General features: G+C 49.1%; 1 protein-coding gene across 1 annotated transcript; it reads right to left on the bottom strand.

The window, feature by feature from the left end:
- Positions 1 to 43,439: 43,439 nt before the first annotated feature.
- Positions 43,440 to 48,649, bottom strand: LOC142481470 (protein NYNRIN-like). The gene has a single exon (XM_075582878.1). It carries the CDS (start codon positions 48,510 to 48,512, stop codon positions 44,814 to 44,816), a length of 3,699 nt encoding a protein of 1,232 aa, XP_075438993.1. The 5' UTR covers positions 48,513 to 48,649; the 3' UTR covers positions 43,440 to 44,813.
- Positions 48,650 to 65,074: the final 16,425 nt, after the last annotated feature.

The following is a 65,074-nucleotide window of genomic DNA, read 5'->3' as shown; positions in this document are numbered from 1 at the left end:
TCTCTGCGCTCTCTCTCTCTCTGCGCTCTTTCTCTCTCTCTGCGCTCTTTCTCTCTCTCTGCACTCTTTCTTTCTCTCTCTCTGCGCTCTTTCTTTCTCTCTCTCTGCGCTCTTTCTTTCTCTCTGCGCTCTCTCTCTCTGCGCTCTCTCTCTCTGCGCTCTTTCTTTCTCTCTCTCTGCGCTCTTTCTCTCTCTCTGCGCTCTTTCTCTCTGCGCTCTTTCTTTCTCTCTCTGCGCTCTTTCTTTCTCTCTCTCTGCGCTCTTTCTTTCGCTCTCTCTGCGCTCTCTCTCTCTCTGCGCTCTCTCTCTGTCTGCGCTCTCTCTCTGTCTGCGCTCTTTCTCTCTCTCTCTGTGCTCTCTCTCTCTCTCTCTGCGCTCTTTGTTCCTCTCTCTCTGCGCTCTCTCTCTCTCTCTGCGCTCTTTCTTTCTTTCTCTCTCTGCGCTCTTTCTTTCTCTCTCTCTGCGCTCTTTCTTTCTCTCTCTCTGCGCTCTTTCTCTCTCTCTGCGCTCTTTCTTTCTCTCTCTGCGCTCTTTCTTTCTTTCTCTGCGCTCTTTCTTTCTTTCTCTCTCTGCGCTCGTTCTTTCTCTCTCTGCGCTCTTTCTTTCTCTCTCTGCGCTCTTTCTTTCTCTCTCTCTGCGCTCTTTCTTTCTCTCTCTCTCTGCGCTCTTTCTCTCTCTCTGCGCTCTTTCTCTCTCTCTGCGCTCTTTCTTCCTCTCTCTCTGCACTCTTTCTCTCTCTGCGCTCTTTCTTTCTCTCTCTGCTCTCTTTCTTTCTCTCTCTCTGCGCTCTTTCTTTCTCTCTCTCTGCGCTCTTTCTTTCTCTCTCTGCGCTCTTTCTTTCTCTCTCTCTGCGCACTTTCTTTCTCTCTCTCTGCGCTCTTTCTCTCTCTCTGCGCTCTTTCTTTCTCTCTGCGCTCTCTCTCTGCGCTCTCTCTCTCTCTGCGCTCTTTCTTTCTCTCTCTGCGCTCTTTCTTTCTCTCTCTGCGCTCCTTCTTTCTCTCTCTCTGCGCTCTTTCTTTCTCTCTCTGCGCTCTTTCTTTCTCTCTCTGCGCTCTTTCTTTCTTTCTCTCTCTGCGCTCTTTCTTTCTCTCTCTGCGCTCTTTCTTTCTCTCTCTCTGCGCTCTTTCTTTCTCTCTCTCTGCGCTCTTTCTTTCTCTCTCTCTTCGCTCTTTCTTTCTCTCTCTCTTCGCTCTTTCTTTCTCTCTGTCTGCGCTCTTTCTCTCTCTCTCTGCGGTCTTTCTTTCTTTCTCTCTCTGCGCTCTTTCTTTCTCTCTCTGCGCTCTTTCTTTCTTTCTCTCTCTGCGCTCGTTCTTTCTCTCTCTGCGCTCTTTCTTTCTCTCTCTGCGCTCTTTCTTTCTCTCTCTGCGCTCTTTCTTTCTCTCTCTGCGCTCTTTCTTTCTCTCTCTCTACGCTCTTTCTTTCTCTCTCTCTGCGCTCTTTCTTTCTCTCTGCGCTCTCTCTCTCGGCGCTCTCTCTCTCTCTGCGCTCTCTCTCTCTCTGCGCTTTCTCTCTCTCTGCGCTCTTTCTTTCTTTCTCTCTCTGCGCTTTTTCTTTCTCTCTCTGCGCTTTTTCTTTCATTCTCTCTCTGCGCTCTCTCTCTCTGCGCTCTCTCTCTCTCTGCGCTCTTTCTTTCTCTCTCTGCGCTCTTTCTTTCTCTCTCACTGCGCTCTTTCTTTCTCTCTCTCTGCGCTCTTTCTTTCTCTCTCTGCGCTCTTCTTTCTCTTTCTCTCTTTCTGCGCTCTTTCTCTCTCTCTGCGCTCTTTCTTTCTCTCTGCGCTCTCTCTCTCTCTGCGCTCTCTCTCTCTCTGCGCTCTTTCTTTCTCTCTCTGCGCTCTTTCTTTCTCTCTCTGCGCTCCTTCTTTCTCTCTCTCTGCGCTCTTTCTTTCTCTCTCTGCGCTCTTTCTTTCTCTCTCTGCGCTCTTTCTTTCTTTCTCTCTCTGCGCTCTTTCTTTCTCTCTCTCTGCGCTCTTTCTTTCTCTCTCTCTGCGCTCTTTCTTTCTCTCTCTCTTCGCTCTTTCTTTCTCTCTCTCTTCGCTCTTTCTTTCTCTCTGTCTGCGCTCTTTCTCTCTCTCTCTGCGCTCTCTCTCTCTCTCTGTGCTCTTTGTTCCTCTCTCTCTGCACTCTCTCTCTCTCTGCGGTCTTTCTTTCTTTCTCTCTCTGCGCTCTTTCTTTCTCTCTCTGCGCTCTTTCTTTCTTTCTCTCTCTGCGCTCGTTCTTTCTCTCTCTGCGCTCTTTCTTTCTCTCTCTGCGCTCTTTCTTTCTCTCTCTCTACGCTCTTTCTTTCTCTCTCTCTGCGCTCTTTCTTTCTCTCTGCGCTCTTTCTTTCTCTCTGCGCATTTTCTTTCTCTCTCTCTGCGCTCTTTCTATCTCTCTGCGCTCTTTCTTTCTCTCTGCGCTCTCTCTCTCTGCGCTCTCTCTCTGCGCTCTTTCTTTCTCTCTCTGCGCTCTTTCTTTCTCTCTCTGCGCTCTTTCTTTCTCTCTCTCTGCGCTGTTTCTTTCTCTCTCTCTGCGCTCTTTCTCTCTCTCTGCGCTCTTTCTCTCTCTCTGCGCTCTTTCTTCCTCTCTCTCTGCACTCTTTCTCTCTCTGCGCTCTTTCTTTCTCTCTCTCTGCGCTCTTTCTTTCTCTCTCTCTGCGCTCTTTCTTTCTCTCTCTCTGCGCTCTTTCTTTCTCTCTCACTGCGCACTTTCTTTCTCTCTCTCTGCGCACTTTCTCTCTCTCTCTCTCTGCGCTCTTTCTCTCTCTCTGCGCTCTTTCTTTCTCTCTGCGCTCTCTCTCTCTCTGCGCTCTCTCTCTCTCTGCGCTCTCTCTCTCTCTGCGCTCTTTCTTTCTCTCTCTGCGCTCTTTCTTTCTCTCTCTGCGCTCCTTCTTTCTCTCTCTCTGCGCTCTTTCTTTCTCTCTCTGCGCTCTTTCTTTCTCTCTCTGCGCTCTTTCTTTCTTTCTCTCTCTGCGCTCTTTCTTTCTCTCTCTGCGCTCTTTCTTTCTCTCTCTCTGCGCTCTTTCTTTCTCTCTCTCTGCGCTCTTTCTTTCTCTCTCTCTTCGCTCTTTCTTTCTCTCTCTCTTCGCTCTTTCTTTCTCTCTGTCTGCGCTCTTTCTCTCTCTCTCTGCGCTCTCTCTCTCTCTCTGTGCTCTTTGTTCCTCTCTCTCTGCACTCTCTCTCTCTCTGCGGTCTTTCTTTCTTTCTCTCTCTGCGCTCTTTCTTTCTCTCTCTGCGCTCTTTCTTTCTTTCTCTCTCTGCGCTCGTTCTTTCTCTCTCTGCGCTCTTTCTTTCTCTCTCTGCGCTCTTTCTTTCTCTCTCTCTACGCTCTTTCTTTCTCTCTCTCTGCGCTCTTTCTTTCTCTCTGCGCTCTTTCTTTCTCTCTGCGCATTTTCTTTCTCTCTCTCTGCGCTCTTTCTCTCTCTCTGCGCTCTTTCTTTCTCTCTGCGCTCTCTCTCTCTGCGCTCTCTCTCTGCGCTCTTTCTTTCTCTCTCTGCGCTCTTTCTTTCTCTCTCTGCGCTCTTTCTTTCTCTCTCTCTGCGCTGTTTCTTTCTCTCTCTCTGCGCTCTTTCTCTCTCTCTGCGCTCTTTCTCTCTCTCTGCGCTCTTTCTTCCTCTCTCTCTGCACTCTTTCTCTCTCTGCGCTCTTTCTTTCTCTCTCTCTGCGCTCTTTCTTTCTCTCTCTCTGCGCTCTTTCTTTCTCTCTCTCTGCGCTCTTTCTTTCTCTCTCACTGCGCAATTTCTTTCTCTCTCTCTGCGCTCTTTCTTTCTCTCTGCGCTCTCTCTCTCTCTGCGCTCTCTCTCTCTCTGCGCTCTTTCTTTCTCTCTCTGCGCTCTTTCTTTCTCTCTCTGCGCTCCTTCTTTCTCTCTCTCTGCGCTCTTTCTCTCTCTGCGCTCTTTCTTTCTCTCTCTGCGCTCTTTCTTTCTCTCTCTGCGCTCTTTCTTTCTTTCTCTCTCTGCGCTCTTTCTTTCTCTCTCTGCGCTCTTTCTTTCTCTCTCTCTGCGCTCTTTCTTTCTCTCTCTCTGCGCTCTTTCTTTCTCTCTCTCTGCGCTCTTTCTTTCTCTCTCTCTTCGCTCTTTCTTTCTCTCTGCGCTCTTTCTTTCTCTCTGCGCTCTTTCTTTCTCTCTCTGCGCTATTTCTCTCTCTCTGCGCTATTTCTCTCTCTCTGTGCTCTTTCTTTCTCTCTGCGCTCTCTCTCTCTGCGCTCTCTCTCTCTGCGTTCTTTCTTTCTCTCTCTGCGCTCTTTCTTTCGCTCTCTCTGCGCTCTCTCTCTCTCTCTGCGCTCTCTCTCTGTCTGCGCTCTTTCTCTCTCTCTCTGCGCTCTCTCTCTCTCTGCGCTCTTTGTTCCTCTCTCTCTGCACTCTCTCTCTCTCTGCGGTCTTTCTTTCTCTCTCTGCGCTCTTTCTTTCTCTCTCTGCGCTCTTTCTTTCTCTCTCTGCGCTCTTTCTTTCTCTCTCTCTACGCTCTTTCTTTCTCTCTCTCTGCGCTCTTTCTTTCTCTCTGCGCTCTTTCTTTCTCTCTGCGCATTTTCTTTCTCTCTCTCTGCGCTCTTTCTCTCTCTCTGCGCTCTTTCTTTCTCTCTGCGCTCTCTCTCTCTGCGCTCTCTCTCTCTGCGCTCTTTCTTTCTCTCTCTGCGCTCTTTCTTTCTCTCTCTGCGCTCTTTCTTTCTCTCTCTCTGCGCTCTTTCTTTCTCTCTGCGCTCTTTCTCTCTCTCTGCGCTCTTTCTCTCTCTCTGCGCTCTTTCTTTCTCTCTCTGCGCTCTTTCTTTCTCTCTCTCTGCGCTCTTTCTTTCGCTCTCTCTGCGCTCTCTCTCTGCACTCTCTCTCTGTCTGCGCTCTTTCTCTCTCTCTCTGTGCTCTCTCTCTCTCTCTCTGCGCTCTTTGTTCCTCTCTCTCTGCGCTCTCTCTCTCTCTGTGCTCTTTCTTTCTTTCTCTCTCTGCGCTCTTTCTTTCTCTCTCTTTGCGCTCTTTCTTTCTCTCTCTCTGTGCTCTTTCTCTCTCTCTGCGCTCTTTCTTTCTCACTCTGCGCTCTTTCTTTCTTTCTCTGCGCTCTTTCTCTCTCTGCGCTCGTTCTTTCTCTCTCTGCGCTCTTTCTTTCTCTCTCTGCGCTCTTTCTTTCTCTCTCTCTACGCTCTTTCTTTCTCTCTCTCTGCGCTCTTTCTTTCTCTCTGCGCTCTTTCTTTCTCTCTGCGCATTTTCTTTCTCTCTCTCTGCGCTCTTTCTCTCTCTCTGCGCTCTTTCTTTCTCTCTGCGCTCTCTCTCTCTGCGCGCTCTCTCTCTGCGCTCTTTCTTTCTCTCTCTGCGCTCTTTCTTTCTCTCTCTGCGCTCTTTCTTTCTCTCTCTCTGCGCTCTTTCTTTCTCTCTCTCTGCGCTCTTTCTCTCTCTCTGCGCTCTTTCTCTCTCTCTGCGCTCTTTCTTTCTCTCTCTGCGCTCTTTCTTTCGCTCTCTCTGCGCTCTCTCTCTCTCTGCACTCTCTCTCTGTCTGCGCTCTTTCTCTCTCTCTCTGTGCTCTCTCTCTCTCTGCGCTCTTTGTTCCTCTCTCTCTGCGCTCTCTCTCTCTCTGCGCTCTTTCTCTCTCTCTGCGCTCTTTCTCTCTCTCTGCGCTCTTTCTTTCTCTCTCTCTGCGCTCTTTCTTTCTCTCTCTCTGCGCTCTTTCTTTCTCTCTGCGCTCTCTCTCTCTGCGCTCTCTCTCTCTGCGCTCTTTCTTTCTCTCTCTCTGCGCTCTTTCTCTCTCTCTGCGCTCTTTCTCTCTGCGCTCTTTCTTTCTCTCTCTGCGCTCTTTCTTTCTCTCTCTCTGCGCTCTTTCTTTCGCTCTCTCTGCGCTCTCTCTCTCTCTGCGCTCTCTCTCTGTCTGCGCTCTCTCTCTGTCTGCGCTCTTTCTCTCTCTCTCTGTGCTCTCTCTCTCTCTCTCTGCGCTCTTTGTTCCTCTCTCTCTGCGCTCTCTCTCTCTCTCTGCGCTCTTTCTTTCTTTCTCTCTCTGCGCTCTTTCTTTCTCTCTCTCTGCGCTCTTTCTTTCTCTCTCTCTGCGCTCTTTCTCTCTCTCTGCGCTCTTTCTTTCTCTCTCTGCGCTCTTTCTTTCTTTCTCTGCGCTCTTTCTTTCTTTCTCTCTCTGCGCTCGTTCTTTCTCTCTCTGCGCTCTTTCTTTCTCTCTCTGCGCTCTTTCTTTCTCTCTCTCTGCGCTCTTTCTTTCTCTCTCTCTCTGCGCTCTTTCTCTCTCTCTGCGCTCTTTCTCTCTCTCTGCGCTCTTTCTTCCTCTCTCTCTGCACTCTTTCTCTCTCTGCGCTCTTTCTTTCTCTCTCTGCTCTCTTTCTTTCTCTCTCTCTGCGCTCTTTCTTTCTCTCTCTCTGCGCTCTTTCTTTCTCTCTCTGCGCTCTTTCTTTCTCTCTCTCTGCGCACTTTCTTTCTCTCTCTCTGCGCTCTTTCTCTCTCTCTGCGCTCTTTCTTTCTCTCTGCGCTCTCTCTCTCTCTGCGCTCTCTCTCTCTCTGCGCTCTTTCTTTCTCTCTCTGCGCTCTTTCTTTCTCTCTCTGCGCTCCTTCTTTCTCTCTCTCTGCGCTCTTTCTTTCTCTCTCTGCGCTCTTTCTTTCTCTCTCTGCGCTCTTTCTTTCTTTCTCTCTCTGCGCTCTTTCTTTCTCTCTCTACGCTCTTTCTTTCTCTCTCTCTGCGCTCTTTCTTTCTCTCTCTCTGCGCTCTTTCTTTCTCTCTCTCTTCGCTCTTTCTTTCTCTCTCTCTTCGCTCTTTCTTTCTCTCTGTCTGCGCTCTTTCTCTCTCTCTCTGCGCTCTCTCTCTCTCTGCGGTCTTTCTTTCTTTCTCTCTCTGCGCTCTTTCTTTCTCTCTCTGCGCTCTTTCTTTCTTTCTCTCTCTGCGCTCGTTCTTTCTCTCTCTGCGCTCTTTCTTTCTCTCTCTGCGCTCTTTCTTTCTCTCTCTGCGCTCTTTCTTTCTCTCTCTGCGCTCTTTCTTTCTCTCTCTCTACGCTCTTTCTTTCTCTCTCTCTGCGCTCTTTCTTTCTCTCTGCGCTCTTTCTTTCTCTCTGCGCATTTTCTTTCTCTCTCTCTGCGCTCTTTCTCTCTCTCTGCGCTCTTTCTCTCTCTCTGCGCTCTTTCTTTCTCTCTCTCTGCGCTCTTTCTCTCTCTCTGCGCTCTTTCTCTCTCTCTGCGCTCTTTCTTCCTCTCTCTCTGCAATCTTTTTCTCTCTGCGCTCTTTCTTTCTCTCTCTCTGCGCTCTTTCTTTCTCTCTCTCTGCGCTCTTTCTTTCTCTCTCTCTGCGCTCTTTCTTTCTCTCTCACTGCGCACTTTCTTTCTCTCTCTCTGCGCACTTTCTCTCTCTCTCTCTCTGCGCTCTTTCTCTCTCTCTGCGCTCTCTCTTTCTCTCTGCGCTCTCTCTCTCTCTGCGCTCTCTCTCTCTCTGCGCTCTTTCTTTCTCTCTCTGCGCTCTTTCTTTCTCTCTCTGCGCTCCTTCTTTCTCTCTCTCTGCGCTCTTTCTCTCTCTGCGCTCTTTCTTTCTCTCTCTGCGCTCTTTCTTTCTCTCTCTGCGCTCTTTCTTTCTTTCTCTCTCTGCGCTCTTTCTTTCTCTCTCTGCGCTCTTTCTTTCTCTCTCTCTGCGCTCTTTCTTTCTCTCTCTCTGCGCTCTTTCTTTCTCTCTCTCTTCGCTCTTTCTTTCTCTCTCTCTGCGCTCTTTCTTTCTCTCTGCACTCTTTCTTTCTCTCTCTGCGCTATTTCTCTCTCTCTGCGCTATTTCTCTCTCTCTGTGCTCTTTCTTTCTCTCTGCGCTCTCTCTCTCTGCGCTCTCTCTCTCTGCGTTCTTTCTTTCTCTCTCTGCGCTCTTTCTTTCGCTCTCTCTGCGCTCTCTCTCTCTCTCTGCGCTCTCTCTCTGTCTGCGCTCTTTCTCTCTCTCTCTGCGCTCTCTCTCTCTCTCTGCGCTCTTTGTTCCTCTCTCTCTGCACTCTCTCTCTCTGCGGTCTTTCTTTCTTTCTCTCTCTGCGCTCTTTCTTTCTCTCTCTGCGCTCTTTCTTTCTTTCTCTCTCTGCGCTCGTTCTTTCTCTCTCTGCGCTCTTTCTTTCTCTCTCTGCGCTCTTTCTTTCTCTCTCTCTACGCTCTTTCTTTCTCTCTCTCTGCGCTCTTTCTTTCTCTCTGCGCTCTTTCTTTCTCTCTGCGCATTTTCTTTCTCTCTCTCTGCGCTCTTTCTCTCTCTCTGCGCTCTTTCTTTCTCTCTGCGCTCTCTCTCTCTGCGCTCTCTCTCTCTGCGCTCTTTCTTTCTCTCTCTGCGCTCTTTCTTTCTCTCTCTGCGCTCTTTCTTTCTCTCTCTCTGCGCTCTTTCTTTCTCTCTCTCTGCGCTCTTTCTCTCTCTCTGCGCTCTTTCTCTCTCTCTGCGCTCTTTCTTTCTCTCTCTGCGCTCTTTCTTTCTCTCTCTCTGCGCTCTTTCTTTCGCTCTCTCTGCGCTCTCTCTCTCTCTCTGCACTCTCTCTCTGTCTGCGCTCTTTCTCTCTCTCTCTGTGCTCTCTCTCTCTCTCTCTGCGCTCTTTGTTCCTCTCTCTCTGCGCTCTCTCTCTCTCTGCGCTCTTTCTTTCTTTCTCTCTCTGCGCTCTTTCTTTCTCTCTCTTTGCGCTCTTTCTTTCTCTCTCTCTGCGAACTTTCGCTCTCTCTGCGCTCTTTCTTTCTCACTCTGCGCTCTTTCTTTCTTTCTCTGCGCTCTTTCTCTCTTTCTCTCTCTGCGCTCGTTCTTTCTCTCTCTGCGCTCTTTCTTTCTCTCTCTGCGCTCTTTCTTTCTCTCTCTCTACGCTCTTTCTTTCTCTCTCTCTGCGCTCTTTCTTTCTCTCTGCGCTCTTTCTTTTTCTCTGCGCATTTTCTTTCTCTCTGCGCTCTTTCTCTCTCTCTGCGCTCTTTCTTTCTCTCTGCGCTCTCTCTCTCTGCGCTCTCTCTCTCTGCGCTCTTTCTTTCTCTCTCTGCGCTCTTTCTTTCTCTCTCTGCGCTCTTTCTTTCTCTCTCTGCGCTCTTTCTTTCTCTCTCTCTGCGCTCTTTCTTTCTCTCTCTCTGCGCTCTTTCTCTCTCTCTGCGCTCTTTCTCTCTCTCTGCGCTCTTTCTTTCTCTCTCTGCGCTCTTTCTTTCGCTCTCTCTGCGCTCTCTCTCTCTCTGCACTCTCTCTCTGTCTGCGCTCTTTCTCTCTCTCTCTGTGCTCTCTCTCTCTCTGCGCTCTTTGTTCCTCTCTCTCTGCGCTCTCTCTCTCTCTGCGCTCTTTCTTTCTTTCTCTCTCTGCGCTCTTTCTTTCTCTCTCTCTGCGCTCTTTCTTTCTCTCTCTGCGCTCTCTCTCTCTCTGCGCTCTTTCTTTCTCTCTCTGCGCTCTTTCTTTCTCTCTCTCTGCGCTCTCTCTCTCTCTGCGCTCTCTCTCTCTCTGCGCTCTCTCTCTCTCTGCGCTCTTTCTCTCTCTCTGCGCTCTTTCTTTCTCTCTCTGCGCTCTTTCTTTCTCTCTCTGCGCTCTTTCTTTCTCTGCGCTCTCTCTCTCTCTCTGCGCTCTTTCTTTCTCTCTCTCTGTGCTCTTTCTCTCTCTCTGCGCTCTCTCTCTCTGTGCTCTCTCTCTCTGCACTCTTTCTTCCTCTCTATCTCTGCGCTCTTTCTTTCTCTGCGCTCTTTCTCTCTCTCTGCGCTCTTTCTTCCTCTCTCTCTCTGCGCTCTTTCTCTCTCTGCGCTCTTTCTTTCTCTCTCTGCTCTCTTTCTTTCTCTCTGCGCTCTTTGATTCTCTCTCTCTGCGCTCTTTCATTCTCTCTCTCTGCGCTCTTTCTTTCTCTCTGCGCTCTTTCTTTCTCTCTGCACACTTTCTTTCTCTCTGCGCACTTTCTTTCTCTCTCTGCGCTCTTTCTTTCTCTCTCTCTGCGCTCTCTCTCTGTCTGCGCTCTCTATCTCTCTGCGCTCTTTCTCTCTCTCTCTGCGCTCTTTCTCTCTCCCTCTGCGCTCTTTCTTTCTCTGCGCTCTTTCTTTCTCTCTCTCTGCGCTCTTTCTTTATCTCTCTCTGCGCTCTTTCTTTCTCTCTCTCTGCGCTCTTTCTCTCTCTCTGCGCTCTTTCTTTCTCTCTGCGCTCTTTCTTTCTCTCTGCGCACTTTCTTTCTCTCTCTCTGCGCTATTTCTCTCTCTCTGCGCTCTTTCTTTCTCTCTGCGCTCTCTCTCTCTGCGCTCTCTCTCTCTGTGCTCTCTCTCTCTGCGCTCTTTCTTTCTCTCTCTGCGCTCTTTCTTTCTTTCTCTCTCTGCGCTCTTTCTTCCTCTCTCTCTCTGCGCTTTTTCTTTCTCTAGCGCTCTTTCTCTCTCTCTGCGCTCTTTCTTTCGCTCTCTCTCTGCGCTCTCTCTCTGCGCTCTCTCTCTGTCTGCGCTCTATTTCTCTCTGTGTTCTTTCTCTCTCTCTCTGCGCTCTTTCTCTCTCTCTCTGCGCTCTTTGTTCCTCTCTCTCTGCGCTCTCTCTCTCTCTCTGCGCTCTTTCTTTCTTTCTCTCTCTGCGCTCTTTCTTTCTCTCTCTCTGCGCTCTTTCTTTCTCTCTCTCTGCGCTCTTTCTCTATCTCTGCGCTCTTTCTTTCTCTCTCTGCGCTCTTTCTTTCTCTCTCTGCGCTCTTTCTTTCTCTCTGAGCATTTTCTTTCTCTCTCTCTGCGCTCTTTCTTTCTCTCTGCGCTCTCTCTCTCTGCGCTCTTTCTTTCTCTCTCAGCGCTCTTTCTTTCTCTCTGCGCTCTTTCTTTCTCTCTCTCTGCGCTCTTTCTTTCTCTCTCTCTGCGCTCTTTCTCTCTCTCTGCGCTCTTTCTCTCTCTCTGCGCTCTTTCTCTCTCTCTGCGCTCTTTCTTTCTCTCTCTGCGCTCTTTCTTTCTCTCTCTGCGCTCTTTCTTTCTCTCTCTGCGCTCTTTCTTTCTCTCTCTGCGCTCTTTCTTCCTCTCTCTGCGCTCTTTCTCTCTCTCTTCGCTCTTTCTTTCTCTCTGCGCTCTCTCTCTCTGCGCTCTCTTTCTCTCTGCGCTCTTTCCCTCTCTCTCTGCGCTCTCTCTCTCTCTCTGCGCTCTTTCTTTCTTTCTCTCTCTGCGCTCTTTCTTTCTCTCTCTGCGCTTTTTCTTTCTCTCTCTCTGCGCTCTCTCTCTCTCTGCGCTCTCTCTCTCTCTGCGCTCTTTCTTTCTCTCTCTGCGCTCTTTCTTTCTCTCTCACTGCGCTCTTTCTTTCTCTCTCTCTGCGCTCTTTCTTTCTCTCTCTCTGCGCTCTTTCTTTCTCTCTGCGCTCTTTCTTTCTCTCTCTCTGCGCTCTTTCTTTCTCTCTCTGCGCTCTTTCTTTCTCTCTCTCTGCGCTCTTTCTTTCTCTCTCTCTGCGCTCTTTCTTTCTCTGCGCTCTCTCTCTCTGCGTGCTCTCTCTCTCTCTGCGCTCTTTCTTTCTCTCTCTGCGCTCTTTCTTTCTCTCTCTCTCTGCGCTCTTTCTTTCTCTCTCTACGCTCTTTCTTTCTCTCTCTGCTCTCTTTCTTTATCTCTCTCTGCTCTCTTTCTTTCTCTCTCTCTGCGCTCTTTCTTTCTCTCTGCGCTCTTTCTTTCTCTCTGCGCACTTTTTCTCTCTCTCTGCGCTATTTCTCTCTCTCTGCGCTATTTCTCTCTCTCTGCGCTCTTTCTTTCTCTCTGTGCTCTCTCTCTCTGCGCTCTCTCTCTCTGCGCTCTTTCTTTCTCTCTCTGCGCTCTTTCTTTCTTTCTCTCTCTGCGCTCTTTCTTTCTCTCTGCGCATTTTCTTTTTCTCTCTCTGCGCTCTTTCTTTCTCTCTGCGCTCTCTCTCTGCGCTCTTTCTTTCTCTCTCTGCGCTCTTTCTTTCTCTCTCTGCGCTCTTTCTTTCTCTCTCTGCGCTCTTTCTTTCTCTCTCTCTGCGCTCTTTCTTTCTCTCTCTCTGCGCTCTTTCTTTTTCTCTCTCTGCGCTCTTTCTCTCTCTCTGCGCTCTTTCTCTCTCTCTGCGCTCTTTCTCTCTCTCTGCGCTCTTTCTTTCTTTCTCTCTCTGCGCTCTTTCTTCCTCTCTCTCTCTGCGCTCTTTCTCTCTCTCTGCGCTCTTTCTTTCTCTCTCTCTGCGCTCTCTCTCTCTCTCTGCGCTCTCTCTCTCTCTGCGCTTTCTCTCTCTCTGCGCTCTTTCTTTCTTTCTCTCTCTGCGCTCTCTCTCTCTCTGCGCTCTCTCTCTCTCTGCGCTTTCTCTCTCTCTGCGCTCTTTCTTTCTCTCTCTCTGCGCTCTCTCTCTCGGCGCTCTCTCTCTCTCTGCGCTCTCTCTCTCTGCGCTTTCTCTCTCTCTGCGCTCTTTCTTTCTTTCTCTCTCTCTCTGCGCTCTTTCTTTCTCTCTCTCTGCGCTCTTTCTTTCTCTCTCTGCGCGCTCTCTCTCTCTGCGCTCTCTCTCTCTCTGCGCTCTCTCTCTCTCTGCGCTTTCTCTCTCTCTGCGCTCTTTCTTTCTCTCTCTCTGCGCTCTCTCTCTCGGCGCTCTCTCTCTCTCTGCGCTCTCTCTCTCTCTGCGCTTTCTCTCTCTCTGCGCTCTTTCTTTCTTTCTCTCTCTGCGCTTTTTCTTTCTCTCTCTGCGCTTTTTCTTTCATTCGCTCTCTGCGCTCTCTCTCTCTGCGCTCTCTCTCTCTCTGCGCTCTTTCTTTCTCTCTCTGCGCTCTTTCTTTCTCTCTCACTGCGCTCTTTCTTTCTCTCTCTCTGCGCTCTTTCTTTCTCTCTCTCTACGCTCTTTCTTTCTCTCTGCGCTCTTTCTTTCTCTCTGCGCACTTTTTCTCTCTCTCTGCGCTATTTCTCTCTCTCTGCGCTATTTCTCTCTCTCTGCGCTCTTTCTTTCTCTCTGTGCTCTCTCTCTCTGCGCTCTCTCTCTCTGCGCTCTTTCTTTCTCTCTCTGCGCTCTTTCTTTCTCTCTGCGCATTTTCTTTTTCTCTCTCTGCGCTCTTTCTTTCTCTCTGCGCTCTCTCTCTGCGCTCTTTCTTTCTCTCTCTGCGCTCTTTCTTTCTCTCTCTGCGCTCTTTCTTTCTCTCTCTTCGCTCTTTCTTTCTCTCTCTCTGCGCTCTTTCTTTCTCTCTCTCTGCGCTCTTTCTTTCTCTCTCTCTGCGCTCTTTCTCTCTCTCTGCGCTCTTTCTCTCTCTCTGCGCTCTTTCTCTCTCTCTGCGCTCTTTCTCTCTCTCTGCGCTCTTTCTCTCTCTCTGCGCTCTTTCTTTCTTTCTCTCTCTCTGCGCTCTTTCTCTCTCTCTGCGCTCTTTCTTTCTCTCTGCGCTCTCTCTCTCTGCGCTCTCTCTCTCTGCGCTCTTTCTTTCTCTCTCTGCGCTCTTTCTTTCTCTCTCTGCGCTCTTTCTTTCTCTCTCTCTGCGCTCTTTCTCTCTCTCTGCGCTCTTTCTCTCTCTCTGCGCTCTTTCTCTCTCTCTGCGCTCTTTCTTTCTCTCTCTGCGCTCTTTCTTTCTCTCTCTCTGCGCTCTTTCTTTCGCTCTCTCTGCACTCTCTCTCTCTCTCTGCACTCTCTCTCTGTCTGCGCTCTTTCTCTCTCTCTCTGTGCTCTCTCTCTCTCTCTCTGCGCTCTTTGTTCCTCTCTCTCTGCGCTCTCTCTCTCTCTGCGCTCTTTCTTTCTTTCTCTCTCTGCGCTCTTTCTTTCTCTCTCTTTGCGCTCTTTCTTTCTCTCTCTCTGCGCTCTTTCTCTCTCTCTGCGCTCTTTCTTTCTCACTCTGCGCTCTTTCTTTCTTTCTCTGCGCTCTTTCTCTCTTTCTCTCTCTGCGCTCGTTCTTTCTCTCTCTGCGCTCTTTCTTTCTCTCTCTGCGCTCTTTCTTTCTCTCTCTCTACGCTCTTTCTTTCTCTCTCTCTGCGCTCTTTCTTTCTCTCTGCGCTCTTTCTTTTTCTCTGCGCATTTTCTTTCTCTCTGCGCTCTTTCTCTCTCTCTGCGCTCTTTCTTTCTCTCTGCGCTCTCTCTCTCTGCGCTCTCTCTCTCTGCGCTCTTTCTTTCTCTCTCTGCGCTCTTTCTTTCTCTCTCTGCGCTCTTTCCTTCTCTCTCTCTGCGCTCTTTCTTTCTCTCTCTCTGCGCTCTTTCTCTCTCTCTGCGCTCTTTCTCTCTCTCTGCGCTCTTTCTTTCTCTCTCTGCGCTCTTTCTTTCGCTCTCTCTGCGCTCTCTCTCTCTCTGCACTCTCTCTCTGTCTGCGCTCTTTCTCTCTCTCTCTGTGCTCTCTCTCTCTCTGCGCTCTTTGTTCCTCTCTCTCTGCGCTCTCTCTCTCTCTGCGCTCTTTCTTTCTTTCTCTCTCTGCGCTCTTTCTTTCTCTCTCTCTGCGCTCTTTCTTTCTCTCTCTCTGCGCTCTCTCTCTCTCTGCGCTCTTTCTTTCTCTCTCTGCGCTCTTTCTTTCTCTCTCTGCGCTCTTTCTTTCTCTGCGCTCTCTCTCTCTCTCTGCGCTCTTTCTTTCTCTCTCTCTGTGCTCTTTCTCTCTCTCTGCGCTCTCTCTCTCTGTGCTCTCTCTCTCTGCACTCTTTCTTCCTCTCTATCTCTGCGCTCTTTCTTTCTCTGCGCTCTTTCTCTCTCTCTGCGCTCTTTCTTCCTCTCTCTCTCTGCGCTCTTTCTCTCTCTGCGCTCTTTCTTTCTCTCTCTGCTCTCTTTCTTTCTCTCTGCGCTCTTTGATTCTCTCTCTCTGCGCTCTTTCATTCTCTCTCTCTGCGCTCTTTCTTTCTCTCTGCGCTCTTTCTTTCTCTCTGCACACTTTCTTTCTCTCTGCGCACTTTCTTTCTCTCTCTGCGCTCTTTCTTTCTCTCTCTCTGCGCTCTCTCTCTGTCTGCGCTCTCTATCTCTCTGCGCTCTTTCTCTCTCTCTCTGCGCTCTTTCTCTCTCCCTCTGCGCTCTTTCTTTCTCTGCGCTCTTTCTTTCTCTCTCTCTGCGCTCTTTCTTTATCTCTCTCTGCGCTCTTTCTTTCTCTCTCTCTGCGCTCTTTCTTTCTCTCTCTCTGCGCTCTTTCTTTCTCTCTGCGCTCTTTCTTTCTCTCTGCGCACTTTCTTTCTCTCTCTCTGCGCTATTTCTCTCTCTCTGCGCTCTTTCTTTCTCTCTGCGCTCTCTCTCTCTGCGCTCTCTCTCTCTGTGCTCTCTCTCTCTGCGCTCTTTCTTTCTCTCTCTGCGCTCTTTCTTTCTTTCTCTCTCTGCGCTCTTTCTTCCTCTCTCTCTCTGCGCTTTTTCTTTCTCTAGCGCTCTTTCTCTCTCTCTGCGCTCTTTCTTTCGCTCTCTCTGCGCTCTCTCTCTGTCTGCGCTCTATTTCTCTCTGTGTTCTTTCTCTCTCTCTCTGCGCTCTTTCTCTCTCTCTCTGCGCTCTTTGTTCCTCTCTCTCTGCGCTCTCTCTCTCTCTCTCTGCGCTCTTTCTTTCTTTCTCTCTCTGCGCTCTTTCTTTCTCTCTCTCTGCGCTCTTTCTTTCTCTCTCTCTGCGCTCTTTCTCTATCTCTGCGCTCTTTCTTTCTCTCTCTGCGCTCTTTCTTTCTCTCTCTGCGCTCTTTCTTTCTCTCTGAGCATTTTCTTTCTCTCTCTCTGCGCTCTTTCTTTCTCTCTGCGCTCTCTCTCTCTGCGCTCTTTCTTTCTCTCTCAGCGCTCTTTCTTTCTCTCTGCGCTCTTTCTTTCTCTCTCTCTGCGCTCTTTCTTTCTCTCTCTCTGCGCTCTTTCTTTCTCTCTCTCTGCGCTCTTTCTCTCTCTCTGCGCTCTTTCTCTCTCTCTGCGCTCTTTCTTTCTCTCTCTGCTCTCTTTCTTTCTCTCTCTGCGCTCTTTCTTTCTCTCTCTGCGCTCTTTCTTTCTCTCTCTGCGCTCTTTCTTCCTCTCTCTGCGCTCTTTCTCTCTCTCTTCGCTCTTTCTTTCTCTCTGCGCTCTCTCTCTCTGCGCTCTCTTTCTCTCTGCGCTCTTTCCCTCTCTCTCTGCGCTCTCTCTCTCTCTCTGCGCTCTTTCTTTCTTTCTCTCTCTGCGCTCTTTCTTTCTCTCTCTGCGCTCTTTCTTTCTCTCTCTGCCCTCTTTCTTTCTCTCTGAGCATTTTCTTTCTCTCTCTCTGCGCTCTTTCTTTCTCTCTGCGCTCTCTCTCTCTGCGCTCTTTCTTTCTCTCTCAGCGCTCTTTCTTTCTCTCTGCGCTCTTTCTTTCTCTCTCTCTGCGCTCTTTCTTTCTCTCTCTCTGCGCTCTTTCTCTCTCTCTGCGCTCTCTCTCTCTCTGCGCTCTCTCTCTCTCTGCGCTCTTTCTTTCTCTCTCTGCGCTCTTTCTTTCTCTCTCACTGCGCTCTTTCTTTCTCTCTCTCTGCGCTCTTTCTTTCTCTCTCTCTGCGCTCTTTCTTTCTCTCTGCGCTCTTTCTTTCTCTCTCTCTGCGCTCTTTCTTTCTCTCTCTGCGCTCTTTCTTTCTCTCTCTCTGCGCTCTTTCTTTCTCTCTCTCTGCGCTCTTTCTTTCTCTCTGCGCTCTCTCTCTCTGCGTGCTCTCTCTCTCTCTGCGCTCTTTCTTTCTCTCTCTGCGCTCTTTCTTTCTCTCTCTCTCTGCGCTCTTTCTTTCTCTCTCTACGCTCTTTCTTTCTCTCTCTGCTCTCTTTCTTTATCTCTCTCTGCTCTCTTTCTTTCTCTCTCTCTGCGCTCTTTCTTTCTCTCTGCGCTCTTTCTTTCTCTCTGCGCACTTTTTCTCTCTCTCTGCGCTATTTCTCTCTCTCTGCGCTATTTCTCTCTCTCTGCGCTCTTTCTTTCTCTCTGTGCTCTCTCTCTCTGCGCTCTCTCTCTCTGCGCTCTTTCTTTCTCTCTCTGCGCTCTTTCTTTCTTTCTCTCTCTGCGCTCTTTCTTTCTCTCTGCGCATTTTCTTTTTCTCTCTCTGCGCTCTTTCTTTCTCTCTGCGCTCTCTCTCTGCGCTCTTTCTTTCTCTCTCTGCGCTCTTTCTTTCTCTCTCTGCGCTCTTTCTTTCTCTCTCTGCGCTCTTTCTTTCTCTCTCTCTGCGCTCTTTCTTTCTCTCTCTCTGCGCTCTTTCTTTTTCTCTCTCTGCGCTCTTTCTCTCTCTCTGCGCTCTTTCTCTCTCTCTGCGCTCTTTCTCTCTCTCTGCGCTCTTTCTTTCTTTCTCTCTCTGCGCTCTTTCTTCCTCTCTCTCTCTGCGCTCTTTCTCTCTCTCTGCGCTCTTTCTTTCTCTCTCTCTGCGCTCTCTCTCTCTCTCTGTGCTCTCTCTCTCTCTGCGCTTTCTCTCTCTCTGCGCTCTTTCTTTCTTTCTCTCTCTGCGCTCTCTCTCTCTCTGCGCTCTCTCTCTCTCTGCGCTTTCTCTCTCTCTGCGCTCTTTCTTTCTCTCTCTCTGCGCTCTCTCTCTCGGCGCTCTCTCTCTCTCTGCGCTCTCTCTCTCTGCGCTTTCTCTCTCTCTGCGCTCTTTCTTTCTCTCTCTCTCTGCGCTCTTTCTTTCTCTCTCTCTGCGCTCTTTCTTTCTCTCTCTGCGCGCTCTCTCTCTCTGCGCTCTCTCTCTCTCTGCGCTCTCTCTCTCTCTGCGCTTTCTCTCTCTCTGCGCTCTTTCTTTCTCTCTCTCTGCGCTCTCTCTCTCGGCGCTCTCTCTCTCTCTGCGCTCTCTCTCTCTCTGCGCTTTCTCTCTCTCTGCGCTCTTTCTTTCTTTCTCTCTCTGCGCTTTTTCTTTCTCTCTGCGCTTTTTCTTTCATTCTCTCTCTGCGCTCTCTCTCTCTGCGCTCTCTCTCTCTCTGCGCTCTTTCTTTCTCTCTCTGCGCTCTTTCTTTCTCTCTCACTGCGCTCTTTCTTTCTCTCTCTCTGCGCTCTTTCTTTCTCTCTCTCTACGCTCTTTCTTTCTCTCTGCGCTCTTTCTTTCTCTCTGCGCACTTTTTCTCTCTCTCTGCGCTATTTCTCTCTCTCTGCGCTATTTCTCTCTCTCTGCGCTCTTTCTTTCTCTCTGTGCTCTCTCTCTCTGCGCTCTCTCTCTCTGCGCTCTTTCTTTCTCTCTCTGCGCTCTTTCTTTCTCTCTGCGCATTTTCTTTTTCTCTCTCTGCGCTCTTTCTTTCTCTCTGCGCTCTCTCTCTGCGCTCTTTCTTTCTCTCTCTGCGCTCTTTCTTTCTCTCTCTGCGCTCTTTCTTTCTCTCTCTGCGCTTTTTCTTTCTCTCTCTCTGCGCTCTTTCTTTCTCTCTCTCTGCGCTCTTTCTTTCTCTCTCTCTGCGCTCTTTCTCTCTCTCTGCGCTCTTTCTCTCTCTCTGCGCTCTTTCTCTCTCTCTGCGCTCTTTCTCTCTCTCTGCGCTCTTTCTCTCTCTCTGCGCTCTTTCTTTCTTTCTCTCTCTGCGCTCTTTCTTCCTCTCTCTCTCTGCGCTCTTTCTTCCTCTCTCTCTCTGCGCTCTTTCTCTCTCTCTGCGCTCTTTCTTTCTCTCTCTCTGCGCTCTCTCTCTCTCTCTGTGCTCTCTCTCTCTCTGCGCTTTCTCTCTCTCTGCGCTCTTTCTTTCTTTCTCTCTCTGCGCTCTTTCTTTCTCTCTCTCTCTGCGCTCTTTCTTTCTCTCTCTACGCTCTTTCTTTCTCTCTCTGCTCTCTTTCTTTATCTCTCTCTGCTCTCTTTCTTTCTCTCTCTCTGCGCTCTTTCTTTCTCTCTGCGCTCTTTCTTTCTCTCTGCGTACTTTTTCTCTCTCTCTGCGCTATTTCTCTCTCTGCGCTATTTCTCTCTCTCTGCGCTCTTTCTTTCTCTCTGTGCTCTCTCTCTCTGCGCTCTCTCTCTCTGCGCTCTTTCTTTCTCTCTCTGCGCTCTTTCTTTCTTTCTCTCTCTGCGCTCTTTCTTTCTCTCTGCGCATTTTCTTTTTCTCTCTCTGCGCTCTTTCTTTCTCTCTGCGCTCTCTCTCTGCGCTCTTTCTTTCTCTCTCTGCGCTCTTTCTTTCTCTCTCTGCGCTCTTTCTTTCTCTCTCTGCGCTCTTTCTTTCTCTCTCTCTGCGCTCTTTCTTTCTCTCTCTCTGCGCTCTTTCTCTCTCTGCTCTCTCTCTCTGCGCTCTTTCTTTCTCTCTCTGCGCTCTTTCTCTCTCTCTGCGCTCTTTCTCTCTCTCTGCGCTCTTTCTCTCTCTCTGCGCTCTTTCTTTCTTTCTCTCTCTGCGCTCTTTCTTCCTCTCTCTCTCTGCGCTCTTTCTCTCTCTCTGCGCTCTTTCTTTCTCTCTCTCTGCGCTCTCTCGCTCTCTCTGCGCTCTCTCTCTCTCTGCGCTCTTTCTTTCTCTCTCTCTGTGCTCTTTCTCTCTCTCTGCGCTCTCTCTCTCTGTGCTCTCTCTCTCTGCACTCTTTCTTCCTCTCTATCTCTGCGCTCTTTCTTTCTCTGCGCTCTTTCTCTCTCTCTGCGCTCTTTCTTCCTCTCTCTCTCTGCGCTCTTTCTCTCTCTGCGCTCTTTCTTTCTCTCTCTGCTCTCTTTCTTTCTCTCTGCGCTCTTTGATTCTCTCTCTCTGCGCTCTTTCATTCTCTCTCTCTGCGCTCTTTCTTTCTCTCTGCGCTCTTTCTTTCTCTCTGCACACTTTCTTTCTCTCTGCGCACTTTCTTTCTCTCTCTGCGCTCTTTCTTTCTCTCTCTCTGCGCTCTCTCTCTGTCTGCGCTCTCTATCTCTCTGCGCTCTTTCTCTCTCTCTCTGCGCTCTTTCTCTCTCCCTCTGCGCTCTTTCTTTCTCTGCGCTCTTTCTTTCTCTCTCTCTGCGCTCTTTCTTTATCTCTCTCTGCGCTCTTTCTTTCTCTCTCTCTGCGCTCTTTCTTTCTCTCTCTCTGCGCTCTTTCTTTCTCTCTGCGCTCTTTCTTTCTCTCTGCGCACTTTCTTTCTCTCTCTCTGCGCTATTTCTCTCTCTCTGCGCTCTTTCTTTCTCTCTGCGCTCTCTCTCTCTGCGCTCTCTCTCTCTGTGCTCTCTCTCTCTGCGCTCTTTCTTTCTCTCTCTGCGCTCTTTCTTTCTTTCTCTCTCTGCGCTCTTTCTTCCTCTCTCTCTCTGCGCTTTTTCTTTCTCTAGCGCTCTTTCTCTCTCTCTGCGCTCTTTCTTTCGCTCTCTCTGCGCTCTCTCTCTGTCTGCGCTCTATTTCTCTCTGTGTTCTTTCTCTCTCTCTCTGCGCTCTTTCTCTCTCTCTCTGCGCTCTTTGTTCCTCTCTCTCTGCGCTCTCTCTCTCTCTCTCTGCGCTCTTTCTTTCTTTCTCTCTCTGCGCTCTTTCTTTCTCTCTCTCTGCGCTCTTTCTTTCTCTCTCTCTGCGCTCTTTCTCTATCTCTGCGCTCTTTCTTTCTCTCTCTGCGCTCTTTCTTTCTCTCTCTGCGCTCTTTCTTTCTCTCTGAGCATTTTCTTTCTCTCTCTCTGCGCTCTTTCTTTCTCTCTGCGCTCTCTCTCTCTGCGCTCTTTCTTTCTCTCTCAGCGCTCTTTCTTTCTCTCTGCGCTCTTTCTTTCTCTCTCTCTGCGCTCTTTCTTTCTCTCTCTCTGCGCTCTTTCTTTCTCTCTCTCTGCGCTCTTTCTCTCTCTCTGCGCTCTTTCTCTCTCTCTGCGCTCTTTCTTTCTCTCTCTGCTCTCTTTCTTTCTCTCTCTGCGCTCTTTCTTTCTCTCTCTGCGCTCTTTCTTTCTCTCTCTGCGCTCTTTCTTCCTCTCTCTGCGCTCTTTCTCTCTCTCTTCGCTCTTTCTTTCTCTCTGCGCTCTCTCTCTCTGCGCTCTCTTTCTCTCTGCGCTCTTTCCCTCTCTCTCTGCGCTCTCTCTCTCTCTCTGCGCTCTTTCTTTCTTTCTCTCTCTGCGCTCTTTCTTTCTCTCTCTGCGCTCTTTCTTTCTCTCTCTGCGCTCTTTCTTTCTCTCTGAGCATTTTCTTTCTCTCTCTCTGCGCTCTTTCTTTCTCTCTGCGCTCTCTCTCTCTGCGCTCTTTCTTTCTCTCTCAGCGCTCTTTCTTTCTCTCTGCGCTCTTTCTTTCTCTCTCTCTGCGCTCTTTCTTTCTCTCTCTCTGCGCTCTTTCTCTCTCTCTGCGCTCTCTCTCTCTCTGCGCTCTCTCTCTCTCTGCGCTCTTTCTTTCTCTCTCTGCGCTCTTTCTTTCTCTCTCACTGCGCTCTTTCTTTCTCTCTCTCTGCGCTCTTTCTTTCTCTCTCTCTGCGCTCTTTCTTTCTCTCTGCGCTCTTTCTTTCTCTCTCTCTGCGCTCTTTCTTTCTCTCTCTGCGCTCTTTCTTTCTCTCTCTCTGCGCTCTTTCTTTCTCTCTCTCTGCGCTCTTTCTTTCTCTCTGCGCTCTCTCTCTCTGCGTGCTCTCTCTCTCTCTGCGCTCTTTCTTTCTCTCTCTGCGCTCTTTCTTTCTCTCTCTCTCTGCGCTCTTTCTTTCTCTCTCTACGCTCTTTCTTTCTCTCTCTGCTCTCTTTCTTTATCTCTCTCTGCTCTCTTTCTTTCTCTCTCTCTGCGCTCTTTCTTTCTCTCTGCGCTCTTTCTTTCTCTCTGCGCACTTTTTCTCTCTCTCTGCGCTATTTCTCTCTCTCTGCGCTATTTCTCTCTCTCTGCGCTCTTTCTTTCTCTCTGTGCTCTCTCTCTCTGCGCTCTCTCTCTCTGCGCTCTTTCTTTCTCTCTCTGCGCTCTTTCTTTCTTTCTCTCTCTGCGCTCTTTCTTTCTCTCTGCGCATTTTCTTTTTCTCTCTCTGCGCTCTTTCTTTCTCTCTGCGCTCTCTCTCTGCGCTCTTTCTTTCTCTCTCTGCGCTCTTTCTTTCTCTCTCTGCGCTCTTTCTTTCTCTCTCTGCGCTCTTTCTTTCTCTCTCTCTGCGCTCTTTCTTTCTCTCTCTCTGCGCTCTTTCTTTTTCTCTCTCTGCGCTCTTTCTCTCTCTCTGCGCTCTTTCTCTCTCTCTGCGCTCTTTCTCTCTCTCTGCGCTCTTTCTTTCTTTCTCTCTCTGCGCTCTTTCTTCCTCTCTCTCTCTGCGCTCTTTCTCTCTCTCTGCGCTCTTTCTTTCTCTCTCTCTGCGCTCTCTCTCTCTCTCTGTGCTCTCTCTCTCTCTGCGCTTTCTCTCTCTCTGCGCTCTTTCTTTCTTTCTCTCTCTGCGCTCTCTCTCTCTCTGCGCTCTCTCTCTCTCTGCGCTTTCTCTCTCTCTGCGCTCTTTCTTTCTCTCTCTCTGCGCTCTCTCTCTCGGCGCTCTCTCTCTCTCTGCGCTCTCTCTCTCTGCGCTTTCTCTCTCTCTGCGCTCTTTCTTTCTCTCTCTCTCTGCGCTCTTTCTTTCTCTCTCTCTGCGCTCTTTCTTTCTCTCTCTGCGCGCTCTCTCTCTCTGCGCTCTCTCTCTCTCTGCGCTCTCTCTCTCTCTGCGCTTTCTCTCTCTCTGCGCTCTTTCTTTCTCTCTCTCTGCGCTCTCTCTCTCGGCGCTCTCTCTCTCTCTGCGCTCTCTCTCTCTCTGCGCTTTCTCTCTCTCTGCGCTCTTTCTTTCTTTCTCTCTCTGCGCTTTTTCTTTCTCTCTCTGCGCTTTTTCTTTCATTCTCTCTCTGCGCTCTCTCTCTCTGCGCTCTCTCTCTCTCTGCGCTCTTTCTTTCTCTCTCTGCGCTCTTTCTTTCTCTCTCACTGCGCTCTTTCTTTCTCTCTCTCTGCGCTCTTTCTTTCTCTCTCTCTACGCTCTTTCTTTCTCTCTGCGCTCTTTCTTTCTCTCTGCGCACTTTTTCTCTCTCTCTGCGCTATTTCTCTCTCTCTGCGCTATTTCTCTCTCTCTGCGCTCTTTCTTTCTCTCTGTGCTCTCTCTCTCTGCGCTCTCTCTCTCTGCGCTCTTTCTTTCTCTCTCTGCGCTCTTTCTTTCTCTCTGCGCATTTTCTTTTTCTCTCTCTGCGCTCTTTCTTTCTCTCTGCGCTCTCTCTCTGCGCTCTTTCTTTCTCTCTCTGCGCTCTTTCTTTCTCTCTCTGCGCTCTTTCTTTCTCTCTCTGCGCTTTTTCTTTCTCTCTCTCTGCGCTCTTTCTTTCTCTCTCTCTGCGCTCTTTCTTTCTCTCTCTCTGCGCTCTTTCTCTCTCTCTGCGCTCTTTCTCTCTCTCTGCGCTCTTTCTCTCTCTCTGCGCTCTTTCTCTCTCTCTGCGCTCTTTCTCTCTCTCTGCGCTCTTTCTTTCTTTCTCTCTCTGCGCTCTTTCTTCCTCTCTCTCTCTGCGCTCTTTCTTCCTCTCTCTCTCTGCGCTCTTTCTCTCTCTCTGCGCTCTTTCTTTCTCTCTCTCTGCGCTCTCTCTCTCTCTCTGTGCTCTCTCTCTCTCTGCGCTTTCTCTCTCTCTGCGCTCTTTCTTTCTTTCTCTCTCTGCGCTCTTTCTTTCTCTCTCTCTCTGCGCTCTTTCTTTCTCTCTCTACGCTCTTTCTTTCTCTCTCTGCTCTCTTTCTTTATCTCTCTCTGCTCTCTTTCTTTCTCTCTCTCTGCGCTCTTTCTTTCTCTCTGCGCTCTTTCTTTCTCTCTGCGTACTTTTTCTCTCTCTCTGCGCTATTTCTCTCTCTGCGCTATTTCTCTCTCTCTGCGCTCTTTCTTTCTCTCTGTGCTCTCTCTCTCTGCGCTCTCTCTCTCTGCGCTCTTTCTTTCTCTCTCTGCGCTCTTTCTTTCTTTCTCTCTCTGCGCTCTTTCTTTCTCTCTGCGCATTTTCTTTTTCTCTCTCTGCGCTCTTTCTTTCTCTCTGCGCTCTCTCTCTGCGCTCTTTCTTTCTCTCTCTGCGCTCTTTCTTTCTCTCTCTGCGCTCTTTCTTTCTCTCTCTGCGCTCTTTCTTTCTCTCTCTCTGCGCTCTTTCTTTCTCTCTCTCTGCGCTCTTTCTCTCTCTGCTCTCTCTCTCTGCGCTCTTTCTTTCTCTCTCTGCGCTCTTTCTCTCTCTCTGCGCTCTTTCTCTCTCTCTGCGCTCTTTCTCTCTCTCTGCGCTCTTTCTTTCTTTCTCTCTCTGCGCTCTTTCTTCCTCTCTCTCTCTGCGCTCTTTCTCTCTCTCTGCGCTCTTTCTTTCTCTCTCTCTGCGCTCTCTCGCTCTCTCTGTGCTCTCTCTCTCTCTGCGCTTTCTCTCTCTCTGCGCTCTTTCTTTCTTTCTCTCTCTGCGCTCTCTCTCTCTCTGCACTCTCTCTCTCTCTGCGCTCTCTCTCTCTCTGCGCTCTTTCTTTCTCTCTCTCTGCGCTCTTTCTTTCTCTCTCTCTGCGCTCTCTCTCTCGGCGCTCTCTCTCTCTCTGCGCTCTCTCTCTCTCTGCGCTTTCTCTCTCTCTGCGCTCTTTCTTTCTCTCTCTCTCTGCGCTCTTTCTTTCTCTCTCTCTGCGCTCTTTCTCTCTCTGCTCTCTCTCTCTCTCTGCGCTCTTTCTTTCTCTCTCTGCGCTCTTTCTCTCTCTCTGCGCTCTTTCTTTCTCTCTCTCTGCGCTCTTTCTTTCTCTCTCTGCGCTCTTTCTTTCTCTCTCTCTGCGCTCTTTCTTTCTCTCTCTGCGCTTTTTCTTTCTTTCTCTCTCTCTGCGCTCTTTCTTTCTCTCTCTGCGCTCTTTCTTTCTCTCTGCGCTCTTTCTCTCTCTCTGCGCTCTTTCTTTCTCTCTGCGCTCTCTCTTTCTCTGCGCTCTCTCTCTCTGCGCTCTTTCTTTCTCTCTCTGCGCTCTTGCTTTCTCTCTCTGCGCTCTTTCTTTCTCTCTCTGCGCTCTTTCTTTCTCTCTCTCTGCGCTCTTTCTCTCTCTCTGCGCTCTTTCTCTCTCTCTGCGCTCTTTCTCTCTCTGCGCTCTTTCTTTCTCTCTCTGCGCTCTTTCTTTCTCTCTCTGCGCTCTTTCTATCTTTCTCTCTCTGCGCTCTTTCTCTCTCTGCGCTCATTCTCTCTCTCTGCGCTCTTTCTTTCTCTCTCTGCGCTCTTTCTTTCTCTCTCTCTGCGCTCTTTCTTTCTCTCTCTCTCTGCGCTCTTTCTTTCTCTCTCTCTGCGCTCTTTCTTTCTCTCTCTCTGCGCTCTTTCTCTCTGCGCTCTTTCTCTCTCTGTGCGCTCTTGCTTTCTCTCTGCACTCTTTCTTTCTCTGCGCTCTTTCTTTCTCTCTCTCTGCGCTCTCTCTCTGCGATCTTTCTTTCTCTCTCTGCGCTCTTTCTTTCTCTCTCTCTGCGCTCTTTCTTTCTCTCTCTGCACTCTTTCTTTCTTTCTCTGCGCTCTTTCTTTCTTTCTCTCTCTGCGCTCTTTCTTTCTTTCTCTCTGCGCACTTTCTTTTTCTCTCTCTGCGCTATTTCTCTCTCTCTGCGCTCTTTCTTTCTCTCTGCGCTCTCTCTCTCTGCGCTCTCTCTGTGCTCTCTCTCTCTGCGCTCTTTCTTTCTCTCTCTGCGCTCTTTCTTTCTTTCTCTCTCTGCGCTCTTTCTTCCTCTCTCTCTCTGCGCTTTTTCTTTCTCTAGCGCTCTTTCTCTCTCTCTGCGCTCTTTCTTTCGCTCTCTCTCTGCGCTCTCTCTCTGCGCTCTCTCTCTGTCTGCGCTCTATTTCTCTCTGTGTTCTTTCTCTCTCTCTCTGCGCTCTTTCTCTCTCTCTCTGCGCTCTTTGTTCCTCTCTCTCTGCGCTCTCTCTCTCTCTCTGCGCTCTTTCTTTCTTTCTCTCTCTGCGCTCTTTCTTTCTCTCTCTCTGCGCTCTTTCTTTCTCTCTCTGCGCTCTTTCTCTATCTCTGCGCTCTTTCTTTCTCTCTCTGCGCTCTTTCTTTCTCTCTCTGCGCTCTTTCTTTCTCTCTGAGCATTTTCTTTCTCTCTCTCTGCGCTCTTTCTTTCTCTCTGCGCTCTCTCTCTCTGCGCTCTTTCTTTCTCTCTCAGCGCTCTTTCTTTCTCTCTGCGCTCTTTCTTTCTCTCTCTCTGCGCTCTTTCTTTCTCTCTCTCTGCGCTCTTTCTCTCTCTCTGCGCTCTTTCTCTCTCTCTGCGCTCTTTCTCTCTCTCTGCGCTCTTTCTTTCTCTCTCTGCGCTCTTTCTTTCTCTCTCTGCGCTCTTTCTTTCTCTCTCTGCGCTCTTTCTTTCTCTCTCTGCGCTCTTTCTTCCTCTCTCTGCGCTCTTTCTCTCTCTCTTCGCTCTTTCTTTCTCTCTGCGCTCTCTCTCTCTGCGCTCTCTTTCTCTCTGCGCTCTTTCCCTCTCTCTCTGCGCTCTCTCTCTCTCTCTGCGCTCTTTCTTTCTTTCTCTGCGCTCTTTCTTTCTCTCTCTGCGCTTTTTCTTTCTCTCTCTCTGCGCTCTCTCTCTCTGCGCTCTCTCTCTCTCTGCGCTCTTTCTCTCTCTCTCTGCGCTCTTTCTTTCTCTCTCACTGCGCTCTTTCTTTCTCTCTCTCTGCGCTCTTTCTTTCTCTCTCTCTGCGCTCTTTCTTTCTCTCTGCGCTCTTTCTTTCTCTCTGCGCTCTTTCTTTCTCTCTCTCTGCGCTCTTTCTTTCTCTCTCTGCGCTCTTTCTTTCTCTCTCTCTCTGCGCTCTTTCTTTCTCTCTCTACGCTCTTTCTTTCTCTCTCTGCTCTCTTTCTTTCTCTCTCTCTGCTCTCTTTCTTTCTCTCTCTCTGCGCTCTTTCTTTCTCTCTGCGCTCTTTCTTTCTCTCTGCGCACTTTTTCTCTCTCTCTGCGCTATTTCTCTCTCTCTGCGCTATTTCTCTCTCTCTGCGCTCTTTCTTTCTCTCTGTGCTCTCTCTCTCTGCGCTCTCTCTCTCTGCGCTCTTTCTTTCTCTCTCTGCGCTCTTTCTTTCTTTCTCTCTCTGCGCTCTTTCTTTCTCTCTGCGCATTTTCTTTTTCTCTCTCTGCGCTCTTTCTTTCTCTCTGCGCTCTCTCTCTGCGCTCTTTCTTTCTCTCTCTGCTCTCTTTCTTTATCTCTCTCTGCTCTCTTTCTTTCTCTCTCTCTGCGCTCTTTCTTTCTCTCTGCGCTCTTTCTTTCTCTCTGCGCACTTTTTCTCTCTCTCTGCGCTATTTCTCTCTCTCTGCGCTATTTCTCTCTCTCTGCGCTCTTTCTTTCTCTCTGTGCTCTCTCTCTCTGCGCTCTCTCTCTCTGCGCTCTTTCTTTCTCTCTCTGCGCTCTTTCTTTCTTTCTCTCTCTGCGCTCTTTCTTTCTCTCTGCGCATTTTCTTTTTCTCTCTCTGCGCTCTTTCTTTCTCTCTGCGCTCTCTCTCTGCGCTCTTTCTTTCTCTCTCTGCGCTCTTTCTTTCTCTCTCTGCGCTCTTTCTTTCTCTCTCTGCGCTCTTTCTTTCTCTCTCTCTGCGCTCTTTCTTTCTCTCTCTCTGCGCTCTTTCTTTTTCTCTCTCTGCGCTCTTTCTCTCTCTCTGCGCTCTTTCTCTCTCTCTGCGCTCTTTCTCTCTCTCTGCGCTCTTTCTTTCTTTCTCTCTCTGCGCTCTTTCTTCCTCTCTCTCTCTGCGCTCTTTCTCTCTCTCTGCGCTCTTTCTTTCTCTCTCTCTGCGCTCTCTCTCTCTCTCTGCGCTCTCTCTCTCTCTGCGCTTTCTCTCTCTCTGCGCTCTTTCTTTCTTTCTCTCTCTGCGCTCTCTCTCTCTCTGCGCTCTCTCTCTCTCTGCGCTTTCTCTCTCTCTGCGCTCTTTCTTTCTCTCTCTCTGCGCTCTCTCTCTCGGCGCTCTCTCTCTCTCTGCGCTCTCTCTCTCTGCGCTTTCTCTCTCTCTGCGCTCTTTCTTTCTCTCTCTCTCTGCGCTCTTTCTTTCTCTCTCTCTGCGCTCTTTCTTTCTCTCTCTGCGCGCTCTCTCTCTCTGCGCTCTCTCTCTCTCTGCGCTCTCTCTCTCTCTGCGCTTTCTCTCTCTCTGCGCTCTTTCTTTCTCTCTCTCTGCGCTCTCTCTCTCGGCGCTCTCTCTCTCTCTGCGCTCTCTCTCTCTCTGCGCTTTCTCTCTCTCTGCGCTCTTTCTTTCTTTCTCTCTCTGCGCTTTTTCTTTCTCTCTCTGCGCTTTTTCTTTCATTCTCTCTCTGCGCTCTCTCTCTCTGCGCTCTCTCTCTCTCTGCGCTCTTTCTTTCTCTCTCTGCGCTCTTTCTTTCTCTCTCACTGCGCTCTTTCTTTCTCTCTCTCTGCGCTCTTTCTTTCTCTCTCTCTACGCTCTTTCTTTCTCTCTGCGCTCTTTCTTTCTCTCTGCGCACTTTTTCTCTCTCTCTGCGCTATTTCTCTCTCTCTGCGCTATTTCTCTCTCTCTGCGCTCTTTCTTTCTCTCTGTGCTCTCTCTCTCTGCGCTCTCTCTCTCTGCGCTCTTTCTTTCTCTCTCTGCGCTCTTTCTTTCTCTCTGCGCATTTTCTTTTTCTCTCTCTGCGCTCTTTCTTTCTCTCTGCGCTCTCTCTCTGCGCTCTTTCTTTCTCTCTCTGCGCTCTTTCTTTCTCTCTCTGCGCTCTTTCTTTCTCTCTCTGCGCTCTTTCTTTCTCTCTCTCTGCGCTCTTTCTTTCTCTCTCTCTGCGCTCTTTCTTTCTCTCTCTCTGCGCTCTTTCTCTCTCTCTGCGCTCTTTCTCTCTCTCTGCGCTCTTTCTCTCTCTCTGCGCTCTTTCTCTCTCTCTGCGCTCTTTCTCTCTCTCTGCGCTCTTTCTTTCTTTCTCTCTCTGCGCTCTTTCTTCCTCTCTCTCTCTGCGCTTTTTCTTCCTCTCTCTCTCTGCGCTCTTTCTCTCTCTCTGCGCTCTTTCTTTCTCTCTCTCTGCGCTCTCTCTCTCTCTCTGCGCTCTCTCTCTCTCTGCGCTTTCTCTCTCTCTGCGCTCTTTCTTTCTTTCTCTCTCTGCGCTCTTTCTTTCTCTCTCTCTCTGCGCTCTTTCTTTCTCTCTCTACGCTCTTTCTTTCTCTCTCTGCTCTCTTTCTTTATCTCTCTCTGCTCTCTTTCTTTCTCTCTCTCTGCGCTCTTTCTTTCTCTCTGCGCTCTTTCTTTCTCTCTGCGTACTTTTTCTCTCTCTCTGCGCTATTTCTCTCTCTGCGCTATTTCTCTCTCTCTGCGCTCTTTCTTTCTCTCTGTGCTCTCTCTCTCTGCGCTCTCTCTCTCTGCGCTCTTTCTTTCTCTCTCTGCGCTCTTTCTTTCTTTCTCTCTCTGCGCTCTTTCTTTCTCTCTGCGCATTTTCTTTTTCTCTCTCTGCGCTCTTTCTTTCTCTCTGCGCTCTCTCTCTGCGCTCTTTCTTTCTCTCTCTGCGCTCTTTCTTTCTCTCTCTGCGCTCTTTCTTTCTCTCTCTGCGCTCTTTCTTTCTCTCTCTCTGCGCTCTTTCTTTCTCTCTCTCTGCGCTCTTTCTCTCTCTGCTCTCTCTCTCTGCGCTCTTTCTTTCTCTCTCTGCGCTCTTTCTCTCTCTCTGCGCTCTTTCTCTCTCTCTGCGCTCTTTCTCTCTCTCTGCGCTCTTTCTTTCTTTCTCTCTCTGCGCTCTTTCTTCCTCTCTCTCTCTGCGCTCTTTCTCTCTCTCTGCGCTCTTTCTTTCTCTCTCTCTGCGCTCTCTCGCTCTCTCTGCGCTCTCTCTCTCTCTGCGCTTTCTCTCTCTCTGCGCTCTTTCTTTCTTTCTCTCTCTGCGCTCTCTCTCTCTCTGCACTCTCTCTCTCTGCGCTCTCTCTCTCTCTGCGCTCTTTCTTTCTCTCTCTCTGCGCTCTTTCTTTCTCTCTCTCTGCGCTCTCTCTCTCGGCGCTCTCTCTCTCTCTGCGCTCTCTCTCTCTCTGCGCTTTCTCTCTCTCTGCGCTCTTTCTTTCTCTCTCTCTCTGCGCTCTTTCTTTCTCTCTCTCTGCGCTCTTTCTCTCTCTGCTCTCTCTCTCTCTCTGCGCTCTTTCTTTCTCTCTCTGCGCTCTTTCTCTCTCTCTGCGCTCTTTCTTTCTCTCTCTCTGCGCTCTTTCTTTCTCTCTCTGCGCTCTTTCTTTCTCTCTCTCTGCGCTCTTTCTTTCTCTCTCTGCGCTTTTTCTTTCTTTCTCTCTCTCTGCGCTCTTTCTTTCTCTCTCTGCGCTCTTTCTTTCTCTCTGCGCTCTTTCTCTCTCTCTGCGCTCTTTCTTTCTCTCTGCGCTCTCTCTTTCTCTGCGCTCTCTCTCTCTGCGCTCTTTCTTTCTTTCTCTGCGCTCTCTCTCTCTGCGCTCTTTCTTTCTCTCTCTGCGCTCTTGCTTTCTCTCTCTGCGCTCTTTCTTTCTCTCTCTGCGCTCTTTCTTTCTCTCTCTCTGCGCTCTTTCTCTCTCTCTGCGCTCTTTCTCTCTCTCTGCGCTCTTTCTCTCTCTGCGCTCTTTCTTTCTCTCTCTGCGCTCTTTCTTTCTCTCTCTGCGCTCTTTCTATCTTTCTCTCTCTGCGCTCTTTCTCTCTCTCTCTGCGCTCTTTCTTTCTCTCTCTCTGCGCTCTTTCTTTCTCTCTCTCTGCGCTCTTTCTTTCTCTCTCTCTGCGCTCTTTCTTTCTCTCTCTCTGCGCTCTTTCTCTCTGCGCTCTTTCTCTCTCTGTGCGCTCTTGCTTTCTCTCTGCACTCTTTCTTTCTCTGCGCTCTTTCTTTCTCTCTCTCTGCGCTCTCTCTCTGCGATCTTTCTTTCTCTCTCTGCGCTCTTTCTTTCTCTCTCTCTGCGCTCTTTCTTTCTCTCTCTGCACTCTTTCTTTCTTTCTCTGCGCTCTTTCTTTCTTTCTCTCTCTGCGCTCTTTCTTTCTTTCTCTCTGCGCACTTTCTTTCTCTCTCTCTGCGCTATTTCTCTCTCTCTGCGCTCTTTCTTTCTCTCTGCGCTCTCTCTCTCTGCGCTCTCTCTCTCTGTGCTCTCTCTCTCTGCGCTCTTTCTTTCTCTCTCTGCGCTCTTTCTTTCTTTCTCTCTCTGCGCTCTTTCTTCCTCTCTCTCTCTGCGCTTTTTCTTTCTCTAGCGCTCTTTCTCTCTCTCTGCGCTCTTTCTTTCGCTCTCTCTCTGCGCTCTCTCTCTGCGCTCTCTCTCTGTCTGTGCTCTATTTCTCTCTGTGTTCTTTCTCTCTCTCTCTGCGCTCTTTCTCTCTCTCTCTGCGCTCTTTGTTCCTCTCTCTCTGCGCTCTCTCTCTCTCTCTGCGCTCTTTCTTTCTTTCTCTCTCTGCGCTCTTTCTTTCTCTCTCTGCGCTCTTTCTCTATCTCTGCGCTCTTTCTTTCTCTCTCTGCGCTCTTTCTTTCTCTCTCTGCGCTCTTTCTTTCTCTCTGAGCATTTTCTTTCTCTCTCTCTGCGCTCTTTCTTTCTCTCTGCGCTCTCTCTCTCTGCGCTCTTTCTTTCTCTCTCAGCGCTCTTTCTTTCTCTCTGCGCTCTTTCTTTCTCTCTCTCTGCGCTCTTTCTTTCTCTCTCTCTGCGCTCTTTCTCTCTCTCTGCGCTCTTTCTCTCTCTCTGCGCTCTTTCTCTCTCTCTGCGCTCTTTCTTTCTCTCTCTGCGCTCTTTCTTTCTCTCTCTGCGCTCTTTCTTTCTCTCTCTGCGCTCTTTCTTTCTCTCTCTGCGCTCTTTCTTCCTCTCTCTGCGCTCTTTCTCTCTCTCTTCGCTCTTTCTTTCTCTCTGCGCTCTCTCTCTCTGCGCTCTCTTTCTCTCTGCGCTCTTTCCCTCTCTCTCTGCGCTCTCTCTCTCTCTGCGCTCTTTCTTTCTTTCTCTGCGCTCTTTCTTTCTCTCTCTGCGCTTTTTCTTTCTCTCTCTCTGCGCTCTCTCTCTCTGCGCTCTCTCTCTCTCTGCGCTCTTTCTCTCTCTCTCTGCGCTCTTTCTTTCTCTCTCACTGCGCTCTTTCTTTCTCTCTCTCTGCGCTCTTTCTTTCTCTCTCTCTGCGCTCTTTCTTTCTCTCTGCGCTCTTTCTTTCTCTCTCTCTGCGCTCTTTCTTTCTCTCTCTCTGCGCTCTTTCTTTCTCTCTCTGCGCTCTTTCTTTCTCTCTCTCTCTGCGCTCTTTCTTTCTCTCTCTACGCTCTTTCTTTCTCTCTCTGCTCTCTTTCTTTATCTCTCTCTGCTCTCTTTCTTTCTCTCTCTCTGCGCTCTTTCTTTCTCTCTGCGCTCTTTCTTTCTCTCTGCGCACTTTTTCTCTCTCTCTGCGCTATTTCTCTCTCTCTGCGCTATTTCTCTCTCTCTGCGCTCTTTCTTTCTCTCTGTGCTCTCTCTCTCTGCGCTCTCTCTCTCTGCGCTCTTTCTTTCTCTCTCTGCGCTCTTTCTTTCTTTCTCTCTCTGCGCTCTTTCTTTCTCTCTGCGCATTTTCTTTTTCTCTCTCTGCGCTCTTTCTTTCTCTCTGCGCTCTCTCTCTGCGCTCTTTCTTTCTCTCTCTGCGCTCTTTCTTTCTCTCTCTGCGCTCTTTCTTTCTCTCTCTGCGCTCTTTCTTTCTCTCTCTCTGCGCTCTTTCTTTCTCTCTCTCTGCGCTCTTTCTTTCTCTCTCTCTGCGCTCTTTCTCTCTCTCTGCGCTCTTTCTCTCTCTCTGCGCTCTTTCTTTCTCTCTGTGCTCTCTCTCTCTGCGCTCTCTCTCTCTGCGCTCTTTCTTTCTCTCTCTGCGCTCTTTCTTTCTTTCTCTCTCTGCGCTCTTTCTTTCTCTCTGCGCATTTTCTTTTTCTCTCTCTGCGCTCTTTCTTTCTCTCTGCGCTCTCTCTCTGCGCTCTTTCTTTCTCTCTCTGCGCTCTTTCTTTCTCTCTCTGCGCTCTTTCTTTCTCTCTCTGCGCTCTTTCTTTCTCTCTCTCTGCGCTCTTTCTTTCTCTCTCTCTGCGCTCTTTCTTTCTCTCTCTCTGCGCTCTTTCTCTCTCTCTGCGCTCTTTCTCTCTCTCTGCGCTCTTTCTCTCTCTCTGCGCTCTTTCTTTCTTTCTCTCTCTGCGCTCTTTCTTCCTCTCTCTCTCTGCGCTCTTTCTCTCTCTCTGCGCTCTTTCTTTCTCTCTCTCTGCGCTCTCTCTCTCTCTGCGCTCTCTCTCTCTCTGCGCTTTCTCTCTCTCTGCGCTCTTTCTTTCTTTCTCTCTCTGCGCTCTCTTTCTCTCTGCGCTCTCTCTCTCTCTGCGCTCTCTCTCTCTCTGCGCTTTCTTTCTCTCTGCGCTCTTTCTTTCTCTCTCTCTGCGCTCTCTCTCTCGGCGCTCTCTCTCTCTCTGCGCTCTCTCTCTCTCTGCGCTTTCTCTCTCTCTGCGCTCTTTCTTTCTCTCTCTCTCTGCGCTCTTTCTTTCTCTCTCTGCGCTTTTTCTTTCTCTCTCTCTCTGCGCTCTTTCTTTCTCTCTCTGCGCTCTTTCTTTCTCTCTCTGCGCTCTTTCTATCTTTCTCTCTCTGCGCTCTTTCTCTCTCTGCGCTCATTCTCTCTCTCTGCGCTCTTTCTTTCTCTCTCTGCGCTCTTTCTTTCTCTCTCTCTGCGCTCTTTCTTTCTCTCTCTCTGCGCTCTTTCTTTCTCTCTCTCTGCGCTCTTTCTTTCTCTCTCTCTGCGCTCTTTCTCTCTCTCTGCGCTCTTTCTCTCTCTGTGCGCTCTTGCTTTCTCTCTCTGCACTCTTTCTTTCTCTGCGCTCTTTCTTTCTCTCTCTCTGCGCTCTCTCTCTACGATCTTTCTTTCTCTCTCTGCGCTCTTTCTTTCTCTCTCTCTGCGCTCTTTCTTTCTCTCTCTGCACTCTTTCTTTCTTTCTCTGCGCTCTTTCTTTCTTTCTCTCTCTGCGCTCTTTCTTTCTTTCTCTCTGCGCACTTTCTTTCTCTCTCTCTGCGCTATTTCTCTCTCTCTGCGCTCTTTCTTTCTCTCTGCGCTCTCTCTCTCTGCGCTCTCTCTCTCTGTGCTCGCTCTCTCTGCGCTCTTTCTTTCTCTCTCTGCGCTCTTTCTTTCTCTCTGCGCATTTTCTTTTTCTCTCTCTGCGCTCTTTCTTTCTCTCTGCGCTCTCTCTCTGCGCTCTTTCTTTCTCTCTCTGCGCTCTTTCTTTCTCTCTCTGCGCTCTTTCTTTCTCTCTCTGCGCTCTTTCTTTCTCTCTCTCTGCGCTCTTTCTTTCTCTCTCTCTGCGCTCTTTCTTTCTCTCTCTCTGCGCTCTTTCTCTCTCTCTGCGCTCTTTCTCTCTCTCTGCGCTCTTTCTTTCTTTCTCTCTCTGCGCTCTTTCTTCCTCTCTCTCTCTGCGCTCTTTCTCTCTCTCTGCGCTCTTTCTTTCTCTCTCTCTGCGCTCTCTCTCTCTCTGCGCTCTCTCTCTCTCTGCGCTTTCTCTCTCTCTGCGCTCTTTCTTTCTTTCTCTCTCTGCGCTCTCTCTCTCTCTGCGCTCTCTCTCTCTCTGCGCTCTCTCTCTCTCTGCGCTCTCTCTCTCTCTGCGCTTTCTTTCTCTCTGCGCTCTTTCTTTCTCTCTCTCTGCGCTCTCTCTCTCGGCGCTCTCTCTCTCTCTGCGCTCTCTCTCTCTCTGCGCTTTCTCTCTCTCTGCGCTCTTTCTTTCTCTCTCTCTCTGCGCTCTTTCTTTCTCTCTCTGCGCTTTTTCTTTCTCTCTCTCTCTGCGCTCTTTCTTTCTCTCTCTGCGCTCTTTCTTTCTCTCTCTGCGCTCTTTCTATCTTTCTCTCTCTGCGCTCTTTCTCTCTCTGCGCTCATTCTCTCTCTCTGCGCTCTTTCTTTCTCTCTCTGCGCTCTTTCTTTCTCTCTCTCTGCGCTCTTTCTTTCTCTCTCTCTGCGCTCTTTCTTTCTCTCTCTCTGCGCTCTTTCTTTCTCTCTCTCTGCGCTCTTTCTCTCTCTCTGCGCTCTTTCTCTCTCTGTGTGCTCTTGCTTTCTCTCTCTGCACTCTTTCTTTCTCTGCGCTCTTTCTTTCTCTCTCTCTGCGCTCTCTCTCTGCGATCTTTCTTTCTCTCTCTGCGCTCTTTCTTTCTCTCTCTCTGCGCTCTTTCTTTCTCTCTCTGCACTCTTTCTTTCTTTCTCTGCGCTCTTTCTTTCTTTCTCTCTCTGCGCTCTTTCTTTCTTTCTCTCTGCGCACTTTCTTTCTCTCTCTCTGCGCTATTTCTCTCTCTCTGCGCTCTTTCTTTCTCTCTGCGCTCTCTCTCTCTGCGCTCTCTCTCTCTGTGCTCTCTCTCTCTGCGCTCTTTCTTTCTCTCTCTGCGCTCTTTCTTTCTTTCTCTCTCTGCGCTCTTTCTTCCTCTCTCTCTCTGCGCTTTTTCTTTCTCTAGCGCTCTTTCTCTCTCTCTGCGCTTTTTCTTTCGCTCTCTCTCTGCGCTCTCTCTCTGCGCTCTCTCTCTGTCTGCGCTCTATTTCTCTCTGTGTTCTTTCTCTCTCTCTCTGCGCTCTTTCTCTCTCTCTCTGCGCTCTTTGTTCCTCTCTCTCTGCGCTCTCTCTCTCTCTCTCTGCGCTCTTTCTTTCTTTCTCTCTCTGCGCTCTTTCTTTCTCTCTCTCTGCGCTCTTTCTTTCTCTCTCTCTGCGCTCTTTCTCTATCTCTGCGCTCTTTCTTTCTCTCTCTGCGCTCTTTCTTTCTCTCTCTGCGCTCTTTCTTTCTCTCTGAGCATTTTCTTTCTCTCTCTCTGCGCTCTTTCTTTCTCTCTGCACTCTCTCTCTCTGCGCTCTTTCTTTCTCTCTCAGCACTCTTTCTTTCTCTCTGCGCTCTTTCTTTCTCTCTCTCTGCGCTCTTTCTTTCTCTCTCTCTGCGCTCTTTCTCTCTCTCTGCGCTCTTTCTCTCTCTCTGCGCTATATTCTCTCTCTCTGCGCTCTTTCTTTCTCTCTCTGCGCTCTTTCTTTCTCTCTCTGCGCTCTTTCTTTCTCTCTCTGCGCTCTTTCTTTCTCTCTCTGCGCTCTTTCTTCCTCTCTCTGCGCTCTTTCTCTCGCTCAATGCTCTTTCTTTCTCTCTGCGCTCTCTCTCTCTGCGCTCTCTTTCTCTCTGCGCTCTTTCCCTCTCTCTCTGCGCTCTCTCTCTCTCTCTGCGCTCTTTCTTTCTTTCTCTCTCTGCGCTTTTTCTTTCTCTCTCTCTGCGCTCTCTCTCTCTGCGCTCTCTCTCTCTCTGCGCTCTTTCTTTCTCTCTCTGCGCTCTTTCTTTCTCTCTCACTGCGCTCTTTCTTTCTCTCTCTCTGCGCTCTTTCTTTCTCTCTCTCTGCGCTCTTTCTTTCTCTCTGCGCTCTTTCTTTCTCTCTCTCTGCGCTCTTTCTTTCTCTCTCTGCGCTCTTTCTTTCTCTCTCTCTGCGCTCTTTCTTTCTCTCTCTCTGCGCTCTTTCTTTCTCTCTGCGCTCTCTCTCTCTGCGTGCTCTCTCTCTCTCTGCGCTCTTTCTTTCTCTCTCTGCGCTCTTTCTTTCTCTCTCTCTCTGCGCTCTTTCTTTCTCTCTCTACGCTCTTTCTTTCTCTCTCTGCTCTCTTTCTTTATCTCTCTCTGCTCTCTTTCTTTCTCTCTCTCTGCGCTCTTTCTTTCTCTCTGCGCTCTTTCTTTCTCTCTGCGCACTTTTTCTCTCTCTCTGCGCTATTTCTCTCTCTCTGCGCTATTTCTCTCTCTCTGCGCTCTTTCTTTCTTTCTCTCTCTGCGCTCTTTCTTTCTCTCTGCGCATTTTCTTTTTCTCTCTCTGCGCTCTTTCTTTCTCTCTGCGCTCTCTCTCTGCGCTCTTTCTTTCTCTCTCTGCGCTCTTTCTTTCTCTCTCTGCGCTCTTTCTTTCTCTCTCTGCGCTCTTTCTTTCTCTCTCTCTGCGCTCTTTCTTTCTCTCTCTCTGCGCTCTTTCTTTCTCTCTCTCTGCGCTCTTTCTCTCTCTCTGCGCTCTTTCTCTCTCTCTGCGCTCTTTCTCTCTCTCTGCGCTCTTTCTTTCTTTCTCTCTCTGCGCTCTTTCTTCCTCTCTCTCTCTGCGCTCTTTCTCTCTCTCTGCGCTCTTTCTTTCTCTCTCTCTGCGCTCTCTCTCTCTCTCTGCGCTCTCTCTCTCTCTGCGCTTTCTCTCTCTCTGCGCTCTTTCTTTCTTTCTCTCTCTGCGCTCTCTCTCTCTCTGCGCTCTCTCTCTCTCTGCGCTTTCTTTCTCTCTGCGCTCTTTCTTTCTCTCTCTCTGCGCTCTCTCTCTCGGCACTCTCTCTCTCTCTGCGCTCTCTCTCTCTCTGCGCTTTCTCTCTCTCTGCGCTCTTTCTTTCTCTCTCTCTCTGCGCTCTTTCTTTCTCTCTCTCTGCGCTCTTTCTTTCTCTCTCTGCGCGCTCTCTCTCTCTGCGCTCTCTCTCTCTGCGCTCTCTCTCTCTCTGCGCTTTCTCTCTCTCTGCGCTCTTTCTTTCTCTCTCTCTGCGCTCTCTCTCTCGGCGCTCTCTCTCTCTCTGCGCTCTCTCTCTCTCTGCGCTTTCTCTCTCTCTGCGCTCTTTCTTTCTTTCTCTCTCTGCGCTCTTTCTTTCTCTCTCTGCGCTTTTTCTTTCATTCTCTCTCTGCGCTCTCTCTCTCTCTGCGCTCTCTCTCTCTCTGCGCTCTTTCTTTCTCTCTCTGCGCTCATTCTTTCTCTCTCACTGCGCTCTTTCTTTCTCTCTCTCTGCGCTCTTTCTTTCTCTCTCTCTGCGCTCTTTCTTTCTCTCTGCGCTCTTTCTTTCTCTCTCTCTGCGCTCTTTCTTTCTCTCTCTGCGCTCTTTCTTTCTCTCTCTCTGCGCTCTTTCTTTCTCTCTCTCTGCGCTCTTTCTTTCTCTCTGCGCTCTCTCTCTCTGCGTGCTCTCTCTCTCTCTGCGCTCTTTCTTTCTCTCTCTGCGCTCTTTCTTTCTCTCTCTGCGCTCTTTCTTTCTCTCTCTACGCTCTTTCTTTCTCTCTCTGCTCTCTTTCTTTATCTCTCTCTGCTCTCTTTCTTTCTCTCTCTCTGCGCTCTTTCTTTCTCTCTGCGCTCTTTCTTTCTCTCTGCGCACTTTTTCTCTCTCTCTGCGCTATTTCTCTCTCTCTGCGCTATTTCTCTCTCTCTGCGCTCTTTCTTTCTCTCTGTGCTCTCTCTCTCTGCGCTCTCTCTCTCTGCGCTCTTTCTTTCTCTCTCTGCGCTCTTTCTTTCTTTCTCTCTCTGCGCTCTTTCTTTCTCTCTGCGCATTTTCTTTTTCTCTCTCTGCGCTCTTTCTTTCTCTCTGCGCTCTCTCTCTGCGCTCTTTCTTTCTCTCTCTGCGCTCTTTCTTTCTCTCTCTGCGCTCTTTCTTTCTCTCTCTGCGCTCTTTCTTTCTCTCTCTCTGCGCTCTTTCTTTCTCTCTCTCTGCGCTCTTTCTTTCTCTCTCTCTGCGCTCTTTCTCTCTCTCTGCGCTCTTTCTCTCTCTCTGCGCTCTTTCTCTCTCTCTGCGCTCTTTCTCTCTCTCTGCGCTCTTTCTTTCTTTCTCTCTCTGCGCTCTTTCTCTCTCTCTGCGCTCTTTCTTTCTCTCTCTCTGCGCTCTCTCTCTCTCTCTGCGCTCTCTCTCTCTCTGCGCTTTCTCTCTCTCTGCGCTCTTTCTCTCTCTCTGTGCATCTTTCTCTCTCTCTGCGCTCTTTCTTTCTTTCTCTCTCTGCGCTCTTTCTCTCTCTCTGCGCTCTTTCTTTCTCTCTCTCTGCGCTCTCTCTCTCTCTCTGCGCTCTCTCTCTCTCTGCGCTTTCTCTCTCTCTGCGCTCTTTCTTTCTTTCTCTCTCTGCGCTCTTTCTTTCTCTCTCTCTCTCTGCGCTCTTTCTTTCTCTCTCTACGCTCTTTCTTTCTCTCTCTGCTCTCTTTCTTTATCTCTCTCTGCTCTCTTTCTTTCTCTCTCTCTGCGCTCTTTCTTTCTCTCTGCGCTCTTTCTTTCTCTCTGCGTACTTTTTCTCTCTCTCTGCGCTATTTCTCTCTCTCTGCGCAAGTTCTCTCTCTCTGCGCTCTTTCTTTCTCTCTGTGCTCTCTCTCTCTGCGCTCTCTCTCTCTGCGCTCTTTCTTTCTCTCTCTGCGCTCTTTCTTTCTTTCTCTCTCTGCGCTCTTTCTTTCTCTCTGCGCATTTTCTTTTTCTCTCTCTGCGCTCTTTCTTTCTCTCTGCGCTCTCTCTCTGCGCTCTTTCTTTCTCTCTCTGCGCTCTTTCTTTCTCTCTCTGCGCTCTTTCTTTCTCTCTCTGCGCTCTTTCTATCTCTCTCTCTGCGCTTTTTCTTTCTCTCTCTCTTCGCTCTTCTTTCTCTCTCTCTGCGCTCTTTCTTTCTCTCTGCGCTCTTTCTTTCTCTCTCTGCGCTATTTCTCTCTCTCTGCGCTATTTCTCTCTCTCTGTGCTCTTTCTTTCTCTCTGCGCTCTCTCTCTCTGCGCTCTCTCTCTCTGCGTTCTTTCTTTCTCTCTCTGCGCTCTTTCTTTCGCTCTCTCTGCGCTCTCTCTCTCTCTCTGCGCTCTCTCTCTGTCTGCGCTCTTTCTCTCTCTCTCTGCGCTCTCTCTCTCTCTCTGCGCTCTTTGTTCCTCTCTCTCTGCACTCTCTCTCTCTCTGCGGTCTTTCTTTCTTTCTCTCTCTGCGCTCTTTCTTTCTCTCTCTGCGCTCTTTCTTTCTTTCTCTCTCTGCGCTCGTTCTTTCTCTCTCTGCGCTCTTTCTTTCTCTCTCTGCGCTCTTTCTTTCTCTCTCTCTACGCTCTTTCTTTCTCTCTCTCTGCGCTCTTTCTTTCTCTCTGCGCTCTTTCTTTCTCTCTGCGCATTTTCTTTCTCTCTCTCTGCGCTCTTTCTCTCTCTCTGCGCTCTTTCTTTCTCTCTGCGCTCTCTCTCTGCGCTCTCTCTCTCTGCGCTCTTTCTTTCTCTCTCTGCGCTCTTTTTTTCTCTCTCTGCGCTCTTTCTTTCTCTCTCTCTGCGCTCTTTCTTTCTCTCTCTCTGCGCTCTTTCTCTCTCTCTGCGCTCTTTCTCTCTCTCTGCGCTCTTTCTTTCTCTCTCTGCGCTCTTTCTTTCTCTCTCTCTGCGCTCTTTCTTTCGCTCTCTCTACGCTCTCTCTCTCTCTCTGCACTCTCTCTCTGTCTGCGCTCTTTCTCTCTCTCTCTGTGCTCTCTCTCTCTCTCTCTGCGCTCTTTGTTCCTCTCTCTCTGCGCTCTCTCTCTCTCTGCGCTCTTTCTTTCTTTCTCTCTCTGCGCTCTTTCTTTCTCTCTCTTTGCGCTCTTTCTTTCTCTCTCTCTGCGCTCTTTCTCTCTCTCTGCGCTCTTTCTTTCTCACTCTGCGCTCTTTCTTTCTTTCTCTGCGCTCTTTCTTTCTTTCTCTCTCTGCGCTCGTTCTTTCTCTCTCTGCGCTCTTTCTTTCTCTCTCTGCGCTCTTTCTTTCTCTCTCTCTCTACGCTCTTTCTTTCTCTCTCTCTGCGCTCTTTCTTTCTCTCTCTGCACTCTTTCTTTCTTTCTCTGCGCTCTTTCTTTCTTTCTCTCTCTGCGCTCTTTCTTTCTCTCTCTCTGCGCACTTTCTTTCTCTCTCTCTGCGCTATTTCTCTCTCTCTGCGCTCTTTCTTTCTCTCTGCGCTCTCTCTCTCTGCGCTCTCTCTCTCTGTGCTCTCTCTCTCTGCGCTTTTTCTTTCTCTCTCTGCGCTCTTTCTTTCTTTCTCTCTCTGCGCTCTTTCTTCCTCTCTCTCTCTGCGCTTTTTCTTTCTCTAGCGCTCTTTCTCTCTCTCTGCGCTCTTTCTTTCGCTCTCTCTCTGCGCTCTCTCTCTGCGCTCTCTCTCTGTCTGCGCTCTATTTCTCTCTGTGTTCTTTCTCTCTCTCTCTGCGCTCTTTCTCTCTCTCTCTGCGCTCTTTGTTCCTCTCTCTCTGCGCTCTCTCTCTCTCTCTCTGCGCTCTTTCTTTCTTTCTCTCTCTGCGCTCTTTCTTTCTCTCTCTCTGCGCTCTTTCTTTCTCTCTCTCTGCGCTCTTTCTCTATCTCTGCGCTCTTTCTTTCTCTCTCTGCGCTCTTTCTTTCTCTCTCTGCGCTCTTTCTTTCTCTCTGAGCATTTTCTTCCTCTCTCTCTGCGCTCTTTCTTTCTCTCTGCGCTCTCTCTCTCTGCGCTCTTTCTTTCTCTCTCAGCGCTCTTTCTTTCTCTCTGCGCTCTTTCTTTCTCTCTCTCTGCGCTCTTTCTTTCTCTCTCTCTGCGCTCTTTCTCTCTCTCTGCGCTCTTTCTCTCTCTCTGCGCTCTTTCTCTCTCTCTGCGCTCTTTCTTTCTCTCTCTGCGCTCTTTCTTTCTCTCTCTGCGCTCTTTCTTTCTCTCTCTGCGCTCTTTCTTTCTCTCTCTGCGCTCTTTCTTCCTCTCTCTGCGCTCTTTCTCTCTCTCATCGCTCTTTCTTTCTCTCTGCGCTCTCTCTCTCTGCGCTCTCTTTCTCTCTGCGCTCTTTCCCTCTCTCTCTGCGCTCTCTCTCTCTGCGCTCTTTCTTTCTTTCTCTCTCTGCGCTCTTTCTTTCTCTCTCTGCGCTTTTTCTTTCTCTCTCTCTGCGCTCTCTCTCTCTGCGCTCTCTCTCTCTCTGCGCTCTTTCTTTCTCTCTCTGCGCTCTTTCTTTCTCTCTCACTGCGCTCTTTCTTTCTCTCTCTCTGCGCTCTTTCTTTCTCTCTTTCTGCGCTCTTTCTTTCTCTCTGCGCTCTTTCTTTCTCTCTCTCTGCGCTCTTTCTTTCTCTCTCTGCGCTCTTTCTTTCTCTCTCTCTGCGCTCTTTCTTTCTCTCTCTCTGCGCTCTTTCTTTCTCTCTGCGCTCTCTCTCTCTGCGTGCTCTCTCTCTCTCTGCGCTCTTTCTTTCTCTCTCTGCGCTCTTTCTTTCTCTCTCTCTCTGCGCTCTTTCTTTCTCTCTCTACGCTCTTTCTTTCTCTCTCTGCTCTCTTTCTTTATCTCTCTCTGCTCTCTTTCTTTCTCTCTCTCTGCGCTCTTTCTTTCTCTCTGCGCTCTTTCTTTCTCTCTGCGCACTTTTTCTCTCTCTCTGCGCTATTTCTCTCTCTCTGCGCTATTTCTCTCTCTCTGCGCTCTTTCTTTCTTTCTCTCTCTGCGCTCTTTCTTTCTCTCTGCGCATTTTCTTTTTCTCTCTCTGCGCTCTTTCTTTCTCTCTGCGCTCTCTCTCTGCGCTCTTTCTTTCTCTCTCTGCGCTCTTTCTTTCTCTCTCTGCGCTCTTTCTTTCTCTCTCTGCGCTCTTTCTTTCTCTCTCTCTGCGCTCTTTCTTTCTCTCTCTCTGCGCTCTTTCTTTCTCTCTCTCTGCGCTCTTTCTCTCTCTCTGCGCTCTTTCTCTCTCTCTGCGCTCTTTCTCTCTCTCTGCGCTCTTTTTTTCTTTCTCTCTCTGCGCTCTTTCTTCCTCTCTCTCTCTGCGCTCTTTCTCTCTCTCTGCGCTCTTTCTTTCTCTCTCTCTGCGCTCTCTCTCTCTCTCTGCGCTCTCTCTCTCTCTGCGCTCTTTCTTTCTCTCTCTGCGCTCTCTCTCTCTCTGCGCTCTCTCTCTCTCTGCGCTCTCTCTCTCTCTGCGCTCTCTCTCTCTCTGCGCTTTCTTTCTCTCTGCGCTCTTTCTTTCTCTCTCTCTGCGCTCTCTTTCTCGGCGCTCTCTCTCTCTCTGCGCTCTCTCTCTCTCTGCGCTTTCTCTCTCTCTGCGCTCTTTCTTTCTCTCTCTCTCTGCGCTCTTTCTTTCTCTCTCTCTGCGCTCTTTCTTTCTCTCTCTGCGCGCTCTCTCTCTCTGCGCTCTCTCTCTCTCTGCGCTCTCTCTCTCTCTGCGCTTTCTCTCTCTCTGCGCTCTTTCTTTCTCTCTCTCTGCGCTCTCTCTCTCGGCGCTCTCTCTCTTAATGAGGTCGTGAATCTCACTATATCAGGGTCTCTCTCTTCAGTTACTTGCTCCAAATTCAGTCATGCATGCGCTAGCTCACTAAGAAAGAATCTGACACAAGGTTCAGCTTCTATCTCAGTACATGCGTTATCCCGGGGGTAACACAGGAACTGCTGCTTTATTGTTCAGCTCACACAGTTCATATAGCTTACAATGGGGCGAGGCAGGGGGTTGGGTTTTAGCCAGATATATCTTGCTCCGGGACACGCTGTTGTCTCTCATTGGTACACATTGCTCCCTGGGGCGCATACATTCCCTCGTGCATGGGTGCGTGATCAGCTCTTGGGAGACTCATGACAGCACATCAGTTGATTGTATCAGCCGGAGCATTCATTCCAGGATGCTCTCAGGGTGCGGTCCCGGATACAGGCGCCATCTTTACTGTAGAATATCTGTTTTATAAGGCTGAGTTACATAACACTTGGAAATATGGATAAACATATATTCATATGGTCTTTTCTACCTTCACAATCCCCCCTTGAATCTATGCTTATCCATGCACTCCCTGGGGGATACAAGCTGTCCTACGATGCGGGGAAGGGGAAAGGATTTCTTCACTTGACTACTGGCACAACACATCCCTAACAGATGTTTATACCTTCCATCAAGACTGTTAACATCGTAGGAGTCTCTCTCCCCAAAAACTTGATCCTTATAATAGAGAATTACGCATAATATATTTCTGTCTTGGGGGGCTTCGGGTAGGCATATCCGGCTTACTTTTATTTTGCAAAAATGATTCCAGTTCACTTCCTGTACTCATCATCGTTTCTGCTCCAACTACTTTATACATTAGTTTCCGATAAAGAGGAATGACACAGCAAAGCACAAGGATAGCAAAAACAAATAAACATAACAAAATTAATCCAATAGTCGTGAGAATTGACTTCCAGCCTCCAGCCCAATCTGCCAGCCAGTTGGCCCAGCTGGTATCCACCCCTGAATTCCTCTTAACTTCTGCTGCTAGATCTCTGATTTGGTTGAGTGCTTTGACCGTCTTTCCATCTATGACAGAATTTTCTGGGATAAACGTGCAACATTCTTCTCCGAACATTGAACATACCCCCCCTTTTTCCGCTAAAAGCATATCCAAAGCCATACGATTCTGAAGAGTCATTCTGGTATTTGGTCCTAGTTCCTCAATTATACCTTGGAAAGCGTCCCTACTATAATTGATAAATCTCTGTTGGTTGTAATACAGATAATTGATCCAATCAACATTTTTATTAATTTGTACTTGTGGGATGATTGATGCGAATCCAGCGGAAATTTGGTCTTGGGCCTTAAATTCATCAGGGACCCCCCTTGGAACCCCTATTGCATCTCTATATACTAAATTATCACTTTGTAGAGCTGTCTCAATACTCCTTTTTGACCGCGGCAAAGAGAGAGGTTTCCTGGATAGGTACTGTACTTCTGGTTCCCATGGGAGCACTCTAAAAGGCATAACTACCTTAACTAATGCACACTGTCCTTGCCACACTGGGGGTAGAATGTTCCGGAGTTTACCATTTCCGCATAACCAATATATATCAAACATATGTGCAGTGTGATTCTGGAGTTCGGCAGAGGTTATAGATGAGTTAAAAGCGCAGAACCCTGAGTTAAATCTTCCTAGCTTTATTCCCGCATCGTTATTTGCTATAAAACATGTATAATTTCCATTATGTACTACAACTTCCCTAGGGGGTTTAACACTAGTTTTTATTGACATTAGGGGCACTAAATCCGGACAATCAGTAGAGTTCTCACCTTTCAATAGAACAATTAGACAATCGGTCTCATTCTCAGAGAGTAACAAAGGAACCGTAGTTAGATGAGCATTAGCGGCTGCACAGGCTATACAGCTGACATTCTGACCAGAACTTTTAACAGTGTATTTTACCCATTCTATCCACATATTTTTCCTAATATCTGTTTGTGTCTCTATTTGGAATACATCTTCCCATGTTAACCCTGGAATTGGTAAAACCTCTTGAATTCGGGCATCTAGTTTTTCTTTATTATTAGGTTGGGAGGTCGGCGGCACAGGTCTATTTTTTATATCTTTTAATTCTATTTGTCCCAACTTTGTGGTGAGAGAACCCCCGAACATTCCGAGTACATATTTTCCCATATCTCCCTCAGAAGGACTTTCCAATTGTAAATAAAAGGGTAGACAGCCTTGTCGTACCTTACCCTTGCATCTGGTAGCATCCCAAGTTCCCTTAGTGAGGGTTAGGCGGGTAAGGAGAGATTTCCCATTCTTGTCTTTCTTATCTAGTCCCCCCTTTGGCCTATATGCCCAATCATCTCCTGTGTTCCACCCTACATTTGACCAGTATCTGCACCACTCATTTCCTGGACTGGTGACACAAAGATATATTTGGGCCTGCTTATGTGCTGGAGATGTTGACCTATATGCGGGATTGTATGCATAGTTAATATAGGTGAGGGAAAAGGGGTTTTCGTCATAAGCACCACAATCCGCAACTTTACAAAAATCAGTTGTAAACGTTTGTAGGGGCAGGGAGGTGTTTACCCAGAAAGTGATTGGGGCAGCTTCAGCAGTGATCAATAGCGTAACAAGAAAAAGGATATGCATTATGGAGCTTCTACGGAAGACTTTTTGCAGTGAGAGGCGTGTATCCACGGTCCCTTCCCTTCAAGCTTCACTGCTGTAGGTGTGATCAGCAGAACTCGATATGGACCTTCAAATCTGGGCTCCAAACAATCGGGTCTCACGTGTTTCTTTAGGTACACGCTATCCCCAGGTAGAAAGGGGTGTACCGTGTCTCCTGTGGACTCTGGAAGAGAAGCAGACACTACAGAACGAGAGTTAGACAATTCTTGAGCAAGTGAAATTACAAATTGTACTACTTTATCTTGACCCTTTTGTAATTCCTGACTATCTATCTCTGGTATCCGGGGAGGGGACCCAAACAGAACTTCATATGGGGTAAGCCCATGTTTGGCCTGGGGCGTGTGTCTGACATGGTATAATGCTATAGGCAACAGATCTGGCCAGGGGAGGGGGTGATCTTGACTCATTTTAAGTAGTTTGGTCTTCAGTGTGCCGTTCATCCTTTCCACTTTCCCCGAACTTTGTGGGTGATAGGGAGTGTGGAGTCCCAAGTGTGCTCCCAACATAAACCATAGTTCCGCAAAAATAGAGGCCGTGAACGCTGGGCCTTGGTCGCTTTCGATCACCTCAGGTATACCAAATCTGCATGCTATTTCGATAAGCATTTTCTTAGCTGTAACCTTTGCCGTCATATTCTTGACTGGGTAAGCTTCAGGCCATCCTGAAAACATATCTACTACTACCAATGCATACTCGTATCCCCCGGCCGGGGGCATGTGAATATGGTCCACTTGGATTCTTTGCCATGGGTAATCGGGTTTGGCTAAATGCTGGGTGGGTACGGTCTGCGTGCTGCTGGGATTACAGGTCTGACAAACCTGACAGGCTCGATTATATGCGGCCAATGTGGTACTGATTCCAGGAGCATGGTAGAATTTTCTCACATATGCTAGGGCTTGATTCTTTCCTCGGTGTGTGGCCCCATGTGCCCATGTTGCTACGGCTGGATACATCCTTCTTGGGAGACAGTATACATTGTCCTTCTTCCATAGGCCAGTTTTCTTTTCCACTGTCGCCCCATCTTTCCTCCACTGTTTCTTTTCTTCCGGTAATACCTTTGCCTGTCCCTGTTGTAGTTTAATAACTGGAGGTCGTGCTGTATTAATTTCGGGAAATTCTTCAGCTTTGATTTGTGCCTCCATTTCTTCTCGCTTCCTCTCTTGTGCCCGTGTGCTCACCATTGCTACTTCCGTGGCTTCTATTGCTAGCCATCTCTCTGACACAGATCCCAAGGCGGCTTGTTTGGCAGCTTGGTCAGCTAATTGATTTCCTCTTGCTTCTGTGCTGTCTACTTTTCCATGTGCCTTGACTTTGAGAACCGCTACCTGGATAGGTAGTCCCATAGCTTCCATGAGCCCTTGGATAAGAGCGGCATGCTTCACCGGTGTTCCTGAGGAGGTTATAAATCCTCTATTTCTCCAGATGGTACCAAAATCATGGGCAATGCCAAAAGCATATCGTGAGTCTGTTCTTATATTCACCCGTTTGCCTTCTGCCATTTCTAATGCTGTTTGTAATGCGATTAGTTCTGCTTCCTGGGCCGACCTGCCTGGTGGTAATGCTTCAGCATGCAGAATCTCTTTCTCCGTGGTGACGGCAAAACCGGTATGAAATCTGCCGCTATCATCGGCATACCTTGAGCCATCTGTCCAGAGTTCTAGGTCAGCGCCTGAGATGGCAGTAGTAGACATATTCTGTGGTTCCGATGTGTCTTGCTGTAGGGTGAGTAAACAGTCATGGGGGGACATCGGTGAACTTGAGGGGTTCGGTTCTTCCATTGGTTCCTCTCTCCCCTTTGGGATATGTGGCAGAAGAGTTGCCGGGTTGATAGTGGTACATCGTTGAAAAGAAACGTAAGACGGAAGAAGCAATGAGCACTGAAGTCTCAAATGGCGTTGATGCGAGAGATGTCGAGGTAATGTCAGCGAGAGAACAGCAGCCAAGTCATGTGGAGCTTGAATAATAACATCATGTCCGAGAGTGATGTCCGCCACTTTATCCAGCAGTACTTGGGCGGAATGGGCGGCTTTGAGACAACTCGGAGAAGTACGTGCAACCGGATCCAGCCTGCAGGAGTAGTAACCGACAGGGCGCTGTTTTTCCCGATGGGATTGTGTAAGAACTCCAGAAGCATGGCCTTCCTGCTCGGACACATATAGATTGAATGGCTTGGTATAATCTGGAAGGCCCAGTGCTGGTGCACTTGAAATGGCTTCCTTCAGAAGATTGAAACAGCGTCGATATAATTGATAGGCAACTGGGTCGGCCACATCGTCTTCCTTGGGGCCAGTTTTCAGCGCATCATATAGCGGTTGCATAAGCCTGGAAGCGTCAGGTATCCACTGTCTACAGTAGGTGATAAGTCCAAGGAATGATTGCAGTTGGCTGATTGTGGATGGATAAGAGACAGATACAATAGCTTGTTTCCTTTCATCTGTCAGATGTCTGATTCCTTGTGATATACAATGCCCCAGAAAAACGACCTTAGGGAGGCACCATTGGAGTTTTGACTTAGAGACTTTACATTGGATGGAGGACAGATGCTGCAACAGGGAGACGGAGAGTGATTCCATCTGTTGGCTGTCGATTGGGCCACATAGCAGAAGGTCATCAACATACTGGAGTAGCGTAGCTTCAGGGTGAGCTAACACCCATGGTGAAAGAGAGAGTTTCAAAGCTTGGGAAAACTGGTTAGGGCTATTCTGGGCCCCTTGGGGTATTCTTGTCCATGTCAGTTGAGCTCCTTGGAAAGTAAAAGAAAATAAAAATTGGGAGTCCACATGAAGGGGAACACTGAAAAAAGCATTGGCCAGGTCTATAACTGTGAAGAGACTGGCCTCGGGAGGGACTCCGCTGAGGAGAGTATTCGGATTGGGGACAACAGGGGTTTCCAGTATTGTTGCCGCATTGACAGCACGCAGATCTTGTACCAATCGATATTTATCAGGTTGACCTTTGACACTTTTCTTCTTGACAGGAAACAGAGGAGTATTGCAAGGTGAAGTGCAATACCTGAGCACCCCTTTCTCCAAATATGCATGAATTTGTATCTTCAGACTGGCTTCCTGTGCAGCTTTGAGAGGGTATTGCGGGATTCTTGGGTAAGGGACTCCAGGTTTCATCTGTACAACCACTGGGGGAACGGGAAGAAGCCCCACATCTTCAGGTCCCACAGACCATAAACTAGAAGAAACTTGAGGTTCAATATGGCTGGGGAAACCAGTATTTGGGTTGGATTGTTCTTGTAACAGCATCAGCGGTAAAGCTCGGATGATGCAGATATCTGGGGGGGTGTCTCCCCCTTCCGGGCGATGGAGAATAAGTTGCATGCCGCACTCATCATATAAAATATTTGCCCTTAGTCTTTGTAAAATATCGGACCCTAATAGATTTAGAGGGCAGGTGTTCGATACCAGAAATCTAGCAGCGACTTCTGAGAACGGTCCGAGAGGTACAGGAACAGTAAGGCGGCTGTTTTGCGGTTTTCCCTCTACCCCCATTGATGTCATCCAATCATCGGAAAGTTCTATAGTGGGGGGGAGCAATTTTTTGGATATAACGGACGTGGACGCCCCTGAGTCCACCAGGAAATCCATAGGGACCTCTGCTACTGTGAGAGTGACTTTCCCACAAACAGCAGTTTGCCCCACTGCTGCCATGGCGGTCCCAGGTTGTCCCCCCTTTCAGGACCGGGGTGGAGGTCCCTCAGGTAGTTGGTCTGGTCTGGGCTTCCTACATTCTCTCCTAACATGTCCAACTATTCCACAGTTCCAGCAGGTTGGTCCACCTTGGCTGCAGCCTCCCCCACTTTGCCTCCGGTCTTGCCGAGGCCCATTGTTTGGGTAGTATCCTTGTTGGGGGGTGGGCTGTGGATAATAGGGAGTGTAGGCCGGGGCAGGGGCAGGGTAAGGGTAGGACTGTGGGTAAGGAGGGAAGGGAGGGGGCGGGTATGGGTTGTTACTGGGGTGTTGGAAAGGGGCGGGGGCGGGTGGAGAAGGGAAGGGAGCAGGTGTGGGAGGCGAGGTAGCGAGGGATGGACATAAGACCGCATCAGTGCATTCATTTTCTTGCATCATTAGAGCAAGTGCTTTCTTTTTCCCTTTGTCTTTCAGTTCCTTTGCTTGTGACCGGGCAAAACCTTTAGCTACTAATATAGCGTCTTGTAATGTTCCCCCAATACAATCTGGGCGTATTGACATAATTTTGTCTTTCAGCTGTTCGTTGAGTCCGTCTATAAAAGCCTTTGTCAGGATCATACGGTGAGCCTTGGCTTGAGTGGCAAAGCCAAGATCTTCGAACAGTATTCTGATCCTGGAGCCATACTGCTCCACTGATTCATCCGTTTGTTGTGTGATCTCTTGGAGTGAGCCCTGTAACTCTGTGAGTGCTTCCTGGGCCCAGAGTTTGAGTTGCTGACAATAAGTGAGTCCCGAAGAGTATGTATCAATAGGTTGTGACTGACTCTGGTCAAATGCCGGGGCCATCAGTGGCAGGAAACTGTCTGTGCATTTAATCTCCGTGAGAGATTGTAGATCCTGCCAGGTGCATCCGTAGGTTTTCTGTATCTGGCACATTCGTCTGTAGAACGGCATAGGTTGTTTCTCCGGGTCAGGTAGACCAGACACCAGAGTGGAAACTTGTGTAGGGGTGAACGTAACATACTGAAGACCAAGCTTGGTGACATTACGCGGTGTATTGTCTGTCATAGCGGTGTGTTGACCCTCCGCGGCTGGCTCTGGTTTTATAACTGATTTCCCCTGGGTGTGATAAACCTGGGATCCGGGAAGAGGGGGCACTGCCGAGGGTACTATATCATCTGTAAGCGGGCCCTTGGATTGCAAAGCGGACATAAGGGCTGGCATTCTTTCAGGTTTATCAGTAACTATTCTGATCTCGGAGAGTTGGGTAGATTGGGTGGCTATAAATTCTCGTATGGTATCTACAATAATCTTCGCGGCAGGTTCTAGTGGGTACCGGAATAATCCAGTGGATACCAAAGGGAAAGCAACGGAAGAGATTCCGCGCTCAACACAGGCCTGGTCTGACAAATGAATTAGAGTATTCCAAATGACGGACCTTAATTGAGATTCACATAAGTCGGTGAAGTCAGGGTCATACTGGGGGCCTACAGCATGTATTATACGGCCTACGGGTAAATTACCGGGACCAGTGACAGCAATTTCCCCCGGAGGTATCGGGCCTGTTTTTGAAATAATTTCGTTGCAATCCCTCTGCATGGAGGGGCCGGCGGCCAGTGAGATACCTCTGGCCAGCCCACCTTTGTGTTGGAGCTGTGAGTTGGCGGGGTTGACTATTACATCTACCGCTGCTGTTGTTATGTCCCCGATACCTATACTGACGTTAACTTGGTTACCCCGTGGTGTGGTAAACGGTTTGGAAAGGGCCGGAAACCATTGTTCCGGTGCCCGTGGACGCATACCAGATGGCGGCGGTTTAGCAGAAATTATTGGTTTGGGGTTGATTCTCGTGAGCGGCGGGGCCCTGGGCGTGGAGGTGGGTAGCGGGTTAGAATCTAATATTTGGTCGAATTCCGCTTGATCTGATGTGTCAGAGTCTGATTGCTCCTCAGGTGCTACGGCCTGTCGCTGCCTGTCGAGTACAGCGCGGGCTTCCGGGGTATTCATAATTTGTTGGAGCGAGGGGACATTGACCGAAGGAAAAAGTACTTGTAACGCGGATATAACGTCATGCGTTTCACTGATCACGGGGCCTTGCGTTCCAGCAGGCTTAAGGCCTTGCGTGTCACCATACCCTTTTCCTGTATCCGGGCCTTGGTAGAAAGAACCGGAAGGGGTGAGGATAGGATATAGAGGGGCGGGAGGGGGCGTCTGGGCGGGAGCGGAAGGGGCGGACTTCTCGGATGAGATGGGCGGTGGGCCGGGACGGGGCACACCACAATTATAGCAGAAACTCCGCCATTCCGGATTTTGCATACCACAATGGTGACAGACCCACCCCTTTGTACTAGGGCGGGCGCCATCTTGGTATGGCGGCGGATATGGGGTTTCCTCAGCTTTAACAGGCTTCATATATCCATATAGGGGATCAGTATTTTCTGATCCACCCTCCCCCCGTACTTCTTCATAACCTTCATCACACAATTTTCCCGCTACTCGGAGATGAGCCTGTGCTACCTCTAAAAGACCTTTGTCTTCCAGCGTTCCCCGGGATTCGGTTATCATTTTAGACCATATGCTGGGTTGCAATCTTCCCGTAGGCGGGACTCCCGCCAGTTTATATAGATTAGTAGCATGTTTGGTATATTTCTTTCCTTCTCGAGTGCAGACTAAATCTAGTGCTGTCTGTGCCCCTGTGGGCAACACATGTTTTTTCTTAAATAAGTGCAACATCTCTGAATTCTCTGTTCGTCCCACTAATATCCCGTGGCCGGTCCTGTGTCACCGTCTCGAGGGAACCACTGGTTGGGTTACCGCCCTCAGACGTCGGGTCCCTGACCCCAGACACCCGGTACCGGAGACAGAGTATTATCTCAACGTCTCGAGGGAACCACTGTTAGGTTACTGCCCTCAGAATCTCAGTGCCTGTCCTGTTCCCCCTGTACTGGGCTGACAGCCTGCACTTTCATTCAGGGATTTTGCAATTACTGGTCAGAAAATCAGTCAGACAACCCGCAATCATTTTCCTCATTAATACCCACTCGGTCTCTTAAATTCCCAACACTAATGCATTAATACACATACATATACGACCTCCAGTCAGCCGACAAAAATCCCACTCCACTTCGGGCTCCCACTTGCGGCACTGACTAACATATATAACATGCAAACATTCGTACAATTTAGCAACTTATAGGTGACCACAAGCAACTGAAGAGTATGATATTTTTAACAGTTCTAAACAGAGCGCGACTCTAAAGATCACACCGTTGTATCACATCAACGTGAGTGAAAGACCTAAACAGATTATACTACCCAGGCAGCAACCCACCGACTTGTCATAGGCAAGATAACACACAAATTGTATGCAAGAGCTTACCTTGACAATGAGGGTGATCAGTCCTCGGTTCGGTGTGTCACGGTCTCGGAAGCAAAATCAGCGACAGGTCAGTCTCTCGTGGTGAGCCGGAGTCACGCTCCCACCTTCCACGTTGGGCGCCAAATAATGAGGTCGTGAATCTCACTATATCAGGGTCTCTCTCTTCAGTTACTTGCTCCAAATTCAGTCATGCATGCGCTAGCTCACTAAGAAAGACTCTGACACAAGGTTCAGCTTCTATCTCAGTACATGCGTTATCCCGGGGGTAACACAGGAACTGCTGCTTTATTGTTCAGCTCACACAGTTCATATAGCTTACAATGGGGCGAGGCAGGGGGTTGGGTTTTAGCCAGATATATCTTGCTCCGGGACACGCTGTTGTCTCTCATTGGTACACATTGCTCCCTGGGGCGCATACATTCCCTCGTGCATGGGTGCGTGATCAGCTCGTGGGAGACTCATGACAGCACATCAGTTGATTGTATCAGCCGGAGCATTCATTCCAGGATGCTCTCAGGGTGCGGTCCCGGATACAGGCGCCATCTTTACTGTAGAATATCTGTTTTATAAGGCTGAGTTACATAACACTTGGAAATATGGATAAACATATATTCATATGGTCTTTTCTACCTTCACACTCTCTCTGCGCTCTCTCTCTCTCTGCGCTTTCTCTCTCTCTGCGCTCTTTCTTTCTTTCTCTCTCTGCGCTCTTTCTTTCTCTCTCTGCGCTTTTTCTTTCATTCTCTCTCTGCGCTCTCTCTCTCTGCGCTCTCTCTCTCTCTGCGCTCTTTCTTTCTCTCTCTGCGCTCTTTCTTTCTCTCTCACTGCGCTCTTTCTTTCTCTCTCTGCGCTCTTTCTTTCTCTCTCTCTGCGCTCTTTCTTTCTCTCTGCGCTCTTTCTTTCTCTCTCTCTGCGCTCTTTCTTTCTCTCTCTGCGCTCTTTCTTTCTCTCTCTCTGCGCTCTTTCTTTCTCTCTGCGCTCTCTCTCTCTGCGTGCTCTCTCTCTCTCTGCGCTCTTTCTTTCTCTCTCTGCGCTCTTTCTTTCTCTCTCTCTCTGCACTCTTTCTTTCTCTCTCTACGCTCTTTCTTTCTCTCTCTGCTCTCTTTCTTTATCTCTCTCTGCTCTCTTTCTTTCTCTCTCTCTGCGCTCTTTCTTTCTCTCTGCGCTCTTTCTTTCTCTCTGCGCACTTTTTCTCTCTCTCTGCGCTATTTCTCTCTCTCTGCGCTATTTCTCTCTCTCTGCGCTCTTTCTTTCTCTCTGTGCTCTCTCTCTCTGCGCTCTCTCTCTCTGCGCTCTTTCTTTCTCTCTCTGCGCTCTTTCTTTCTTTCTCTCTCTGCGCTCTTTCTTTCTCTCTGCGCATTTTCTTTTTCTCTCTCTGCGCTCTTTCTTTCTCTCTGCGCTCTCTCTCTGCGCTCTTTCTTTCTCTCTCTGCGCTCTTTCTTTCTCTCTCTGCGCTCTTTCTTTCTCTCTCTGCGCTCTTTCTTTCTCTCTCTCTGCGCTCTTTCTTTCTCTCTCTCTGCGCTCTTTCTTTCTCTCTCTCTGCGCTCTTTCTCTCTCTCTGCGCTCTTTCTCTCTCTCTGCGCTCTTTCTCTCTCTCTGCGCTCTTTCTCTCTCTCTGCGCTCTTTCTTTCTTTCTCTCTCTGCGCTCTTTCTCTCTCTCTGCGCTCTTTCTTTCTCTCTCTCTGCGCTCTCTCTCTCTCTCTGCGCTCTCTCTCTCTCTGCGCTTTCTCTCTCTCTGCGCTCTTTCTTTCTTTCTCTCTCTGCGCTCTTTCTTTCTCTCTCTCTCTGCGCTCTTTCTTTCTCTCTACGCTCTTTCTTTCTCTCTCTGCTCTCTTTCTTTATCTCTCTCTGCTCTCTTTCTTTCTCTCTCTCTGCGCTCTTTCTTTCTCTCTGCGCTCTTTCTTTCTCTCTGCGTACTTTTTCTCTCTCTGCGCTATTTCTCTCTCTCTGCGCTAGTTCTCTCTCTCTGCGCTCTTTCTTTCTCTCTGTGCTCTCTCTCTCTGCGCTCTCTCTCTCTGCGCTCTTTCTTTCTCTCTCTGCGCTCTTTCTTTCTTTCTCTCTCTGCGCTCTTTCTTTCTCTCTGCGCATTTTCTTTTTCTCTCTCTGCGCTCTTTCTTTCTCTCTGCGCTCTCTCTCTGCGCTCTTTCTTTCTCTCTCTGCGCTCTTTCTTTCTCTCTCTGCGCTCTTTCTTTCTCTCTCTGCGCTCTTTCTATCTCTCTCTCTGCGCTCTTTCTTTCTCTCTCTCCGCTCTTTCTTTCTCTCTCTCTGCGCTCTTTCTTTCTCTCTGCGCTCTTTCTTTCTCTCTCTGCGCTATTTCTCTCTCTCTGCGCTATTTCTCTCTCTCTGTGCTCTTTCTTTCTCTCTGCGCTCTCTCTCTCTGCGCTCTCTCTCTCTGCGTTCTTTCTTTCTCTCTCTGCGCTCTTTCTTTCGCTCTCTCTGCGCGCTCTCTCTCTCTCTGCGCTCTCTCTCTGTCTGCGCTCTTTCTCTCTCTCTCTGCGCTCTCTCTCTCTCTCTGCGCTCTTTGTTCCTCTCTCTCTCTGCACTCTCTCTCTCTCTCTGCGGTCTTTCTTTCTTTCTCTCTCTGCGCTCTTTCTTTCTCTCTCTGCGCTCTTTCTTTCTTTCTCTCTGCGCTCGTTATTTCTCTCTCTGCGCTCTTTCTTTCTCTCTCTGCGCTCTTTCTTTCTCTCTCTCTACGCTCTTTCTTTCTCTCTCTCTGTGCTCTTTCTTTCTCTCTGCGCTCTTTCTTTCTCTCTGCGCATTTTCTTTCTCTCTCTCTGCGCTCTTTCTCTCTCTCTGCGCTCTTTCTTTCTCTCTGCGCTCTCTCTCTCTGCGCTCTCTCTCTCTGCGCTCTTTCTTTCTCTCTCTGCGCTCTTTCTTTCTCTCTCTGCGCTCTTTCTTTCTCTCTCTCTGCGCTCTTTCTTTCTCTCTCTCTGCGCTCTTTCTCTCTCTCTGCGCTCTTTCTCTCTCTCTGCGCTCTTTCTTTCTCTCTCTCTGCGCTCTTTCTTTCTCTCTCTCTGCGCTCTTTCTTTCGCTCTCTCTACGCTCTCTCTCTCTCTCTGCACTCTCTCTCTGTCTGCGCTCTTTCTCTCTCTCTCTGTGCTCTCTCTCTCTCTGCGCTCTTTGTTCCTCTCTCTCTGCGCTCTCTCTCTCTCTGCGCTCTTTCTTTCTTTCTCTCTCTGCGCTCTTTCTTTCTCTCTCTTTGCGCTCTTTCTTTCTCTCTCTCTGCGCTCTTTCTCTCTCTCTGCGCTCTTTCTTTCTCACTCTGCGCTCTTTCTTTCTTTCTCTGCGCTCTTTCTTTCTTTCTCTCTCTGCGCTCGTTCTTTCTCTCTCTGCGCTCTTTCTTTCTCTCTCTGCGCTCTTTCTTTCTCTCTCTCTCTACGCTCTTTCTTTCTCTCTCTCTGCGCTCTTTCTTTCTCTCTGCGCTCTTTCTTTCTCTCTGCGCTCTTTCTTTCTCTCTGCGCATTTTCTTTCTCTCTCTCTGCGCTCTTTCTCTCTCTCTGCGCTCTTTCTTTCTCTCTGCGCTCTCTCTCTCTGCGCTCTCTCTCTCTGCGCTCTTTCTTTCTCTCTCTGCGCTCTTTCTTTCTCTCTCTGCGCTCTTTCTTTCTCTCTCTCTGCGCTCTTTCTTTCTCTCTCTCTGCGCTCTTTCTCTCTCTCTGCGCTCTTTCTTTCTCTCTCTGCGCTCTTTCTTTCGCTCTCTCTGCGCTCTCTCTCTCTCTGCACTCTCTCTCTGTCTGCGCTCTTTCTCTCTCTCTCTGTGCTCTCTCTCTCTCTGCGCTCTTTGTTCCTCTCTCTCTGCGCTCTCTCTCTCTCTGCGCTCTTTCTTTCTTTCTCTCTCTGCGCTCTTTCTTTCTCTCTCTCTGCGCTCTTTCTTTCTCTCTCTCTGCGCTCTCTCTCTCTCTGCGCTCTTTCTTTCTCTCTCTGCGCTCTTTCTTTCTCTCTCTCTGCGCTCTCTCTCTCTCTGCGCTCTCTCTCTCTCTGCGCTCTCTCTCTCTGCGCTCTTTCTCTCTCTCTGAGCTCTTTCTTTCTCTCTCTGCGCTCTTTCTTTCTCTGCGCTCTCTCTCTCTCTCTGCGCTCTTTCTTTCTCTCTCTCTGTGCTCTTTCTCTCTCTCTGCGCTCTCTCTCTCTGCGCTCTCTCTCTCTGCACTCTTTCTTCCTCTCTATCTCTGCGCTCTTTCTTTCTCTGCGCTCTTTCTCTCTCTCTGCGCTCTTTCTTCCTCTCTCTCTCTGCGCTCTTTCTCTCTCTGCGCTCTTTCTTTCTCTCTCTGCTCTCTTTCTTTCTCTCTGCGCTCTTTGATTCTCTCTCTCTGCGCTCTTTCATTCTCTCTCTCTGCGCTCTTTCTTTCTCTCTGCGCTCTTTCTTTCTCTCTGCACACTTTCTTTCTCTCTGCGCACTTTCTTTCTCTCTCTGCGCTCTTTCTTTCTCTCTCTCTGCGCTCTCTCTCTGTCTGCGCTCTCTATCTCTCTGCGCTCTTTCTCTCTCTCTCTGCGCTCTTTCTCTCTCCCTCTGCGCTCTTTCTTTCTCTGCGCTCTTTCTTTTTCTCTCTCTGCGCTCTTTCTTTATCTCTCTCTGCGCTCTTTCTTTCTCTCTCTCTGCGCTCTTTCTTTCTCTCTCTCTGCGCTCTTTCTTTCTCTCTGCGCTCTTTCTTTCTCTCTGCGCACTTTCTTTCTCTCTCTCTGCGCTATTTCTCTCTCTCTGCGCTCTTTCTTTCTCTCTGCGCTCTCTCTCTCTGCGCTCTCTCTCTCTGCGCTCTTTCTTTCTCTCTCTGCGCTCTTTCTTTCTTTCTCTCTCTGCGCTCTTTCTTCCTCTCTCTCTCTGCGCTTTTTCTTTCTCTAGCGCTCTTTCTCTCTCTCTGCGCTCTTTCTTTCGCTCTCTCTCTGCGCTCTCTCTCTGCGCTCTCTCTCTGTCTGCGCTCTATTTCTCTCTGTGTTCTTTCTCTCTCTCTCTGCGCTCTTTCTCTCTCTCTCTGCGCTCTTTGTTCCTCTCTCTCTGCGCTCTCTCTCTCTCTCTCTGCGCTCTTTCTTTCTTTCTCTCTCTGCGCTCTTTCTTTCTCTCTCTCTGCGCTCTTTCTTTCTCTCTCTCTGCGCTCTTTCTCTATCTCTGCGCTCTTTCTTTCTCTCTCTGCGCTCTTTCTTTCTCTCTCTGCGCTCTTTCTTTCTCTCTGAGCATTTTCTTTCTCTCTCTCTGCGCTCTTTCTTTCTCTCTGCGCTTTCTCTCTCTGCGCTCTTTCTTTCTCTCTCTGCGCTCTTTCTTTCTCTCTGCGCTCTTTCTTTCTCTCTCTCTGCGCTCTTTCTTTCTCTCTCTCTGCGCTCTTTCTCTCTCTCTGCGCTCTTTCTCTCTCTCTGCGCTCTTTCTTTCTCTCTCTGCGCTCTTTCTTTCTCTCTCTGCGCTCTTTCTTTCTCTCTCTGCGCTCTTTCTCTCTCTGCGCTCTTTCTCTCTCTGCGCTCTTTCTTCCTCTCTCTGCGCTCTTTCTCTCTCTTCGCTCTTTCTTTCTCTCTGCGCTCTCTCTCTCTGCGCTCTCTTTCTCTCTGCGCTCTTTCCCTCTCTCTCTGCGCTCTCTCTCTCTCTGCGCTCTTTCTTTCTTTCTCTCTCTGCGCTCTTTCTTTCTCTCTCTGCGCTTTTTCTTTCTCTCTCTCTGCGCTCTCTCTCTCTGCGCTCTCTCTTTCTCTCTCTGCGCTCTTTCTTTCTCTCTCACTGCGCTCTTTCTTTCTCTCTCTCTGCGCTCTTTCTTTCTCTCTCTCTGCGCTCTTTCTTTCTCTCTGCGCTCTTTCTTTCTCTCTCTCTGCGCTCTTTCTTTCTCTCTCTGCGCTCTTTCTTTCTCTCTCTCTGCGCTCTTTCTTTCTCTCTCTCTGCGCTCTTTCTTTCTCTCTGCGCTCTCTCTCTCTGCGTGCTCTCTCTCTCTCTGCGCTCTTTCTTTCTCTCTCTGCGCTCTTTCTTTCTCTCTCTCTCTGCGCTCTTTCTTTCTCTCTCTACGCTCTTTCTTTCTCTCTCTGCTCTCTTTCTTTATCTCTCTCTGCTCTCTTTCTTTCTCTCTCTCTGCGCTCTTTCTTTCTCTCTGCGCTCTTTCTTTCTCTCTGCGCACTTTTTCTCTCTCTCTGCGCTATTTCTCTCTCTCTGCGCTATTTCTCTCTCTCTGCGCTCTTTCTTTCTCTCTGTGCTCTCTCTCTCTGCGCTCTCTCTCTCTGCGCTCTTTCTTTCTCTCTCTGCGCATTTTCTTTTTCTCTCTCTGCGCTCTTTCTTTCTCTCTGCGCTCTCTCTCTGCGCTCTTTCTTTCTCTCTCTGCGCTCTTTCTTTCTCTCTCTGCGCTCTTTCTTTCTCTCTCTGCGCTCTTTCTTTCTCTCTCTCTGCGCTCTTTCTTTCTCTCTCTCTGCGCTCTTTCTTTCTCTCTCTCTGCGCTCTTTCTCTCTCTCTGCGCTCTTTCTCTCTCTCTGCGCTCTTTCTCTCTCTCTGCGCTCTTTCTTTCTTTCTCTCTCTGCGCTCTTTCTTTCTTTCTCTCTCTGCGCTCTTTCTTCCTCTCTCTCTCTCTGCGCTCTTTCTTCCTCTCTCTCTCTGCGCTCTTTCTCTCTCTCTGCGCTCTTTCTTTCTCTCTCTCTGCGCTCTCTCTCTCTCTCTGCGCTCTCTCTCTCTCTGCGCTTTCTCTCTCTCTGCGCTCTTTCTTTCTTTCTCTCTCTGCGCTCTCTCTCTCTCTGCGCTCTCTCTCTCTCTGCGCTCTCTCTCTCTCTGCGCTTTCTCTCTCTCTGCGCTCTTTCTTTCTCTCTCTCTGCGCTCTCTCTCTCGGCGCTCTCTCTCTCTCTGCGCTCTCTCTCTCTCTGCGCTCTTTCTTTCTCTCTCTCTCTGCGCTCTTTCTTTCTCTCTCTCTGCGCTCTTTCTTTCTCTCTCTGCGCGCTCTCTCTCTCTGCGCTCTCTCTCTCTCTGCGCTCTCTCTCTCTCTGCGCTTTCTCTCTCTCTGCGCTCTTTCTTTCTCTCTCTCTGCGCTCTCTCTCTCGGCGCTCTCTCTCTCTCTGCGCTCTCTCTCTCTCTGCGCTTTCTCTCTCTCTGCGCTCTTTCTTTCTTTCTCTCTCTGCGCTCTTTCTTTCTCTCTCTGCGCTTTTTCTTTCATTCTCTCTCTGCGCTCTCTCTCTCTGCGCTCTCTCTCTCTCTGCGCTCTTTCTTTCTCTCTCTGCGCTCTTTCTTTCTCTATCACTGCGCTCTTTCTTTCTCTCTCTCTGCGCTCTTTCTTTCTCTCTCTCTGCGCTCTTTCTTTCTCTCTCTCTGCGCTCTTTCTTTCTCTCTCTGCGCTCTTTCTTTCTCTCTCTGCGCTCTTTCTTTCTCTCTCTCTGCGCTCTTTCTTTCTCTCTGTGCTCTCTCTCTCTGCGTGCTCTCTCTCTCTCTGCGCTCTTTCTTTCTCTCTCTGCGCTCTTTCTTTCTCTCTCTCTCTGCGCTCTTTCTTTCTCTCTCTACGCTCTTTCTTTCTCTCTCTGCTCTCTTTCTTTATCTCTCTCTGCTCTCTTTCTTTCTCTCTCTGCGCTCTTTCTTTCTCTCTGCGCTCTTTCTTTCTCTCTGCGCACTTTTTCTCTCTCTCTGCGCTATTTCTCTCTCTCTGCGCTATTTCTCTCTCTCTGCGCTCTTTCTTTCTCTCTCTGCGCTCTTTCTTTCTTTCTCTCTCTGCGCTCTTTCTTTCTCTCTGCGCATTTTCTTTTTCTCTCTCTGCGCTCTTTCTTTCTCTCTGCGCTCTCTCTGCGCTCTTTCTTTCTCTCTCTGCGCTCTTTCTCTCTCTCTGCGCTCTTTCTTTCTCTCTCTGCGCTCTTTCTTTCTTTCTCTCTCTGCGCTCTTTCTTTCTCTCTCTCTGCGCTCTTTCTTTCTCTCTCTCTGCGCTCTTTCTTTCTCTCTCTCTGCGCTCTTTCTCTCTCTCTGCGCTCTTTCTCTCTCTCTGCGCTCTTTCTTTCTTTCTCTCTCTGCGCTCTTTCTTCCTCTCTCTCTCTGCGCTCTTTCTCTCTCTCTGCGCTCTTTCTTTCTCTCTCTCTGCGCTCTCTCTCTCTCTCTGCGCTCTCTCTCTCTCTGCGCTTTCTCTCTCTCTGCGCTCTTTCTTTCTTTCTCTCTCTGCGCTCTTTCTTTCTCTCTCTCTCTGCGCTCTTTCTTTCTCTCTCTACGCTCTTTCTTTCTCTCTCTTCTCTCTTTCTTTATCTCTCTCTGCTCTCTTTCTTTCTCTCTCTCTGCGCTCTTTCTTTCTCTCTGCGCTCTTTCTTTCTCTCTGCGTACTTTTTCTCTCTCTCTGCGCTATTTCTCTCTCTCTGCGCTATTTCTCTCTCTCTGCGCTCTTTCTTTCTCTCTGTGCTCTCTCTCTCTGCGCTCTCTCTCTCTGCGCTCTTTCTTTCTCTCTCTGCGCTCTTTCTTTCTTTCTCTCTCTGCGCTCTTTCTTTCTCTCTGCGCATTTTCTTTTTCTCTCTCTGCGCTCTTTCTTTCTCTCTGCGCTCTCTCTCTGCGCTCTTTCTTTCTCTCTCTGCGCTCTTTCTTTCTCTCTCTGCGCTCTTTCTTTCTCTCTCTGCGCTCTTTCTTTCTCTCTCTGCGCTCTTTCTTTCTCTCTCTCTGCGCTCTTTCTTTCTCTCTCTCTGCGCTCTTTCTTTCTATCTCTCTGCGCTCTTTCTCTCTCTGCTCTCTCTCTCTCTCTGCGCTCTTTCTTTCTCTCTATGCGCTCTTTCTCTCTCTCTGCGCTCTTTCTCTCTCTCTGCGCTCTTTCTCTCTCTGCGCTCTTTCTTTCTTTCTCTCTCTGCGCTCTTTCTTCCTCTCTCTCTCTGCGCTCTTTCTCTCTCTCTGCGCTCTTTCTTTCTCTCTCTCTGCGCTCTCTCTCTCTCTCTGCGCTCTCTCTCTCTCTGCGCTTTCTCTCTCTCTGCGCTCTTTCTTTCTTTCTCTCTCTGCGCTCTCTCTCTCTCTGCACTCTCTCTCTCTCTGCGCTCTCTCTCTCTCTGCGCTTTCTCTCTCTCTGCGCTCTTTCTTTCTCTCTCTCTGCGCTCTCTCTCTCGGCGCTCTCTCTCTCTCTGCGCTCTCTCTCTCTCTGCGCTTTCTCTCTCTCTGCGCTCTTTCTTTCTCTCTCTCTCTGCGCTCTTTCTTTCTCTCTCTCTGCGCTCTTTCTCTCTCTGCTCTCTCTCTCTCTCTGCGCTCTTTCTTTCTCTCTCTGCGCTCTTTCTCTCTCTCTGCGCTCTTTCTTTCTCTCTCTCTGCGCTCTTTCTTTCTCTCTCTCTGCGCTCTTTCTTTCTCTCTCTCTGCGCTCTTTCTTTCTCTCTCTGCGCTCTTTCTTTCTCTCTCTCTGCGCTCTTTCTTTCTCTCTCTGCGCTCTTTCTTTCTCTCTGCGCTCTTTCTCTCTCTCTGCGCTCTTTCTTTCTCTCTGCGCTCTCTCTTTCTCTGCGCTCTCTCTCTCTGCGCTCTTTCTTTCTCTCTCTGCGCTCTTGCTTTCTCTCTCTGCGCTCTTTCTTTCTCTCTCTGCGCTCTTTCTTTCTCTCTCTCTGCGCTCTTTCTCTCTCTCTGCGCTCTTTCTCTCTCTCTGCGCTCTTTCTCTCTCTCTGCGCTCTTTCTTTCTCTCTCTGCGCTCTTTCTTTCTCTCTCTGCGCTCTTTCTATCTTTCTCTCTCTGCGCTCTTTCTCTCTCTGCGCTCATTCTCTCTCTGCGCTCTTTCTTTCTCTCTCTGCGCTCTTTCTTTCTCTCTCTCTGCGCTCTTTCTTTCTCTCTCTCTGCGCTCTTTCTTTCTCTCTCTCTGCGCTCTTTCTTTCTCTCTCTCTGCGCTCTTTCTCTCTCTGTGCGCTCTTTCTTTCTCTCTCTGCACTCTTTCTTTCTCTGCGCTCTTTCTTTCTCTCTCTCTGCGCTCTCTCTCTGCGATCTTTCTTTCTCTCTCTGCGCTCTTTCTTTCTCTCTCTGCGCTCTTTCTTTCTCTCTCTGCACTCTTTCTTTCTTTCTCTGCGCTCTTTCTTTCTTTCTCTCTCTGCGCTCTTTCTTTCTTTCTCTCTGCGCTCTTTCTTTCTCTCTCTCTGCGCTCTTTCTTTCTCTCTCTCTGCGCTCTTTCTTTCTCTCTCTCTGCGCTCTTTCTTTCTCTCTCTCTGTGCTCTCTTTCTCTCTCTCTGTGCTCTTTCTTTCTCTCTCTCTGTGCTCTCTTTCTCTCTCTCTGTGCTCTTTCTTTCTCTCTCTCTGCGCTCTTTCTCTCTCTCTGCGCTCTTTCTTTCTCTCTGCGCTCTCTCTTTCTCTGCGCTCTCTCTCTCTGCGCTCTTTCTTTCTCTCTCTGCGCTCTTTCTTTCTCTCTCTCTGCGCTCTTTCTTTCTCTCTCTGCGCTCTTTCTTTCTCTTTCTCTGCGCTCTTTCTTTCTCTCTCTCTGCGCTCTTTCTTTCACTCTCTCTGCGCTCTCTTTCGCTCTGCGCTCTTTCTCTCTCTCTCTGCGCTCTCTCTCTCTCTGCGCTCTTTCTTTCTCTCTCTGCGCTCTTTCTTTCTCTCTCTGTGCTCTTTCTTTCTCTCTCTGCGCTCTTTCTTTCTCTCTCTCTGCGCTCTCTTTCGCTCTGCGCTCTTTCTTTCTCTCTCTCTGCGCTCTTTCTTTCTTTCTCTCTCTGCGCTCTTTCTTTCTCTCTCTCTGCGCTTTCTCTCTCTCTCGCTGCGCTCTTTCTCTCTCTCTCTGCGCTCTTTCTTTCTCTCTCTGCGCTCTTTCTTTCTCTCTCTCTGCGCTCTTTCTTTCTCTCTCTCTGCGCTCTTTCTTTCTCTCTCTCTGCGCTCTTTCTTTCTCTCTGCGCTCTTTCTTTCTCTCTGCGCACTTTCTTTCTCTCTCTCTGCGCTATTTCTCTCTCTCTGCGCTCTCTCTCTGCGCTCTCTATCTCTGCGCTCTTTCTTTCTCTCTCTGCGCTCTTTCTTTCTCTCTCTGCGCTCTTTCTTTCTCTTTCTCTGCGCTCTTTCTTTCTCTCTCTCTGCGCTCTTTCTTTCTCTCTCTGCGCTCTTTCTTTCTCTTTCTCTGCGCTCTTTCTTTCTCTCTCTCTGCGCTCTTTCTTTCACTCTCTCTGCGCTCTCTCTGTGCTCTCTCTCTGTCTGTGCTCTCTTTCTCTCTGCGCTCTTTCTCTCTCTGCGCTCTTTCTCTCTCTCTCTGCGCTCTTTGTTCCTCTCTCTCTGCGCTCTCTCTCTCTCTGCGCTCTTTCTTTCTTTCTCTCCCTGCGCTCATTCTCTCTCTCTCTGCGCTCCTTCTTTCTCTCTCTGCGCTCTTTCTTTCTCTCTCTGCGCTCTTTCCATCTCTCTCTCTGCGCTCTTTCTTTCTCTCTGCGCTCTTTCTTTCTCTCTGTGCTCTTTCGCTCTCTCTGCGCTCTTTCTCTCTCTCTCTGCGCTCTTTCTTTTTCTCTGCGCTCTCTCTCTGCGCTCTCTCTCTGCGCTCTTTCTTTCTCTCTCTGCGCTCTTTCTTTCTCTCTCTGCGCTCTTTCTTTCTCTCTCTGCGCTCTTTCTTTCTCTCTCTGCGCTCTTTCTTTCTCTCTCTATGCGCTCTTTCTTTCTCTCTCTGCGCTCTCTTTCTTTCTCTCTCTGCGCTCTTTCTTTCTCTGCGCTCTCTCTCTCTCTGCGCTCATTCTCTCTCTCTCTGCGCTCTTTCTTTCTCTCTCTCTGCGCTCTTTCTTTCTCTCTCTCTGCGCTCTTTCTTTCTCTCTCTGCGCTCTTTCTTTCTCTCTCTGCGCTCTTTCTTTCTCTCTGCGCTCTTTCTTTCTTTCTCTCTCTGCGCTCTTTCTTTCTCTCTCTGCGCTCTTTCTTTCTCTCTCTGCGCTCTTTCTTTCTCTCTCTATGCGCTCTTTCTTTCTCTCTCTGTGCTCTCTTTCTTTCTCTCTCTGCGCTCTTTCTTTCTCTGCGCTCTCTCTCTCTCTGCGCTCATTCTCTCTCTCTCTGCGCTCTTTCTTTCTCTCTCTCTGCGCTCTTTCTTTCTCTCTCTCTGCGCTCTTTCTTTCTCTCTCTGCGCTCTTTCTTTCTCTCTGCGCTCTTTCTTTCTTTCTGTGCACTTTCTTTCTCTCTCTCTCTGTGCTCTTTCTCTCTCTCTGCGCTCTTTCTTTCTCTCTCTGCGCTCTTTCTTTCTCTCTCTGCGCTCTTTCCATCTCTCTCTCTGCGCTCTTTCTTTCTCTCTGTGCTCTTTCTTTCTCTCTGTGCTCTTTCGCTCTCTCTGCGCTCTTTCTCTCTCTCTCTGCGCTCTTTCTTTTTCTCTGCGCTCTCTCTCTGCGCTCTCTCTCTGCGCTCTTTCTTTCTCTCTCTGCGCTCTTTCTTTCTCTCTCTGCGCTCTTTCTTTCTCTCTCTGCGCTCTTTCTTTCTCTCTCTGCGCTCTTTCTTTCTCTCTCTGCGCTCTTTCTTTCTCTGCGCTCTCTCTCTCTCTGCGCTCATTCTCTCTCTCTCTGCGCTCTTTCTTTCTCTCTCTCTGCGCTCTTTCTTTCTCTCTCTCTGCGCTCTTTCTTTCTCTCTCTGCGCTCTTTCTTTCTCTCTGCGCTCTTTCTTTCTTTCTGTGCACTTTCTTTCTTTCTCTCCCTGCGCTCATTCTCTCTCTCTCTGCGCTCTTTCTTTCTCTCTCTGCGCTCTTTCTTTCTCTCTCTGCGCTCTTTCCATCTCTCTCTCTGCGCTCTTTCTTTCTCTCTGCGCTCTTTCTTTCTCTCTGTGCTCTTTCGCTCTCTCTGCGCTCTTTCTCTCTCTCTCTGCGCTCTTTCTTTTTCTCTGCGCTCTCTCTCTGCGCTCTCTCTCTGCGCTCTTTCTTTCTCTCTCTGCGCTCTTTCTTTCTCTCTCTGCGCTCTTTCTTTCTCTCTCTGCGCTCTTTCTTTCTCTCTCTCTGCGCTCTTTCTTTCTCTCTCTCTGCGCTCTTTCTTTCTCTCTCTGCGCTCTTTCTTTCTCTCTCTGCGCTCTTTCTTTCTCTCTGCGCTCTTTCTTTCTTTCTCTCTCTGCGCTCTTTCTTTCTCTCTCTGCGCTCTTTCTTTCTCTCTCTGCGCTCTTTCTTTCTCTCTCTATGCGCTCTTTCTTTCTCTCTCTGTGCTCTCTTTCTTTCTCTCTCTGCGCTCTTTCTTTCTCTGCGCTCTCTCTCTCTCTGCGCTCATTCTCTCTCTCTCTGCGCTCTTTCTTTCTCTCTCTCTGCGCTCTTTCTTTCTCTCTCTCTGCGCTCTTTCTTTCTCTCTCTGCGCTCTTTCTTTCTCTCTGCGCTCTTTCTTTCTTTCTGTGCACTTTCTTTCTCTCTCTCTCTGTGCTCTTTCTCTC

This window comes from Ascaphus truei, unplaced genomic scaffold (genome assembly GCF_040206685.1).
Source record: "Ascaphus truei isolate aAscTru1 unplaced genomic scaffold, aAscTru1.hap1 HAP1_SCAFFOLD_269, whole genome shotgun sequence".
Taxonomy (NCBI): Eukaryota; Metazoa; Chordata; class Amphibia; order Anura; family Ascaphidae; genus Ascaphus; species Ascaphus truei.
The sequence above is the reverse complement of the archived record's forward strand: the minus strand, read 5'-3'. Positions and strand labels throughout refer to the sequence as shown.

Excerpts from the sequence above, each read along its gene's own strand:
- LOC142481470 (XM_075582878.1), bottom strand. The coding sequence starts at position 48,512 with ATGGCAGCAGTGGGGCAAACTGCTGTTTGTGGGAAAGTCACTCTCACA.